The sequence below is a fragment of the Tasmannia lanceolata genome, unplaced genomic scaffold (assembly GCF_043159265.1).
Source record: "Tasmannia lanceolata isolate RefF3 unplaced genomic scaffold, GAP_Taslan_0.1 ptg000029l, whole genome shotgun sequence".
NCBI classification, from domain to species: domain Eukaryota; kingdom Viridiplantae; phylum Streptophyta; class Magnoliopsida; order Canellales; family Winteraceae; genus Tasmannia; species Tasmannia lanceolata.
The window spans coordinates 5947032-5998830 of NW_027518706.1; the positions used below are offsets into that span (position 1 = coordinate 5947032).

Sequence of the window (51799 nt, forward strand, 5' to 3'; positions counted from 1 at the left end):
CACTTATACTACAATGAAGGTTATTGACTCATTCATTGTAGTTTATCTTACAATGAAGGTTATTTGCCCATCGATTGTGGCTTTCTGATCGAAGGCTAAATTTTCAAATGCTGCCCCATAAGGTTTTATCCTGCAACTAAGGTTATTTTTCCCATCCATTGCGTTTTGCCCATGATGTACCAATGAATCCTCCATCAGGTTTTATCCTGCAACAAAGGTTATTTGCCCATCCATTGCGGCTTTACTGATGATGTACAAGAAATTTTCCATCAGGATCTATAGTTACATCTATGTCCATGACGTATCAGTCTATCAACTGCCTCTCAATCCAATAGTGTGGACATGGTTCTCAGAGTCTTCTATTCCAATAGGTTTTGTTAGTGGGTCGACAATCATATCCTTAGTTGGCAGATATCCCACTAAAATCTCATTCTTCGTATATACATCGTACAAATACTGATGTGGATGCTCAATATACTTTCCTCTAACGTCAATCTTACCATTTGTGGTGGATATTACAACTTTATTATCACAATAAGTGTGAATCAGATAGCCGGATATTTGTCCTAGCTTAAGATCCTTTAAAGGAAGATATATCCGGATGTAGAATTTTTATCATCAGAGTCTCCAGTTAAGTCAGCATCTCAGTACCATATAACTGAAATATCAACTCTTTCACATGTCAACCTATAATGCTTTGTACCCTTAAGATATCTTAGGATTCTCTTTACAGCAATTCAATGAAAAATACTAGGATTGCTTTGATATCTGCTCATAGGGCCTTGTGAAGATCAGTCTCCACTAATCAGCTTTTTGCGTGCTTTTTAGTTCGGATTTGATAAATCTCTTGAAAATACACCTAAAATCCTAAAATTTTGAAAATTCTTAGAAATTAGGTCTAAAAAACTTCATCAAATATATATCTGATGATTTGAGATAGAGTCGCCACCTAGGAATGGGCCTAGGACCCTCTATGACTCTGTTTTAGGGAAAATTAGCCTACCAAAGATCTAGGTTTACTTAGATTACATTAATGGAAGGTGTTAAGCACCATTCATGCCCAGGAACTCCTGGTCTCCAAATCAGATCTGCTTATTTTAGAAAACTCTACCTTGAGATTTTGAAATCTTGGTGCAGGAGCATCCCCTACGCATTTTACAAATCTCACCCTAAAAACTGAGAAATTTGAAAACCATGATCTCTAAAAAGGTCGTATGATCGTACATTCTCAATTTGATCGTACGTTTTTGGATTCGTCCAATCAGCTTCTAGATGTGCGATCGTCAGATCTGTTCCCTCCAATTTCAAATTTGAAATTCCCCGGGAAACTCAAATCGTACGAATTCAAATCATACGATCAGAAACGTATGATTTGAATATCAATCGTACATTTCGAATTTCTAAGGGAATTTGCACAATTCTCTAAGATATTCAAGATCCGAGACTTAACAGAGTTATTAGGGGTTATTTAGCACCTATTTACTATGGATTTAGCTACTAATACTGTCCTTCCTGATACTGTATTTGAAGCAGTTGTTAGAATCCCTTATGATATGCAAACTGAAACAAGTTCTTGCTAATGGTAAAAAGGGGGTCTTTGAATGTGGGGGCTGTTCTTATATTACCCGATGGATTCGAATTAGCTCCCCCCGATCGTATTTCTCCCGAGATGAAAGAAAAGATAGGCAATATATGGGTTTTGTGTCTTTTGGAAGTTTCACATAATGAATAAGATGGAGGTAAAGATATATGCTTTTCATTATCTTCACTAACTTATTTCTTTTCTTATACTATTTCAAATAGTTCAACTAGTTTGTTAGGATTCCTTGTATCTAAATGGCAGGTCATAAGTCAATAGCCATTAGTATTTTCAGGATATCCTAGAGATGCAAATCTGACAGTTTGTCATCAGGTTTATCTTTACTCTGATTAGGTACCCATCCAAAAGCAGCTAATGATCTACCTTTACTAACTGAAAAGGAATTAATATCAAAGCAATGCAATCCATGAGTCTCATGTCCCAAAGCAGAATATGATCACAGTATCTAATGAAAACCTTGCCAGGAAAAAAAAAAATGAATCCATGCTCATGAAAGCAAGTCAATGACAGTAGATTGCACCACATAGTCGACGCATATAAGGGTGTCAATTTTGGCTCGGGCTCGGAGGCTCGCTCGAGCTCGGCTCGAATCCTTAACGAGCCGAGCCGAGCCGGCTGCCCAGGCTCGTTAAGCTTAACGAGCTGAGCCCAATTTAGGCCAGGCTCGGCTCGGCTCAGCTCGTAAGAATTTAATATATTTAAATATATATATTATATATTAATTTATACATTAAAAGGGTTGTCCAGGGAGTGAAAGGGGGAGCGGGGGGCAAAATATGTCACTTCATTTTTGAAACCCCATTTGTTACTAGGACCACCCCCCATAGTGTAAAAAAAGTAGTCAAATTACACTAATAGGGCTGTCCAAGGAAGATGAGGGGTGTGAACATAATATAACCCGAGCTCGTTAAGGCTCGCGAGCCTGACCGAGCCGAGCCGAGCTTTTGAGCTTAACGAGCCGAGCCAAGCCTGGCCAAGCTCGGCTCGGCTCGTTTACACCCCTAGATACCTCGGTATGTATTATTTCCTACATACACATGATAATCACCAGAATTAATCTCCTTTAGCTCAACCAAACGCGATCATCACCGTCTGCAACTAGAGATATGAAAGGTATTGATTAGCTTCTTAGATCATTTGTTCTGATCGTTCTTACTTTGTTTCTTCTTAGGACAATTCCACTTTGTGTCCCGGTTTTCTTACTATTGTAGCAAACTCTTTAAAATTCTTCTCTTTAGGTTTTAACTACTTTAAACATTTATCCTTGAGTTTTCTTAAAGAAATTATTTTTGTATTCAACATTTTCAGATAAATACGGTCCAAAACTCTGTCTCTCTCTCTCTCTCTCAATCTCTCTCTCTCTCTCTCTCTCTCTCTCTCTCTCTCTCTCTCTCAACAATCTTGCATAGACTACAGCTGAAAGCATCAGTTGATATCTGAGTTATTTAGAGAGAAGCCTTGTTAGACCAATGCAAATGGCAAGCCAAAACAGCAACTTCCACCTAAAACTCAAGTAATAAAATAGTACATTGCAAATGGCAAGCCAAAACAGCAACTTCCACCTAAAACTCAAGTAATAAATAGTACATTGGGCACGTCGGGGCCGAATAGAAACTAAGTGTAAGCTTATAGTTCTCTAAATGTGTTTGGGTTACTGTTTATCAGTCCAAATCGATCATACTCTCCCTAAGCTATGACTACTACATCACATAAAATACAGAGCATATTTTACTCTGACATGTTCTTTTCTTGGGTGTATTGGACGTGTGTACAAACTCTCTCTGGTTCTCCTTTTGTCCACAGATTATGGAGTTCGCCTCTTTTCTTTCCCAAAGTGAAAATAGTACCTGCAACAGATGAAGAACAAAACATGTAAGAGGAAAAGGCTCAAAAGAATGATAGTTTCAATGATGTTGAGAGAAATTTCTAGAGGTACAAATAATAACAAAATAAAATAAATCCGAAATTTTCTTTTTGGCAAACAAGCAAAGTTTCTTCAGTTCCTTATGCAAATGTAATGGCACATACCGAGCGTGAAAGGAACAATGTACAGAAGAGCTGGTTGTCCATGCCCGTCCATCAAATTCAAGGCCACATATGTAATAAGAAGACCTGCAAATTAAAATGGTCTAAAGGGTTACTTGGCGGTAAAAGCTGGATAATCTTCTATTTAAGTTTGTTGTGGAGATGTCTTGTATTCTAGCAATGATTCATAGTGCTGGATAATTTTTCGTAATTCTTGATGTAATAGCATTAATATATAAGCCCCATATTAGAGTTGGTGTAAGCAATGTTTTGAAAATTGGAATCGAATCGTAAATCATAATCGGGGTCGAATCGTATCGGATTGCAGATCGTATTGTAAATCGTAAGATTCATTCAAAAATATAAAAAATATGTATAATAAAAAATTATAAATAAATTAAAGAATAAAAATGGCCAATTATTCATTTTTCATCCAAATTCATTAATTCAAACAGAAACTACCATGATTAGCATTCAATATCGTAGCATGAATTGTTTGGTGACAAACTTGACACATGCTAATCATCTCATTCTCATCCAAACCCATGCATCTTGGTTAATAATCTTTAAAAAAATACACAAGATCATATCAATTCTCAAAGTCTCAAACATCAAATGACAAATATCAATCATAAAAGACGGGAATCAATGTTGTCCTTATTATGGTAGTCTCCCACCTCGACTCCCACCTCGATGCGAGTAATGCCCTCAACAAATGCTTTGTGCTCGACTAGTTCGATACGTTCAAAGTCATACTCCTCCTCTGCCTTCTTCCTTCTAATGAGAGGGATTTCAAAGGCTTCTTGTAATGTAGAAAGGAAATGAGGTCTTTTGAAAGAAAGACATATTTGCCTTTATACAAAACTTAATTTGGATAAATCACATAAATCATATGAATCGTACGATTAACTATCGAATTGTAAGATTCAATAAAAAGTCGTAAGATTCATACAAATTAAGATTCAATCATGGGATCAAATCGGTTTGCCTGAGAATCGTAAATCGAACCGTAAATCGTAAGATTTTCAAAACAATGGGTGTAAGTGAGGTTTTTTGGGTGTCTCTTGGCTAAGAGAATAGGAAGAAAAAAGAGCTTGGAATCCGAATTGAAATTGTGGAACTCTCTTCTCTCGTGGATGTAGGCACACTGCTGAACCAAGTAAATCTTGTGTTTTCTGGCTTTGTGTGTTTGTGTTTCTTACATCTCATCTTGTTGTTAGCTACACACCGAGTTTGATCATGTTTTTGAGAGAATAGAAATCTCTTGGTTTTCAACAAAGTTAAATCAATACAAGGATGGATTCATTTTGTTCTTGATACTGATGTGTATGAGTCAAACCCTTGTTTGATACGTCAATCTAAACATAATTATATACTCAAAACCATAATACTGCCAGATTGAATACATAAATGTAGTGTGCTGAACAAGTCATTAATATTTTATAGAAAGAAGTCACTTGGTAATTACTTGTAATTGTCGCTTCGAAAGATATTGCATGGTACTGAAGAAAGATTGGTTTCATTATCTAGTTTGACAACTCACGAGCTTGACTAGTGTTGAGGAAGAGAATGAGAGAAAGAAATTGTGAGTTAGGGAGTCTCCCCCCTCACTTGTGTATTTATATATAATGAGAAATGTACAAAAGACGGATATGCCCATAGGCATATACATACACTAACACTCCCCCTCAAGCTGGAATGTATGTCCAACATTCCTAGCTTGCTACAATTATCACTCAATTTAGCTTAGTTCAATGGCTTGGTCAACATATCCGCTAATTGGTCCACCGATCTAGTGAACACTGTGCATATTTCTCCTTTTTGAATCCGGTGCCGAATGAAGTGGCAATCAACCTCGATATGTTTAGTTCTCTCATGGTAGACTGGATTTGTGGAAATACGAATCGCTGCCTTGTTGTCGCAATATAACTGAGAAGGTGATGATGGGGAGAAACCGATCTCTGACAAGAGAGAACATAACCAAATAAGCTCTCCACTTGTGTGTGCCCTCTGCACTAGTTTTGGAGACAACATCATGTTTCTTACTCCGCCATGACACAAGGTTACCTCCCACAAATGTGTAGTATCCTGTGGTAGATCTCCTATCAGCTGGAGATCCTGCCCAATCTGCATCTGTGTACTCTTTCTATCTTTTGATGTCCATGTTTCTTGAATAGTGTTGAGGAAGAGAATGGGAGAAAGACATTGTGAGTTAGGGAGTCTCCCCCTCACTTATGTATTTATATATAATGAGAAATGTACAAAAGACGGATATGGCCATAGGCATATACATACACTAACACTCCCCCTCAAGCTGGAATGTATATGTCAAACATTCCTAGCTTGCTACAATTATCACTCAATTTAGCTTTGTTCAATGGCTTGGTAAACATATCCGCTAATTATTCCACCGATCTAGTGAACACCGTGCATATTTCTCCTTTTTGAATCTGGTGTCGAATGAAGTGGCAATCAACCTCGATATGTTTAGTTCTCTCATGAAAGACTGGATTTGTAGCAATGTGAATCGTTGCCTTGGTAGAGAACTCATTTTGCAAGAATGTAATCAATTTCTGGATCCCAGTTGTATCACTGCCAGTGAGGATGATGTCATCGACATAGACTATCAAGAGTACACACCCAACTGTAGACTGTCAGCTGAAGACAGAATGATCAACCACACACTGCTTCATACCAAAGCGCATAATGGCATCACTGCACCTTCCAAACCATGCTCTAGGAGACTGCTTAAGACCGTAAATTGCTTTCTTTAATAAACACACAGAGGATGACATCTCCCCCTGAGCAACATACCAAGGAGGTTGCTCCATGTAAACTTCCTCTGTAGAGACTGGCCCTGATTAACAACAAGAAAAAGTAAAACACGCACTGAAGAAATCTTCGCCACAGGAAGAAAATGTCTCGCCATAGTCCACCCCAAACGTCTGAGTGTACCCTTTGGCAACCAAGCGTGCCTTAAAGCGCTCAACAGAGCCACCAGGCAAATATTTCACAGTATAGACCCAACGACACCCTACGGGGCGTGCACCAGGAGGCAGTGAAACTAAATCCCAAGTCTGATTTGCCTGAAGGGCATCCATCTCAAGGTCCATAGCAACGCGCCACCCCGAGTGATCAAGTGCTGTAGCCAAGGACTCTGGCAAAGAAACAGAAGATAGAGAGGACACAAAACTGAGGAAAGCAGGCATGAGAGCATCATATGAAACAAAAGACGAAATAGGATGAGCAATACTATGAGACCGAGTGCGGGAGGCAATAGAAGGGTCGATAGATACCTCAGATGTGGAAGGAGGGAGCTCCCGAAGATGGATGAGCTACAGAGGTATGGCGGCGCTGATAGGTCTTCTTAATTAATTGAGCCAGGGGCCGAGAAGGTACCTGTAGGGGAGGAGAGGTATTTGGAACAGAAACCACAAAAGGAGAGGGTAAGAGAGACGATGGAGATGGACAGACTACCGGGTCAGGAAGAACGAGAATCGGTAGAGGAATACCTGAAGAATGAGAGAGAAGGGTCGTACCCGGAGAGCTCAGAAAGAAGGGTTCAGTCTCGAAGAATGAAACATCCGCCGAGACATAGGATCGACGCAACCGAGGGCTATAATAGCGATAACCTTTTCTGGGTGCGTGAGTAGCCGAGGAAAATGCATCGTTCAGATTTATGATCTAATTTATCCAAACCAGATCCAAGATTGTGGACAAAGCAAACATACCCGAATACCCGATGAGGAAGAGGAAATGGCTCATGATGATGACGTAAAATTGAGAATGGAGATGAGAACCGATTATGGAAGCTGATTGGCCAGAAAGCTAGCAGTGAGAACTGCATCGCCCCAATAAGATTTGGGAACTCGCATCTAGAAGAGAAGAGAAGAGTTCCATCCAATAATGGTCGCATTTTCCGTTCAACGACACCATTATGTTGAGAGGTGTGAGCATAGTATACCACGAGTGGAAAGAAATTCCTCAAAACCATTAGACTTTGAGAAATATTCCCTCGCATTATCAGTGCGAAGGCATTTGAGAGTGCAATTAAATTGGTTAGTAATTTCTGAATGAAAAGTACGAAAAACAAAGAATACTTCTAAGCGATCTTTCAGTAATTAAAGCCGACACATACGTGAATAATCATCAATAAAAATGACAAAATAACAATGTCCAAAAACAGAGGTAGTCCGCGCGGGACCCCATACATCGGAATGCACTAAATCAAAAGGGTTAGGGTTAGAGGAGAAGGTAGAAAAGAAGAGGGAGGGTGAGGGCCTGCTATGCGATCCCTAGGAAATCAAAACCCTAGGGCTCTGATACCATGTTGAGGAAGAGAATGAGAGAAAGAAATTGTGAGTTAGGGAGTCTTCCCCTCACTTATGTATTTATATATAATGAGAAATGTACAAAAGACGGATATGCCCATAGGCATATACATACACTACACTAACAACTAGAATCATTTTCTTTGTTATTTCATTTTTAATTTTCAATTTTCTCAGATTTTTTTAAATGGTATTCAATTTTCTCAGAATTTAATACATTCTTATTCGATGCATAATAAAAAGCGCTAAATGTCACAATTAGCTTACCTGAACCATAAGCTATTATCGACCAGAGGAAATATCCAGCTCGTAAATTCTTCTTTGCAGCCCAATCATACCTGCAGATGTGACCCACAGACCAGATTTGAAATTATGTACTTGGAGCAACAATAGATTTCTTATGGTTATTTAAAAGGAATAACTACAATTAGCTTTCAAGAAAAGACACTAGCACCAATCCAAAGACACCCAGACACGGCAAATGAGAGGAAGCTCCAATAGGTCACATGTATACAGACCAGATCAGAAATTAACAGTACAACCGGGAGCAACAATAGATTGTCTGATAGTAAATTTAAAAGGAATAAAATACAATATAGCTTCCTAGAAGGGCCTCTAGCATCAACCCAAAGATGCCTACACCAATGCACTGTTTGGATTGCAGGAATTTTTAGGAAAATTTTTGAAAGGAAAAATATTTCTAAAATTTCCTACCTTTTTTATGCATGGAAAAACATAACTTGAAGAAACCCTGTTCAGTTTTTATTTATAGGGACCTTGAAATTATGATGATATCCCTCTAAATTAATCATAATCATATTATTTTCTACTTTGTTCCCTTCAAGTTACCAGCTCCCCATTGTGAATTAACTATTACTTGTTGAAGCCTAATTTTTCTAAGCAACAAAACTGTAATAAAAATAAAGTATTAATTTTCTCAAATAAATTTCAAGCTTGATGCAGCTTTCAACTTCAAAGATTCTTGCTGTCGTGTCCTTCCACATACCCTGCAGATGACATACCAAAGAGGAATCACACAATAAAAGGGACCCTTCATTCGTCAATTAAATCAGCTATTAGATGAGTTTAGGCAGGTTACCTGCTTTTGAATTGGGTCTATCTAGAAAAATGTGAATAGTGCATTTCTATGTTTAACTTATTATTTCTTCTTTGGAAAATCCACTGGACTTTAGGAAGGAATCTTTCAGTCCAAATAAGGTTTGTGATAACGGTAGGTATGTCAATCCATCAATGCTACTGTCAATCCATCATCCCCTGGCATCTTCTTCTTAAGGGAGTGTGCGGCATGCACGTTTGTTTTGTCATGTAATTGGGGACATCTTGTCCCCTTACTCTGTAATGCCGTTTCGTTATTGAAATAAAGTTCTGTTACCTTTATAAAAAAATGGTAGGTATGTCAAAGAAAAGCAGGAGCTGGGATTAATTTGAGGTTAGGTTCGACTTTTAGAACATATTAGTAGTTGATGTTTATTTTTTCAGTTTTGACATTAGACAAGAGATAGCTTTATGATTTTGCTCTATTTAATTAGAAACACAGCACTAAATTCCTAATTGTTCTCCGCTTGTTTTCTTACTCTGGTGGAGATTGTTCTCATTTGTCCAACATGCTCCTAGATCGACAAGCGAGGATGCTGACTGATTGGCAGAAGATGGGGTCAATTACAATGCCATCGTCTCCTTTGGTGCTCTTTTTCATGATAACGACAGGATGGTCAAGCTCGCGTTCTCTGACCTGATTGGAGTCTAGGATTCCAATGAGGCAGAGGTGTTAGCCTTCATGTGGTGCGTTAATTCTTACTAGAGCATGTTTGGGATCTTTGATCAATGACGGCGAATCCAGCAATGTAACCAAGTGAATCGAAGCTAAGAATGGGTAGCCATGGTGGTTCGCCAAGAACTTTGAAGTGGTCATTGATCATGTGGATGGTTTCAATATTTGTAGATCAACCAATGAGGGTGCTGACTGCTGACTAGTTGGCAAAAGATTGGGTCAATAGCAATGCCAATGTCTCCTTTGGTGGGCTTTTTCATGATCACGCTGGATGGTCAAGCTCGCTTTCTCTTTGCCCGATTGGAGGCAACGATTCAAATGAGGCGAAGGTGTTGGCACTCATATGGTGCATTTAATTTTGATTGGTACATGTTTGAAATCTTTGATCATTGAGGTGGCTTTAGCAATGTAATCAAGAAGACCTGACCTAAGGATGGGTAGCCATAGTGGTTCGCCAAATACCTTGAAGAGACCATTGATATTGTGGATGGTTTTGAGGTGTCCTTCCAACATGTTCGTAGATAGACAAACAAGGGAGCCAACTCATTGGCAGAAGATGGAGTTAATCACAAGGTCATCATTTCCAATCTTTCAATTAATGTGTACTCGCTCCTGCCCATTTCGACCTTTGAGCTATTGTTTTTCTCATTGTTTTTTTGAATAAATTTATCTTTGCCATTCAGAAATGGCCAAAGAGCTTTGTTCTTACAATCTTAGGAAATAACATGTGTAGTCACATTGTTTTCCTCAAAAATGTCTTACTAAAGCGAGACTCCCGCCAACTACTCCTGCACAAAATCATCCATCTATGCAATGTACTACGTCTCCCACATTATACTCTTGTTCATCTTCCTTATGTACTTTAGTTTGTTCTACTCTTAATCTTTCTGATAGTTTTGGTATCCCAATAAATCTTTTTTTGTAACTATGATACACAATTTCTAATTATAAGTAAGAAGATGAGGACTAATGGAAAAAATTTAAAGATGAAGAGCCTTAGGCCCTACATGAAAATGATACTCAAGATCTGATTCAGTGTCCTTTTGATGCCTCTATCAACGGGATAAAATGTTTTTATTCAATCTAGCCCAAGTCAAATGGGAGCATAGATACAATGCATTCTAGGTTGCTCAAAGATTTAAGCAGCAGTATAGGATTGAATGACCATGATGGCTACAGTTCACGCTCTCACGGTCATCGCTTCCACATGTCCTTGGCCGGTATTCCAAAAATACATGCAAGGTTTTAAATTTCAATTTTGATCGCCACATAAACGAAAACATTTTAGTTTCGGTTGGAAATCCCAGTGGAAATCCTGGAAATTCATGAAAACCTAGGAATCATAAACAAATGATAGAATTTATTATGAACAATACTCAAATGATAGGCCCAATTTCTGAACATCTTATGAGATCACATTCTTGCACCTCCTAGAGTCTAAGAATAGCTTACAAAATTAGTCATTGATGGTGCAACACGTGGTGAAGATATTATGGCGGAGTCAATCATCTTCCTTACATGGAGTAAGGCATGGTCTACAGGTGACTAGGCTTTGACTAAGAACATCTTCAGCCACGGCGATTTCGCCTTCTTTCTCGTGGTTTTCCTCTTCCTCAAGGGATCATCGAGGGCAACGTCTTCTTCCAGCTCATGTGCTAGCAATTCTGGTTGAACTTTCGGACAGGCAGTTGACACATAGCGCATTCAGTTACAACATAAGCATCTTATGTTTGACCGACTATCAAGGATGTTATGTGGAGATGATGGTGCAGTCGTTTGTGACCTTGTAATTGGTCGATGAGGCAGAGGCGACGTCAATGGTGTAGGGGTTCGATTTGGTGGCAATGGAGGGGTGCTTGCAGTTCAAGGAGCAACACCGCTATTCCCATAGGAAAAGGGGCGTAGGCCGCTTCTTCTTTGAGAATCTTCTGCGAGTTGAGCCTTAAAATGGGCTTCTGACACGTTATGAAACCTATGAATTTGAAGGGCATCCTGGCCAAAATACCATGGTATGACTGGCTCTCGGGATTCCCACAAGTTGTTTATGGCAAAAAGCTTGTAGCAGTAGTAACTCCTCCGTATAGTGGGATACATATCGGATCCGTAGGAAAAGTTGGTGAAGTCACTGGTACAACGTCTGTTGACAGTTGAATGAAAGAAACTCCCATCTCATCTCTCGTTTCATGTCCACCCAATCGTTGATGGGAGGCTCTACTAAGTGGCGTTGTTGGTAGTAGGGGTACAACTAGGGTCGGGCGGGTTGGGTTTTCCAAAACCCTAACCTACCCGAGAATTATTTCGGGTCGGATCGGGTCTAATTTTTTACAGGAAAACCCGAGATTTGTAAACCCTACCCTACCCAAGTTAGTTTCCCGGGTCGGGTCGGGTCGGGTCGGGTTTTCATTTTTCAGCGTAGAATATTGACTAATTTTAAAGATTGTAGAAAAAAAAAAAAAACTTCACACCAACAATCTCTAAATTTATGTCATCAAGTGTATAAATTTAAGGACACTAGTATATTTTCACATAAAAGACATGATCACCTCAATGAAAACAATTGTATCAATATTGGAAAATGATTTGCTATGTTATTCAAGAGATATTTAAAAAAGTCACAGTACACCCATATGACTCGGGTTGGGTTTCGGGTTTTTTTTCTTTTAACCCGGCCCTACCCAAGATTGAGTCGGGTTTTCCAATTTAAAACCCAGCCCTACCCAAGACCCATGATTTATAAACCCGACCCATGTTATTTTCATGTCGGGTCGATGCGGGTCGAGTAAAACCCGATCCAAGTTGCAACCCTAGTTGGTACCTCCGGGCTTCCCACCAAGAGGAGTCTCGTCCTAGTAAATGAAGGGGTCACTAGGGTACCGTTTTATCGATACTTCTTTGAATTGAAGAATGACTTCAACGTTGGCTCCCCAATCAAGAAATTTCTCCAGCTCTAGTCCTCCATGGATTTCTGATATTTTCAACTTAATTCTAGATTCACATCTTTTGTTGTCACGAGGCGGAGTATTGGGATGGAAGGCCATACGCCGTGGTGGCGGTCACATGTGTCCGTAGATCGAATTCCAACAGTTCTTCATCAAGACTGGTCTGACTTTGTACCCAGATCAAACCGTTGAATTAACTTGTCTTGCTTTCGTTGATTCTGAAGGAGAAGTTCAATGACCTGGTTATTATCTAGAACCCTGTGAGGATTTAGAGGTTGTTTGACACTTTTCTCGGCTTCCGGTGCTCATTGAGGACACATGATGGATGTCTCGCCTTCTTCGGCTCAAGACCAACAAGGGAGTGAAACCCGTGTTTAGGTGGCTCTGATACCAATAAATACAGAGCCGATGCAGCGGAACGAAGATCTGACACCAAGTGATGCAGAGTCGCACAACGAAAGCTCTGATACCAATTACGGAAGAGTTGTGCACAAATATATCTGATGCCAGATCCAAAGGGTTTCAAGCGTAATAGGCAAGTGAGCGTGGTAAATATAATAAGTGGAGGAAAAATCAGGTAATATGCTAGATGGGAAATAGGTATGACGTGGCGGAAGGAAAGAACCAAGAGCTCGACTAGCCAACTACCTAAAGATTGGTAAGACTTTAAATTCCAGATTCCGTTCGGTTTCGGTCACCACGGAAACAGAAACATTTCGGTTTCAGTTAGAAATTTCGATGGGAAACCCGTCAAATCACTTGAAACATATGGAAAAATATGCAAATGATAAAATGTTAAGATAAAACTTTAAGAAATTCTAGAATACGCGCAAATATACACTCAGAAACCATCACATAAGCAAGACATTTCACATGCAATTCATTTCCATTTCAGTTCCGGCATTGTTTCAGTGGGGCTGGAAATGGAAACATTTCGATCGTCTCATGTTGGTTACGGTGGTAATTTAAAACCATGAAGATAGGTTGAGAGACTAGTTTTAGGATGGTGATAGAGGGGAAGTAAAGAAGGTTAAGGCTGGAGGGTTGGTAGGAACTGAAATATGGAAGAGACATAGGAAAGGATGTTGGAGTTTCTCACATATGGTTTCTGCAGTTTCAAGGAACAAGATGTTCGCAAATCTGTTCGGCTGGCTTGCCCATGCGGCTGGTTGCAGATATGTTGTAAGTCGAAGGCAAGTCTATGGAGACGGTGAATGATATGCAAGGAAACAAAGCCAAGAACTTGCTAGCCGTTGACGGACAGCAAAGTCAGAACTCCACTGGACAGAAACCCGACCCACTAGGGTGTTGGTTGTAGTTTCAGCTGCAAGCTCTAATTGCAAACGTCTTTGGCTCCTTCCATTGTTACATACATGAGTATTTATAGAGGTTTAAAACAACCAATTTTTTTCCTAACCACAGGTCCAAGTTCGGCTAAAACTAACAGAAACAGCAGCTAGCAGCTAAGCAAACAAAATTTTAGGCAAGAAACCTATGCGACCAAAACAAAAAATAGAAAACTGACTTACCTCATGTAAATCAGCAACTAAGAGAGGGAAAACAGCTTATTCTAAAACTTGTTTAAGAAATTTTCTAAAAATCCTCTCAACGACCAACTCTAACTTCCTAAGACTTACATCAGCAAATAAAGGCCTATTTGTTCACCGACTAAAAAACAACAAAAGGAAAAATCACAAGGCCATATCCTTGCTCGACTTATCTGATCATACAAAAACCAAACTAGGACTCTTTTTTTTTTGGAATGAACAAGCTAGGACCAACTTCAAGTAAACAAATAAGAAGAGACTGACTTACCTCCTGTAAAAGAGCAACTAAGATAGGGAAAACAGCTTATTCTAAAACTTGTTTAAGAAATCTTCTAAAAATCCTCTCCTCTACGGCCAACTCTAAGTAACGTCCTAAAACCTATATCAACAAATAAAGGCGTATTTGTTCGCCGACTAAAACACAACAAAAGGAAAAATCACAAGGAAATATCCTTGCTCAACTTTTCTAACCATAAAAAATGAACAAACTAGGACTTTTAAACGTAGCAAACCAGTTCCAAATCAAAAATCTTCTCTTTCTTGCTTAAATTGATGAAATCAACGAGGGCCGTTGATCTTGTAGGAGCTCCAATCTCCTGACGATCTTAGGATGATCGACCTTCGGATAGTATTTTCCTTCCATAGTGTCGGCCTGGTCGACTATCAGGACTGACTGTTCGTCGATCCGATGGTGTCGGCCAGGAAGATCTCAATAGCCTGATCATGGATCCCAGGCAGTCGACCGTTGATCTGCTGAGATGCACCTGCATCAATAAGTCTTGGGGTTTGGCATTGTATATACACACATAAAGGGTATACAAGTCATAGTAGATTACTTTTATGTCCTTCTTATTTACTGTGCAACACTATTTGATGCAATTTTGGCATTATATTAAATATACAAAAGAGAGTAGACAAATCATGAGTTTTTACTTTAACTACATCCAAAAATAGTTCGCATGGTCTGTTTTCTTCCTTATCCTTTATTCTCTTCACCTTCTTCTCTTCGTTCTCAATGTTAATCCATCTTCGCACTAATGATTCAATAAGATAAAAGAAAAGCGTGACCAAGTAGCTCCATAGTAAAATCTGAAAATAGTTTCCAATAAATAGGTGGTGGAATACAGATCCATGCACAATGCCGGTTAAACTATATTAGTATCTGAGTATAACACTTATCGTAAAAAGACGAAACCAGTACATAAACGTATTTCCCAAAGTATACACCATATGGGATCATCAAATGCAATTTTCATAGGAGTGCCAGTTGGATGGAATATTCTCCCTTGAAAATGAAAATTTTCATAATTCTAAAAAATTGGTGCATATATCTTCAAAGTAATAGCGAAGGATATACTATAAACATTCAAGCAAGGAAAGTAAAAAAAAGGGTCAAAACGAAGGACGTTGTTTATGAACCTTAATGAAAATGCTATGAGCAATCCTGGTAATAGGATATCACCAAACCCAATGATACTGTAACCACCCCATGGGTCAAACATGCGTGGAATCTTCAGAAGCATCGGTATACCATCCTCTCCACTTCTATCACCACGAGCTACCTAGTAAGCATACATGATCCAGATAAAAACCCTAAGAATTCCAAGATATTGGTTTAACATAGACAAAGTCATTATCTAAAATAATTGTGAATTAAAATGTAAAAGTACTCACCACAATCATCACACTTTCATGGAACAAACTCGTTGAAACAAACACCCAAAAGATGTCGTACAAGAAGGCACAACCAAGAAGCACTGTACCCACCTGATTTGCCAAGAAAATGAAGTATTAAAAAGACAATGTACCAACTGGTGAAGGAAGTTTAATGAATATCCAAGAATATCATTGTTTTACACTTGTAAGCACCCCAAATCCTTATGCGAACTCATTATTGGTGTTTTCTTTTATCTTTTTTTCGGACGATAAAATATTATTAAAAAGGGAAGAATTTACAATGACGACAAAGATCCCCCCCCCCCGGAGAAAAAAACAAAACAAAAAAAAAAAGAGTGCATCCCAATGGACTCCACTATTGGCAAAAAGGTCAACTACATTAGCAAATCTAGGATTAAGCAAAAAACAAGACGTACTTTCCCCAACACATTAAGTCTCAATGCTGATTGATGATGTGCTAGCCTCCAAAAACCCAGAATACACATACTTGCCCACGCAATGAAGTTTTCCGAGTCACTCTATGCTCACTATTGGTGTTCAATAAGAAAGACGAACATACTTTATGCCCTGACTGCTTGATACCCCTGAATGAGTTTACATTGGTTACGGAAAAAATGTTCTAATTTCTATACCAAGATTTTAAATATTAACAAATGATATATCATATAACTAACCAAGCTGCATAATTATTAATAACAATATCTTTTCATAATATGATCAAGCATTGCAATATTACCATTATATTCCCACCAACTGCAACAGCCCTCAGTTATGAGTTTTTTTAGTATATTCAACAAAAGAAGATGGTGTCTCTTAGAATAATGGAATGATAATTAGTATTATGGATCCGTAAACCATTGGAATAGCCTTAACTTAGCATGGAAGAGGCACAATGAGATGCTTCATAATATTTCCTTGACTCAAAAGATGCAAGGGAAGTTACACAACTGTTTTTCCTATATAGTAAAATTTTAATAAAAAGAAAACTTGCTTAATGAGGACCAAATCCAGCAGCTTAGTAGCCAAAGATAATTGGGCCCATGTCAATAGGACATGTATGCTGCACACACACACAAAGACTTATCTACCAAGGATAATAACTTTTGACAACTTATTGTTTCTGATGCACCCATTTGACGCTCAGGTTGCACAATAGTGTCGTCATGGAAATTAGTTAGGAACTTGACTCACACACACACACACACACACACACACACACACACACACACACACACACATACATATAGTTATATACATAGACACGCAAATATATAGGGTACTGATATTGGCACAAGCATGTTTTGATAATTGTACAAACTCATCTTGTCTTTTCTTATTTAATTGCCTTCTGAGAGCTTTATGGGAATTGTAATAACTTTTGACAGCTGGTTAAATAATAAAAGACAAAATGAGTTTGCACAATTATCAAAACATGGGAGTGGAATACATATATATATATATAGCAGAGGAGAAAAGGAGAGAATTTTGTCCATTTAACACGTCAATGTCGATGATTTTTACCGTTTTTTGCCCTCCCCACATATATGTACATACTATCTATGTGAGGGTAAAAAAGGTATGAATGTTCGGAATTATTTGCAAAATCTGTGGCATTAACACCTCGCTGGTATTTTGAATCTTGATTTGCTAGCCACCTTCTCCAAACGCTATGTCTCGCCCATCCTTTGCAATTGTATGTATTCAGAGATTTTTCTTATTAGATGTCATGAAAAACTGCACGGAAATACTATTTCTTGAAAGGTTGCTAGCAGTAATAGGTAAAGAAAGAAGCTAGCAATAATAATCATTACGTAGTAAAGTTTGGGAGGGAAATTAATATGACAATTACGGAAAAAACTACAAAGAAGAGGTATCAAAATATGACAATTACGAAAAAACTACTTTTCCTTATAAATTTTTTGAGGATAATACGAATTCAGCACACCTGTAAAAATATTTACAAATTCCGGGCACCTTCAGACGAACAATAGATTATGGAAACCTCTATAGATTGGAGGGCTAGGATCAGCCTATGGAAATGATTTTATGGGCACAACCTATTGATGTTGTGTTCCATCACATGGACAGTTTGGATCAACCTATGATGTGGTCCGTATAGTTCTTTGTCGGCCCGTGCATCGCACGGGGTTTTTTACTAGTGTATATATATATATATATATATATATATATATATATATATATATATGAGAAAAGAGTTCCTACACCCTAGTGTAGATACCTTATCTACAGCCTAGGCTTAAAATACAGTTGGGTTCGCATTGTTTGGGTGATCCAAAGCATTCATTTGATGGGCCCTCACATAGATAGGGTGTGCCCAAAAAATCAGCTCCATAGGATCATCCCAACTACACGTCCATTTTTACCTCCACATATGGACAGCCTAGGGAAGTTAAAACAAAATTAAACGACTCAAGCAGTACTAAACAACTCATTTAAATTAAGATATGTTCTGACAAAGATCTAATTTGTTGGTGTCGCTACTGTTGGATTAATCACATCCATCTTTGCAACATTCTGTTTCCTGTTCTCAAAAGCAGAGTTCAGTGTACCCATGTTGTACAATCACCCATATGCAAATCCAAATAAGATAGTTGTTCTGTCCACAAAATAATACACTAAGAGAATATTGATAAAGTAAGTGAATATTGACAGAAGAAATCCAAAGGAATATTGAGTTGAGGTGACTGGGTTAAATTTGTTTGCAAGTAAAGTATCAATGAAAAAGCATATATGTTAATATATATTTGGAATGCTACAAGTAATTAAAGCAACGACAATTAAAAGAAGCTAAATAGATAAATAAGAACATTAAATGAAGATAATGTCACAAATTTCTATAACTAACAAAAGGTAAGTGAAATTTCACCTTGAGATTAGGTATACGGACAATCTGAAGAACGGTAATTATCAGTGCAATACCCTGATTGGAGAAACAGATCATTAACACCTCCCCATCACTTAATAAAATTGAGCATAATCGATGATGCAAGAGAAACAGAAGAGAGCAAGAGAAAGAAATCTAAATGAGCATCTCACTGGGTTAGAAAAAATTGCAGATCATATTTAGCATCTGCTTAAACTATAAGTAGGTATGATTAAGTTGTTGTCAGTATATGGTGCAGCTAGTAATCACATGCTAAGGAATCCAAAGCTGTTCTTCCATGTCAAATCTTCCTAAAATGGCTGAGATGAATCGTCATCTCAGTCATTAATAGAACTGCAAGAATTTATTTTAGGTCTAGGTGAGTTTAAAGAATCAAATGAATCCAGAGCTCAGTTACTATTGGAGTGAAGGGGCAAGTTTTAAAAACTCTTACACAATCAATGACGAAAAACCGGGTCAGCTTGAGCAAGTCAGTTGCTGACCTGACAATTGTTCGATTGAATCGATGTAGGTGTTGTCACTGGAACTGAGGGATAGACATGGTTTTAAATTTTCCAGAAACGACCAAAATGTTTCCATTTCCATCCCCACCGACATGAAATCTCAATGAATTCCTTCCACATTATTATTTCGACCGAAATTCCCGAGATTCGACTGATCTTAACGGCAAAAGAATGGAATGATGTTATAATTTAAAGCGCACAAAGCTATTTTTTTCTCAAAAAAAAAAAATGGAATTGGTGTCCTTGGAGAGGAGACTGGTCATTGCACTTTCTTATACTTCATTACATTGCACTTATTTATTGAGATTACTATTCCAAACATGTGCGACAACATATGTCAGTAGGTGTTCAATTTGATTAAATCATTATGGATGGCATTCTTGCTTATGTGATGGTTTCTAAGTATGTATTTGTGCTTATTCTAGCATTTCCCAAAGTTTCATATTAAAAATTTATCATTTGCATAAGTTTCTATACACTTCTGTGATTTTAAAAGATTTCCACTGAAATTTCTACCAAAACCGAAATGTTTCCGTTTCCGTGCCGACCTAAACCAAAACCGAAATTTAAAACCTCGGGGATAGAAAGCATATAAGAGAATACTTTTTTCCCACATCCGCTCATTTTGTCAAACTTAGAAGGATTACAACTTCTCAGAAACTGACCATGAGTCGCAACCTAAGATAGGGACTAGGACCCAAAGAGTGACTCTGTAGACACATGTCTACTATTCTGAAAGGGCTTGTGGAGTGGAAGATTTTAACTTTTAAGCACTAGTCTCAAGGAATCGGCTCATACTTCAATTTCCAAGGTTAAAATTTAATGAAGGTGGCCCTAGGAATTTTACTTGACATTGGTGGCCCTAGGAGTTCTCCCCATATCTGATGCTCTCCTAGTTATGGTCTTCCCACTTTGAGTAGAGGAATTTTTTCCCCTCAAGTAAATTGCAATGATGCCCAATCTCTCGATCAGCTTAAGGAGTAACTCATCTCTTTGGCTATCAGTGAATTTCGCCTCGTAAGCCCTTCCACGTCCTAACCAAGTTTCTTATTTTAGTAGTGTACCTTCCTTTAAAAGTCCCACTACTTCTAGTAGTCATCCAAACCTAAGCTCTGATACTAATTGATGCTGGACCAAAAGGGAAGAAAAGTAGATATTGTAGCTTTGATATCAAACTGATGCAAGACTGGTTTGCGAAGACAGACTCAAGTCTGTTGAAGTTAATTACAGCAGTGAAGATAGAGGTAAAGGCTAAAGATAGTGGTTTAGCAAAGGGATATGGGTCGAAGGAATATGGGACTAATTTCTAGAGGGTAGGGAAAATGATGATGGGAATTGTGGAGTTAATAGGATGGACGGTTGGGGACAGTTTTGGTGGATCTTTGGAACTGTTTTGACAGGATTGTTATATGTAAGAGGTGGGAATGGTAGAAAAATAATGGGGGGGGCTGTCCGAGGGGTATGAATGTGATGGTTGATGGGGAAAAAAACACACTGATGATGGTTGATGGGATGGGAAATAGGCAAGGAAGAATGGTGGAAAGAAGGAAGTTGTCAGCCGGGTAGCAGGGGTGTAGGACAGGTTTTCTTAAGAAGTAAGCACACGTTGGAACTCAGGAATTCGAGTATAGGGAAATATTTCAAGAATTGGGGAATATATCAAGAACGAGGAAATAATTCGAGACGAGAAGGGTGAGAAGATACAATTCAATAAAAAAGAAGGGAGAGAAGATTACCTAAAATCACGCTAGGCTTCCTAAGAGTCATACCTAAGCTATCAAGGCATAGCACAGATTCGAAGCATCTCACTACAACAATTGGAAGGTCAGCAATTTCAAACTTTTAATTCAATATTACATGCCAAAAAGAGGTTGAAAATCTTACATATATAGAGCCTTAAACTGGGACCTTTTTTCAGTAATGAACTAAGATCCTTTTATTCACCTAAAACTTGGACTATTCAATTGACTAAAACATAACAAGGACTCTCTCCCACTTAATATTTTCATAATACATGATGGGACCCACTTTTATGATGAATTTACTAGGGACATAGTGATTTATAACAAAAAGAGGGAAGTGCCCCCCTATAACTTAAATGGCTCAAAAAACACTCTTAAATCTAAATAAAAGACTCTTTTAAATTGTAATCCTCTTGATGGGCCTCATCTCCCTGGTTAATTTCTTGGTTCTAGGGAATGATGGTCCCCATCAAGACACCAATAAGTTCAGAGGGAACCATAACTAAATAATTCAAAATGATCAAACATGTTGTACTTACAAGGATGTCCTGGCCCACCCAGGCAAATGACTTGTGCCGATAAACTGCCCAAACAACTGCAAATGCTATGCAGAATGGAGAAATGGCCAAAGTAAGGTAAGAAACAGCTCCAAAGAATGGTACTTTTATAAACGATTCTCCAGCATCTTTAAACCACCTGAAATATATATCTTAATCATTTCCTAGACTTCAAAAGTTGGTTAGCATACATCAAATTTATACAGCATGTCGTTTTATGATATAGGGCTAAATGCACCAACAGATTATCCAATAAGAAATTTCAACAAGCAAATACATGAAAAGAGGCATATCCATATGCAAATAATGCATAAGAACAAGCACCCAAAATGTAATATTATAATTATAAATGGAAAGGGATCAAATTAAATGGAATTGCACATGACCCACCTCTTATGGGCCTGCGAAAATTTCATATCCATCTTAGTCTTGTAATGCATACGCAAATAAATGCATAAGCACAAGCACCCAAAAATGCACTATTGTGCTTATAATGGAAATGGATTGAATTAAATATTATTGCACATGACCCACCTTTTATGGGCCTGCAGAAATATCATATCCATCTAAGTAGTCTTCTAAGTAGTCTTGTAAATGTCAATGCAGAATGCTGAGGGGGTAATAGAGCTTCAGCTTTCTTGTGAATAAGAATCACATATGGATGAAAGATGTAAAAAAGCATTAAAGTTGAAGTCAGCAAGGTCAATATGGGCTTCAAATGGGAGGTATACCTCTAAGATGGCAGGAAAGATGAGTAACCCTATAGAAGAGACCCGAATGTATGACCAAAAGGACTCAGGACCACATCAGAGTAGTCCAAGTTCTAAGTTGACTGCTGAAAGATGCAGTGGGGCAATACCCTGGTGTTATTTCTAGATAGTACTCTCCAACAGGCTGACAGAACCCGGAGGCAAGTACTGCTCAGAATTTAGTCAATTGAATGGTTTGGATCAATGGAATAAGCAGGCCCCATTGCATGATCCGTTTCACTGTAATATTAAGGACTGCTTGAGTTGTTTAATTTTGTTTTAACTTCCCTAGGCTGTCCATTTTCACCAAATAGATAACATGGCTAGGATCATATTCTTGGGAAGATTACCAAGTAATTTTATAACACAGAAAATGGCCAAATACCCCTATCTCAAGTAAAATGATCAAAGTACCCTTATTTCATATAAACTTACCAAGTACCCCTTATCATAAAGAAAATTACAAAAATACCTCCATCTCATGGAAAAAAAATTGGGGAACTCAGGTAATTTTCCATGATACATTGGCTTTTTGTCATTTTACATGAGATAGGGGTGTTTTAGTCATTTTCTGAGATATCGGTATCTTTTTTTTAAATGGGACATACGGGTATCTTAGTATAACAGTTCATTAGAATTAGGTATTTTTGTTATTTTCCATGAGATAAGGAACTTTGGTCATTTTCCATGAGATAGGGGTACTCCAGTTATATTCCATGAGACGTGTATTTTTGTAATTTCCCATTAGACAGGAGTATATTTTGCTATTTTCTACGAGATAGCAATATTTTGGTCATTTTAGGAGATAGAATACTCTGGTAATTTTTTTTAAGATGGGTCATTTGGTCTATTTTATTGAGATCTTGGTATTTTTGTTATTTTCCGTGAGGCCATGAGGTAGGGTACGCTGGTCATTTTCCATGAGATAAGAATACTTTGGTTACTTTTCATGAGATTTTTATAATTTTCCATGAGATTTAGGTGCATGTCATTTCCCATGAGGTATGGGTATTTTAGTCATTTTCTATGGGATAGGGGTGTTTTGGTTATTTTCAATGATATATGGGTATTTTGGTCATTTCCAATTAAATATGGGTACTTTTATCAATTTCTATGAGATAGTGGTATTTGGTCATTTTCCATTAGATTTGGGTATTTTGGTCATTTTCCATGAGAGATTGGTATTTTGATTATTTTCCAACAAATAGGGGTACTTTGGCAATATTTATGAGATATAGATATTTTGGTCATTTTCCAGGAGATATGGGTATCCGGGATCATTCCGGGTGACGAGTGCCCTTTCGGGGTATGGCAAGGATCAAAGACTCAAACTTGGCTGAGCATTTGGACCTTCATGCCGGGATTAGACAGTGGGACGATTTGGAGATTGAGATGATCAACAAGGAAGATTACAAGGAAGATTTCAAGAACATTGTCTAGGGGTTCCATCACCGTCAAAGTTCCATGGAAATTCTTGGATTTGATTGATGAGGCTAAGGGTCGTCTTGGTGGGAGAGGGGTCGCCTCCCACCATGTCAGATGCTCGGCCAATGAGAGAGCCTTGCAGCAAGATAAGATCATTTTTTACTAGCCACCCTAGCCTTTGAGGAAGCATTTGGTTTCTTTGTTAATATTAGTTCTTGTGGGGCCTCGGTCCACGACTACGCGCTCTAGGTGTATCCTTTTTGTTCATTTACTATTCAAAAAAAGAGTACTATGCATGGTTGCTTGAGTAAGCATTGTTAAATAAGATAGAATAAGGGTTTTAAACTTCCCCCGGAGTGGGGGGTGCGATGGGGAGATGGGGAGACTGGTTTTGCTCTAAATGCAGCTACCATAACTTCAGATGGCGAAGAGGATGTCGGTGCTGCAAGCTCGGAAGAGCGAAAGGTATACCTTGGCGGTTCCCGACGTCAAGAGACCACATTCCCAAACCATCAGTTGAGGGGATTGAGGGGGCTTGGCCTGATTCTGGGGATATTCTAGCTGGCTTAGATGAAAAGATTCCAACCTTAACTATATCTAGGAAGGAGGTGGAAGCTCGTAGTCATCTTTTAAGATCTTGCCTGGTTGATAGGCTAAAATGGAAAAATTGGAATCTTGTTGGCATATGGAATCGGGCTAAGTATCTATGGAAAATTCCGTCCCTAACTATGCCGGGCATTCTTGGCCCTAATGAGATCTTATTCATGTTTGAAAGTGAAGATATGCCGTCCAGGGTTTTGAAGATGGAAGGAAAGGCATGCGGCAACTTCCTCCATTCCCTTTTAGCGTGGAGCCCGGAAAAAAGAAAAAACGAAACGGCAATCTGGATCAACTTTATCGGTATCCCCCTACATGTAAGGGCAACATCAACTGTGGTGGCTTTGGGAAGGTTATTTGGAAAAGTCCTGGAAGTAAGAATGTAAGGAAGCCATGGTCAATGTATGACCTATGCATCGACACATGTTCTTACTTCGGATTGGCATGTGATCAAACCTTTTGCTCATATTCGGATACAGGATATTTATTTCAGAATAGGTGTAGAAATGCAGGCTTTCATGCCTCCGAACCAAAGAATGATACAGGAACCTATACATAGTTGGAAGAAATCGTCCGTTAAGGTCTCATCTGCCCTGGTAGATCCCTTGGAGCTGCGCACGGGATTCTTGATCGGTCGCCGGCCGTTCCTAATGAATTTCAGGTCGCTCCACCGAGACAGTGGTGGAGGACCCCAGTCCTGGGCGATCAGAATATCAAGAAGTCGATCGAAGGTGGGAGTTCCGATCAGCACACTGCTTGTGGGCCGCCCATAATTCACCAAGCCCGCTCTGGTGCGTCAGCCTCGAGTGGCTCACACGGGACGTCTCCAAAATTCAAATTTCAAATTCACCAGTCTAATGTGGCTCACACGGGACGTCTCCAAAATTCAAATTTCAAATTCACCAGTCTAATCGGAATGGGTCTTCCAAGGATACTCCATTAGAAAAAGGTAAATTTTCGGGTGATGTTAACCCGTTATCTTTTAAACCACAGGCTTCCTATATGATGGGAGATGGCTCTATACCAAAGAAACATGTACTACCTCCAATAGGTGTGTCGTTAGGACAGAAGGGTCAATCTGGCCGAAACAATGCTTCGCGCCGAACCTCGGCTCATTTGAGAAACGAAAAATCCAATTCAAACACAAAAGCAAAAAAGGATTTGCGTACCCTCATGAGGGGTATCTTTGGACACTCAGTAAAAGATTTGAATACCCAGGCCCCATTTTCGAATCGTGGAGTATTCAAGACGTGTAAATTTTTGTAGCGAGTGCTTGGACAACAAGCCTGGAGGAGAGCTCTTAACTCTCCTCTTTTGTTATAAGCTTTTTGGAAAAAGGACAAAAATTGGAAGCGGTGGCTCTCAGGACGGAAATTATATGAACTAAGCAGAATCTAGATATCATCTGGGGAAATGTCCTCTTTGGTAGGAAATAAGTACCTTGTCGATTAAAGTGACATATGGCTCTTGTCACCGCCTACATTAAATGGGAGGCGATGGTATCCTTGATAGTGAAACCTTTTTGCTTGTTGTTGTTAAGAAGATAAATGGTTATACCATGGTAGCAGTACTTGCTAAGCACGTTTGTGCATAAATCATGGGGCCCATTTCTTCGGGAAGAGGAAAGGAATCATATCTGTAGAGTTTGAAAATGGATTCAAGCGCAGTCATCCCCTCGAAAGTTGGTACCTTCAAACGTAGAAAGTTGAAGACAGTAGACTGCTCGTCTTGGATTGAGATTTTAAAAGAAATTCAAGTCTTGAGGGACAATGAATCCAAAGCCTCCCTTGTATCACCCACTCCTCGAGAGATTGTCAAATGGTTCATCAAAAGACAATGGAATCAGTTCAAGGAGGATTTTCTGCAAAACGTTGAGGAGCTCTTTCCCTTGATTGGCACTCGAAACGTTAAGGATATCTATTTGCCAGCTTAAAAGCTTCCCTTCTTTAAGGACCAATTGGAGGATGAGAAAAGGGTGCACCAACTCAGTTGGGGAGCGAACCGTCTGTTGTGTATTAGAAAGCTAGAGGAACTCATTACTGTCAATTCGGATCCGATGGAAGAAATCCCCGTCCCTGAGTTAGCCATCGTTTTCTTTCCTAAGGCTCTGTTCACTTGTTTTCCCGGGAAAGGAAAAGAAAAGGTTTCCCGAGAATCTGACGTGGCAAAAGGAAAAGAAATCCCGAGAAACTGTGCAGGAAAAGGTTTCCCACACCTGTTCACTTGAGCAGGAAATTCCGAAAAATTGTGCAGGAAAAGGTTTCCCACGCCTGTTCACTTGCCAATTAAACATTGGGTGGCGCCTGTTCATTAAATTACGGAAAGAAAAAAAATTCCAAGAAAAAAATTCTGTCGGAAATGTTTTTATTGCAACCCAAACAGCCAAGGAAAACAATTAATCATTGAAAAAGTTTCTCTCATTATTGTGAAATTTTTTTTTCCCTAGAAAACAAATCCTTAAGAAATGTTTTTCTTGCTGCTGTCACCAGCCAATAAGAAACGTGGCCAATGGAGTCGTGGAGTGCAGTTATCAAAACAACCGAATGACTTATGACTATGGGGCTGTCCCAAGTCAAAAAAAGGGGCAAATATATCATTCCTTTACTTTAAAAATGCAAAAAATTGTGGTACGAATCTGATTTTCTCTCATCTGGGTTTTTTTCGCTCTGCCTCTGAAATCATCTTCCCATGGGTTGCTCATCCTCCCTTCCAGGTTCTCTCTCTCTCTCTCTCTCTCTCTCTCTCTCTCTCTCTCTCTATATATATATATATATATATATATATATATATATATATGAGGAAACTGTTGGTGAGCTAGCTTGCCCAATCACATGGGGGCCCACTTTGTTAGGATGATCCAAAGCATTCATTTGAAAGTCCCTTACATAGATGGGGGTGGTACTAAAAATCAGCTCCATAGGATCATCCTAACCCCTCCATTTGTGGAGGACAAAAATGGACAGACACAAATCTGCCCCATTTTTGTCCTCCACAAATGGAGGGGTTAGGATGATCCTATGGAGCTGATATTTGGTACACCCCCTATCTATGATAAGGCCTTGCAAATGAATGGTTTGGATCACTCCCCAAAATGTGGGACCCATGTGATTGGGAAAGCTAGCTCACCATAAGTTTGGTTAAGCTCACCAACAGTTTCCTCTCTCTCTCTCTCTCTCTCTCTCTCTCTCTCTCTCTCTCTCTATATATATATATATATATATATATATATATATATGATTTTGATGTTGGACCTTCTTTTGGTTCAATTTTATCCTTATTCGTTTGTTTTCTGAAATGAATTTATGTGGAAAGTAGGTAAAATGTTCAATTGGACATGAAATTCTCTGTGGATTTTTCATTTGCTTCTCAAATTGCCCACTAGGGTTTGGTTTGGCTGGGATGTTTATGCATGTTTTTACTTTTTGGTTTGGCTGGGATTTTTCATTTGCTTCTCAAAACCCACTTTTTCTTTCCCGGGAAACCAAATCGCACCAATTTATTGGGATTTGGTTTCCCACTCTCGTGAGAAAATGTTTCTCTCCACGTCATTTTTTCAATTTCCAAGTCATTTTTTTCAATTTCCACCTAACCACGGCTAATTTCCCGGGAAGACAAGTGAACACCGCTATTTTAGATTTCTCGGGAAAAAAGAGGTGTTTTCCCGGGATTTGGTCTCCCGGGAACGCAAGTGAACAGACCCTAAAGAGAAGGAGTTGCAAATCGAAGTTGAATATCTTCTAAGCAAATTAAGAAAGTGTTCTTAGAGAAGGGGGTGCTAGTAAGTTAGTAGTTAGGTTTTTTTGGGGGATTTCTCTTGTTTCTAAAAGGGAGTTTTGAAAAGATTATGGAGACAAAAAGTTTTGATGAACAGAAAGAACAGAAGATCCTTTGAAGGGGGCTTCTTGGATTCGTTTGGCGGACTGTTTTGAGTTTTTTATTCAATTCTGTAGGTTGTTTTCAACATCTTTGAGGAAGATCGCACAAGAAGGCAGCTTTATCTTATGAAGGGTTATTTCCAAGATATTCGTTGAAGATCGCAAAGGTGTTTTGGTAATTTCAACAGGGATCCTTGTAAGAATGATCTTCTAGGAAGATTACAGTACTTGAAATATTAGTATTTTGGTTTGGTTTGGTAGATGTACAGGGGAAGGTAGGGGGAGGGAATAGTTCTGGATCTTGCTTCTACGGTCCTGAAGCTATCTCCTAGGCCCTTATACGATGGTTCATGGGGGACTCCTGGTCCCTTTCTCATGTAATTCTCGTATGATTTATCAATATATTTCTTGTCGACTTTTTTTTTTAAAAAGATAGAATAAGGATCTTCGAGTATCAAATTAGTATTTTGGCAGGCATATAAATGCCCCAAGTAATTGAAAAAAAATGGTTTGGGAGGGGTATAGCATAATCATTAGATTGAAGTACCATCTTTTTCACCAACGTTCATTCAAAGCAGTTTGAAGTAACTATGCGGTCCTTGATTAGTGAAGGTGACGAAATTTGAGGAGTTTAGCTATGCTTACGGGATATCATGGTCAGATAAAACTATAGGAAAATTGTTGTGTAAACTCTAATATGGATCTTAATTAAACATTTAAGTGTTTGACTTGAGTACCTCACCTAATCTGAAGTGTTAAGGCAACTTATACACCAGAAATGCTGGTTTCCTAATTGTACCTTATGTTAGATTTTGCCTACTAACATTTTGTAATGTTTCAAACGAAGGACGAATATGAAGTTTAAAATGCAAAGCATCTAACATGGTTATGATGCAATTAGCATATTACACAAAGATGAGAAAAGGATGATGATACAGAAGAGAAAAGCACTGAGAGAATTGATTCACAGGCCAAAAGCCCATTATCACATCCCTAGGCACCAAAATAGAAAGGCGTGCAATTGGGAAATAAAAAATCATAGAAATACCTTGATAACAAAGCCACCAAGCAAGTCTGTAAGCCCTGTAGGTACAAAAAACAAAAATGTCAACCTTAATGCTTAAAGAAATCCACCCCAATTGTTAAGCAGAGAAACATAAGTACTCTTAATAGTTGTAGAAGAATGGGACAGTTTCAGGGGAAAGGAGTATGACTGAAGTAGTTTACAAGCCACAAACAACTCTTCATATGATTAGCTTATATTTTGTATCTAAAAATTCATTATTATTCATAATTCCAGTTGAGAGTGTAAAAGGTTCTGGAAGTGAGATTTATTAATATTGAAAGACGTCGCAATATATCAAACAAATCTAGTTTATAAGCAATAGCAGAACTTGTTCTCATAAATGAGTGTTAAATCAAAAGGTTGTGGTTAGTAACCAGCCTTCTAGGAAAAACGGGTTAGACACCTTATTAGAATAGGAAAAAGACAAAAGAGCAGGTCCAGTAACCTGCTCGTATCTTAATACGGGTAGATATCGTTTCATTTCAAGAGGAAAGGCTAGTTAACAACTCGGGCAGTAAACAACTCTTATTTAGAGGAACTGTGCTTCACCTTGAGAGAGAGAGAGAGAGAGAGAGAGAGAGACTTTCTTAAGGTGCGGCAACAACAGATACGTGCGATCAAAACAATGCTAATACGAGCATGGTTTTAAATTTCCACCGAAACCAACACGAAATGAAATGTCACCATTACGTTCACTGAAATGCATACCGTAACCAAAGCCTTCAGTGTTTTAGTTACATAATTATACTTAATATGAATTGCATGTGAAATGTGTGTGTGTGTGTATAGAGAGAGAGAGAGAGAGAGGAAATGGTTTCTGCACTCAAGCACAGAAATAGGGTGGGGCTACATTTTTTATGGGATCGAAAGCATTCATTTGATGGGCCCTTTCATGGATAGGGTGTCCACCAAAAATCATCTCCATTGGATCACCTTAGGGTGTCCATTTGTGGGGCCAAAAATGGACAGATTTGTGGACATATTTGGCCCCACAAATGGACACCCTATGGTGATCCAATGGAGCTGATTTTTGGTAGACCCCCCATCCATGATGGGGCCTTCCAAATGAATGGTTTAGATCACCCCCGCAATGCTGCCCCCCAACCCCAAACACCCTGTTTCTGTGCTCGAGCGCAGAAACCATTTTCTTATATATATGGGAATTGCTAGCTTCCATCGTAGAAGGCATTTGGCGGCTGGTCTGTCGCATGTCAAACCAACCACCTCGTGAATGGAGACAAAAGTTGTCTTCTTTCACAAGGTGGCTGATCTAACATGCGACAGACCGGCTGCGAAATGCCTTTTGCGATGGACCCTAGCAAATCCCATATATATATATATATATATATATATGAGAAAAGGGTTCCTGAGGTTAACCTCAAATAAGCTCAGGAACTCTATTCTCTATATATATATGAATTTCATGTGAAATATGTTATGTATTGACTTATTAGGCATGCATGACAACACATGTGACTAGGTATTTGATGTTGTTAAAGCAGTATGATTGGTGTTTTTGCTTATATAATGGTTTTTTAGAGTGTATTAGTGCTTATTCTAGCACCTCCTAAAGTTCCATCTTAAATGTTTGTCATTTGCAAATGTTTCCATATGTTTCTTGATATTAGTTCATATTACAAAATTTCTACTGAAATTTCCATTCAAAACTAACATGTTTCTATTTCCATCACGACCGAAACACATACCAAAACTGAAACCGAAACTTAAAACCTTGAATACGAGACCACCTAGCACTAGTCTTCGGCCAGACAGATAAGTTTGAGCGGGGCTCAAATCAAGACGGAATTGGGTTTCAAAAGTTCCAAAGAACTCATTGTTGATTTTAATAGAGAATTGAATCCAAGGGAATTCTCATAATTCTTTGCAAGAATAAGTTGTGTTTACGTTGTTTTACAGTGCAATGTAAGTGACGAGGGTTGCGGAGGGCTCTTACCTTTGAGTTTTTCTCAATAAGGGACAGAGAAATATGATTTTTGCTGCAATCAATTTTTTACAAGAAACCTAACTCCTTTTATGGAATATCTCATGTTGTGAACACTCGTACAGATATAAGTCTAGTCCCCTTTGTCTGCATCCCTATTTTCTTTTAATAGGTATGTTAAATTGTATTGTTGTATTGAAATACCTTCCACCTTCAACCAATGCATTTTCTAATTTTTATTAAAATTGTTGTAAGATTGATAAAATTTGGGAAATGATATTTACGCCCCTTTTGATCACTAGGGACACCCAGCGCCAGTGTACGTTGCAATCGAATCCATTGGATTTTCTGACATCAAGTACATTAGCCCCCCTTTTGTCCTTGATACACTGACACCGGGTGTCCCCGGTGATCAAAAGGGGCGTAAATATCACTTCCCTAAAATTTATGGTCCAGGAGCAATATTGCAACTTTTAGTTTTATGCATTTACATTAGGTAAGTAGCAGCATGTTAGTATTTCTTGTAATTAGGGCATTAAAACTTCATAAATAAAGCGATTTGTGTGTGTGGGTGGCGTGGTGGTGGTGGTGGTGGTGGTGGTGGTGGGGTGTGTGGCGTGCGGCATTGGGGGGGGGGGGGGGGGTTGTTAGTGTTCGTTTGATGATCAATTGTACCTTCTTACAGTAGCCCTCTATATTGAATAATAGTTTGAAGAGAAGACGTATGAAAAAGAAAAAGAAAGTGAAAATGGAGCATCTCTGAAGATAATGGTATACAATAAACTCATCAACATTTCACTCATCCATCTATTTAGAAATCATTTCTCGCATACTAAATATGACAAGGAAAACCAAAACCTTGTCCTCAGGAGTCTACTAATCAAAAATCAATTTCACGGGATATCTTGAAGAAACTCCTCACCACTAGTCTCTCGTCAAGGTAAAAGACATCCAATTTAAAGGATAGCAAAGTCTAAAGCGTATCCAGATATTTTAACAAAAGCTATTGGGAAAGATAGTCTATATACTCTTTGATCGACATATATGCACATGATTGGGTTTGGAGGGGGGTGTGTGTGTGGGGTGGGGATTCTAGGATATGTATTAATTCAGGGTTTTAATATAATCAAATGAGAGGCCAGGTTTCCAATAAATTTTTTCCCCAAATTATCTTTTCCCCATCATCTTAGTCCTAGCAACATCCTAGTCAGAGCAGACATAAACATCATTAAACTACAGCATTAACCGGTAATTTTTTTTTGCGTATCTTCTAAAAATAGCATGCACAGTCTGAAAATCTTTTTATAAAAACAACTATATACTTGGACATAATATTGCTTTCTGCGTGCAATGACTGAACCTCATCCTCTCAACTCTAAGTTAATGGCCATTATTACAATTTCGAAATATAGTAACCCATCAGTAATACTAGTACCTTATAGGAAAATGCTATTTTAGAGGACCCATATGCCCCACCTTGGAGTCCACCTAAAACCCAGTTAATGTGAAAGTTTCCAGCAGGAAAATATAACAGAAAAAACAGCAGCTACAGGAGTCATGTTTGTGCTATCTTCAGCAGTAGGGTCTACAGCTGTCAGTTGGATCCCAAATTCTGGAGACCCGGCAGATTTAATTTATTGAGATTTATTATGAATATTATGGAACTTTTTGAAGGAGTTATAGTTGGTGTTTAGCTAGGAGTTGGTTTGAGACTAAACTAGGAGTATTTCAAGAGTTATACTTCTCGACAAGGTTTTGAATTTCGGTTTTGGCTTCGGTCATCCACAAAACGATATGACATTTCGGCCGAAATCTTGTAAAATCACGGAAACATTTCGGTATGAAATTATGACCGAAATGGTTTTTCTTTTAATTGTTTGTCTTTTTTAAGAAATATCTTAAAAGAATCTCGTGGTTCTTCTCGTTTCTGTGTGTGGAGTTGATTTTTGTTAATGTTTCTGTCGAAATGTCTTTTTTTTTTAATCTGAAAAGTTGCATGTTTCGCATATTTCGACTGAAATATTAATAAAATCCTTGAAATTTTGGGCGAAATTCCAAAATTGCAGGAGAAATCTTGTATTTTTCCGAATCGAAGTGAATTTCGTTTCGGTGGCAGCCGAAATTTAAAACCATTCTTCTAGATAGATTTCAGTTAAAGTTTGAGTAAGCTTGAAATTAAGACTTGAGTTAGGATAAAAGTATTCTTAGAGGCTCTGAGGGTGTAAGGGACAAAGGATGTATAAATAAAGATTTTCCACTTCTCTGATACGGTAGACTGTTCATGTAATGTAGCAAGAAAATCCCATAAACTGTTCATGCACTTTAACACTAACAGTCCTAGGCAACCTAAGCAGTATTCTTACTTATTCTCTCTGTTTTTTGTTCTATGGAATACCGTACAGTATAGCTATGACCTACAACCATTCAAAAAAAAAGTACAGATATGACCTACAACAACTAGTGAGCAATATTATGGCAACATTGTAGAACTTCTAACAATAAGGAACACAAAAAGGAACAAGAATGAAAGGGGGGGAAATGCACCTCCACTCCACCAATGCAAAATAGGACCACCAACAGCTCCACAAACCAGGAAGACATAAGTTTGTAAAATAAGACCAAGAAGCATGAAGCAATCACAACAAACAGAACCGCTGAAGTTGTATTGATGTCCACCACACCACTAGCACCTGCATGGTCCACACTCAGCAAATCATCCGGTGCGTCCTACAAGCATAAAAATAATTCCTGTCAAATTGTAGTGGAATGTTTTGCCAAGATTAATAGCCTGTAACAGTGCCAAAAAGTTATTTTGGGGTAGGAAGGCTTTCAAAACAACATATCAACTCAGAAGTGACAAATAACCTTTAAAGCACTGCTAGCAAAACGGGATCCCATTTTGTGAAAAAAAAACGGGGGGGATCGACCATTGGTGATACGTCAACTAAAAAGACAAGGAAGGGAGCTCAAAACCCCATAAAGCAAAAAAAAATCTTGGAAATGGTCAAATTGTTGGTCATATCACTCCTGTCTTTATTTTCCACAAGGGATCCTGTTTTGAAAGTGTTTTCCTAACCTTTAATAGCTTTTCATACTCAATTGTTGCTTCCCTTGCACTCCATGCAGACCAATATGAAGCACATAAGATGGTGCTAACCGCCATAATCCATAAAAACACTTCTGCCATATCTACTAGCGGACGCTCTGGAGAGTATAACTGCACCGCAACTGAAGAAAATGCGAACCATTAGAAACTAGGTAATTACTGAGTGCATGAGCACACCGTGGCAGACCAGATACAATATCACAAATCCAGTCAGCCTTTAAATAAATAAACAGCTGTAGTGAAAGCAAAAGAAAGTAAAGACTGATCACGGAAACTCTCAGCTCAGCACTTAGAAGCCATAGCAAGCACATGACATGGTGCTTAACCCACACAATTTGGAGAAATAACAGACTCAGGTCCCACGAATTATTATAAGAGGTAAGATGTATATATGAAAAGAAACAAAACTCCTATGACATTATATACACATACGAGAAGGTATATATCTAAAGATAAAAGTATCATACCATGCGATTTATATGCACCATGTTATGATGTATATAAGTCGCCTATGTTCCACACTCCCCCTCAAAATCATGCACCAGGTCATAAAGCATCAATTTACAAACTAAACAATCATGGCTTTCGTGAGGATATGGTAATGTAAGCTTTGTGCACAAAGCTTACATATGGTAATGTAAGCTATAAGCAACATGTTATGTAGTGCACCAAGCATCAATTTATAAAAAAGCTTGCTGATTTATTAACGAGACATACGGTAATGTAATCCACCCTTTGTCATAGCATTGACGTATATAGTGGCAGTCAACCTCAATATGCTTTGTGCACTAATGAAAAACACGGTTTGTGGAAATCTAAATGTCATTCTTTTTATCCCTTTGCCAGCATTTTCTCTGCAAAAAAAGTGTGAATATTGATTTATTTTTTCTTTTGAAAATGCTAGAGAGAGGTAAAGAGAGTTACTGGAGAGTTACTGGTAGAGGGAACCTTAATTGGCATTGCTAGTTATAGGCAGATAAAGACAAAGTAATATTGTGGAAGTAGCCAATTATAAGGATGGTAATATCAGCCCCTTTATTTATGAATCATGTAAGGAAACGACATTATATGAGTAGTTCAAAAGCCATTGGGTTGACTGGATTCATCCCATAGTAGAAGTGTCCCATTTTAAGGGTGGCAACGCCAGTCCCTAAACTTATGGACCCTGTAAGAAAACAACATTATGTGAGCAGTTCGGCAGTAACTGGGTTGACAATGTTCATCACATAGCAAATCGGGACACTATATATATATATATATATATATATATATATATATATATATATATATATATATATATGAGAAAAGTGTAGCTACACGTACGGGTAGCTAACTTAGCTACTCCGTCGGCTTAAAATACAGTGGGCCCACATTGTTTGGGTGATCCAAACCATTCATTTGATGGGCCCTCACATAGATAGGGTGTGCCCAAAAAATCAGCTCCATAGGATCATCCCAACCCTTCAAACTGTGGAGGCAAAAATGGATAGATTTGTGAAGGTTTTTACTGCCCAAAAAATCAGCTCCATAGGATCATCCCAACCCTACGATTTGTGAAGGCAAAAATTGAAGGGTTGAGATCATCCAATGGAGCTGATTTTTTGGGCACACCCTATCAATGTGAGGTCCTATCAAATGAATGGTTTGGATCACCCAAATAATGTGGGCCCACTGTATTTTAAGCCGTCGGTGTAGCTAAGTTAGCTACACGTATGTGTAGCTTCACTTAACTCTCTCTCTCTCTCTCTCTCTCTCTCTAAATATATATATAGGAGAAGAGAAAAGAAGAGAATTTTTTGAAAATTCTATGAGAATTACACATCACTTTTTTTGACTTTTTTTAACAAATGCACCCATTCAACTCACATATTTTCAATCCTACCCCCTCCTTTATGCTTTTTAACAAAGGCACCCATTAAAGCCACATAATTTCAATCTTACCCCCCTCCTTTATGCTTTTTTAATAAAAATCTATAGGGTGATCTTAACCATCCGATTGAAGAGGAATTATGGAAACCTCTATAGATTGGAGGGCCAGGATCAGCATATGGAAATGATTTTTGGCGCACAACCTATTTATGTTGTGTTCCATCACAGGACGGTTTGGATCAACCTATGATGTGGTCCGTACAGTTCTTTGTCGGCCCGTGCATCGCACGGGGTTTTTTACTGGTGTGTGTGTGTGTGTGTATATATATATATATATATATATATATATATATATATATAGGGAAAATTACATTTACACCCCTCTAGTTTCTGACACATCCACTTCTACCTCTATAGTTTAAAACGTGGCAACTACACCCCCTGTAGTTTCAATTTGTATAAGGTAGGCCCCCTTAGTTGACGGTTCGTCCACAGATTGAAGGGTTAGGATGATCCGATGGAGCTGATTTTTTGGGCACACCCTATCTATGTCAGGGCCCATCAAATGAACGCTTTGGATCATCCAAACAATGTGGGCCCATACCCGAATCCAAACACTACCAAAAACACAGTATGCCCACATTGTTTGGATGATCCAAAGCGTTCATTTGATGGGCCCTAACATAGATAGGGTGTGCCCAAAAAATCAGCTCCATCGGATCATCCTAACCCTCCAATCTGTGGACGAACCGTCAACCGAGGGGGCCTACCTTAAACAAATTGAAACTACAGGGGGTGTAGTTGTCACGTTTTAAACTATAGGGGTAGAAGTGGATGTGTCAGAAACTAGAGGGGGTGTAAATGTAATTTTCCCATATATATATATATAGATGAAATTGAAAAGATTTGGCGTGATAAATCAGCACTTTAGTCAACTTCACTTGCATACAGAAATTAAGTTATGAGAAATGGGAAAAAAAAAAATCTCAAAGAACATAGGGGTCCAATGTAAGGATTTGTATAAAGCAAAGGCAGAAATCAGAATTCTCGAAATAATCGAAGCACCTTTGAAACCATGCAGGATAAGGCCTTTGACACCAAGAAGGACAAGGGAAAGCTTACCTTTGGAACCGAGATGTATGCTGCCTTCCAAGCTTGCACCTGCATCTTTTGGAAGCATAACTGCTGGTATCTTTATATGAAAACTTTCTTCATTGGGCTCACAAACCATCTTGTAAAGTTCTGTAGGATACAAACATAAAGAACAGAATCAGTAGTCAGAAGCTCACAGATCATACTTACAGGTATGAAGCAAAGAATAACTCTGTGGCTAAGGAACTAATCCATGGAAACAAAACTAGGCATCAAATGTTTATGTATTTTGATTTTTGAGGCTTAAAATGGGACAAGATTATACTTATAGCTAAGAGATGCAATAAACACTTGAAAAGACTTAGTAGAGGGAAAAGGGGTGACTAACTAGCAGAGCAGAGATCCCAGAAAAAAGTGTAATAAATGAGCATAAACTGTGTGGCTTAAAGACTTTTGGACCATACAGTTATAAATGAGAAAAACCATTGGAATGAGATTATGAGAAAAAAAAAGAATGTTGATAATAAACATTTAAAAAAAAAAAGAATGTTGATAATACAAAAGAATGATTGAAATGCCCCCAAACATTAGGATAGTAGAAAAACATGTAATCGCTTCTGAGCCAGAAAAACGATAGGCATTCCTGCACAATATTAATAATGACAAATGGTATACACAAATATATGGTAGATTGTTTCGCTTGTTTTAATTAGTGGAACGGCAGTGCAACGATCAGCTCAATACCCCTAACATGTACAAAATAAGGTTTCAAAACTCTAACACAGACGAGCACTCGGCCACGGTAAAAAAAAAAAAAGTTAATTGGGAAAGATAATGATTGATGTGGTTAACTTTTCATTAACTTAGGCAAGTGAAAGGAGTTTTTGATTGACATGGTAGGGAAGAACTCAGACTTGACGAGAACTCGGTCAATGTATAACCCAGTCAACTCAAGTGAATTGCTGATTGACTCAGGGAATTTCTAAACAGTCATAAAAACCTCCAATGCTGACTCATCCCCACACCATGCTTAAGAAAGTGTATCACTTCAAAGAATTGACAATAGGTTTTATAAGTTGAGGTGCCACTATTTGTTGAAGACCCACGGTGTTCCTCAAAATAGCAAATGGAATTTGTGGCTAATGAGGATGGACTCCCATTTTTTCTTTTATTTGCACTAGATAACCAAATCCAAACTGTTAATGATCATATTTCTTGTTCTATCTCACATCAGTAGTTGTTAATTCCATTCCGATGTCCATTCCATTTCCTTCTAGAATTGGAAAGGTTCAGCACAGCACCCATTTAGTGCTCCATTTCGGAAAAGATGCGATGAAAATTTCAAGAAATTTAAAAGGTTTAAAAGATTAGAAACAGTAAAAGATGAAGTCAAACAGTAGAAAAAACTAAAGAAAAACATACTACATGTTTTACATGGCCTACCATTTATCAACATAATTTTAGCATCCATCTAAAACCATATGTAAGTGCCATCCACATAATCCACATAACGAGAGGACTTTGTTATTGTTAATTAGGCCCTTCAAGGCATCTAACTTTCTAGGGGAAATTGTAAAAGAAAAATGAATGAAAAAACTGAAAAGAAAGAGAGAACAGATTGGGACACAAGTTGAAATGTTCTCATACAATTTCCATTATGAATAACTTACCAATCGGAAAGTTCTAGAAATTCCTCGAGGACTTAAACAGAATTGACTACCCATTACAAATAAATAAAAAACGCGTACCTTTACGGCTATTAATAACAAGGACAGCTGTTGCACCAGCAGCTTGTGCAATGTTTGCTTTTGTTGTAAATGTACAATTACCCCGGTGCACCATGACCACATCCCCACTAAGCTAAAAAGAAAAAAGAATTAAAAAAATCCAGCTGCTCCAGTTATCAACAATGATAGAATGAAAAAATTTATACACAATTAGAAAACCTTATAGAGAAAAGAACGACATGAAGAAACCTTATTGATCGGCTTTGTGCAACAATCAGATGGGTCTGATAGGGAAAGTCGAGTCCGATTAGCATGCTTCTCCTTCGACTCCATTAGTGTTCCAAAACGTGCGCCAACACCAACAAACTCTTTGCCTTGTTTGTCATCCACCCACGTTTGGATTTTTACCTAACAGGTACCATATAACAGAATAAAAGCTTGTCAGAAGAAGTGGGGAAGGAACAAACTAAAGCCGGAGCAGAGTATCACAATGCAGCTCAAGTGCATAAAAATGCAAAGAAGGTGAACAGTCATCATTGTATCCGTAAGTAACAAAATAGTCCAGTGTGTGACAAGATTCATAGTCCATCAAATTCAGAAGGATAAAAGAAAGATATGGAATTTGTCAAAACACAACAGATTGAACGACAAACACAAACATAAGACAAACAATGAAAGAGGATTTTGGAAATCCCATGCTCGATTTACTACAAGAGGCAAAAAGTTGGAGCGAAAGCACTGACAGAAAATAGAAAATAAGCTCTTTTAGGACCCAAATCATATATAGATCTTGCAAATCCAAAGCAGGAGCAGAACTCTAGGCAGTTCAGGCCTCATGGAGGGTAGAGAGTGTAGAACCAACACCACAGCCATGCCCATTCACCAATAGATGAGAGATTCGAAACAAAGATGCCTGACTGCTTTTAAATCAAGTAACGGGCAGCTAGAAGAGACCTTTTTCAACATCATGATGTGGTGCACTCAGCAGAAGTTGAATTCAAATCCAAAATGAAACTCGGATTGATAGGCCAGTCAGAAATTGTCTAGAAAAAGAGCTTCAAAACATGGTAGAACAAAGAACACTAGTACTCGATTGTAACAAAACAAGTAAAGAAACTCAAGAAAAGATAGAAGGCAGATCTGAATTTCAGATCTGTACATAGAACAGAAACTTGGAACCTGGACTGGATTTAGACATCCAAACTGTTGCAGAAATTCAAATAATGTAGCTGTAAGTTGCAACAGATTTGTGCAAAGGCTAGTTCGCCAATCAAGATTTAGGGAATTAGATTGAGATGTGACAAAATCATTGATGTATGAGTGACAAATTAGATTTTAGGAAAACAAGAACACAACAGATCTGTACATACATTTCAGCAAGTGCAGAAACTGTTATGGCAGTTAAATGCAGCAGAGATCATTTGGAATAGGTAAGTTCTATTCGAATTCCACAAGCTGGAAATTCAACGAACTAATAGTCTCTTTATGAATTAGACGAAGAATAGATCAAACCAGTACATGGAAGATAAGATTTGAGAGGATTTATGGACGTGAAACAGCAACAAAGACAATGTTCCAGAAAATGTAGATCTTTTACTACACAAGAGAAAAGATGAAAGGAAAGAGGAGATCTTACTCAAAGATCTTCCAAATTTCCTAAGCTTCACAATCCTCCAAAGATACAATGGAAATCTCCCTACAAGTGAGAGCTCTCAAGTGCTTGAGAGACCTTGGTCTTTCACGTATCGAGTCTTCCCTCATCTGTGACTTTTAAATCTTGGATTGTTTCATTTTTATTTTTTTTGGGTAGTACTTATATGAGATATTTTGCTTTGGTTTTTTATGATGTAATGGGTTGAGACTACTGGTCCCAAATTTATGTGCACTTGTTATTATCAATAGATATGTCAATTTTCCAACAAAAAAAAAAAAAAAGTGAGAGCTCTCAAGCTCCTCAACCAAAACTCCAACTCACAACTCTTCAAGACTCAAAAACTATCTCAAACTCCAACCCCGAGTGCCTGTTTATAGGCATCCAACGAAGCTTCTAGAGCTTGGCGAGCTGTATCCAGCTCATTGACTACTTATCTTGATGTGATGAGCTGAGGTGGCGGGTAAGGCGGAAATGACAGTTGTAAGCCACTAACACTTGGTGATGTGAGAACCACTTGTACGCTTACAACCCCTCTTACACTTACACGCACATCTATTACACCCTTATATCCTCATTCCATGCACTCACTCAATTTCATCATTTACATAATGTAGAAGAACTAGTGTTTAAAAACACATATGCGGGTCGAAATGCGGCCAAGAAAAATCCTCGTCAACTCGGCACATACGCGAATGCAGTTGACGCGGCTGAGTACTCGGTTGACGCGATCATAACTCAGGAGAGTCAAAGGTGTTTTTATTGACTCTGTAGGGCAAAACGCGGTGGCAAAATACGGAACATGGCCAAGGGAAAAGGGAGTCGACTCGGGGAGTCCATGGTGATGCGAGGGAGTTTTAAAACTATGATCAAAACATGACGAAAATAACCAACCAGGACTAGCCATGAAAAGAAACAACTAGCCATGAAGAGTTCCATGCGCCAATGGTGTTTGCGCCAATGTGCTCGGCCAAGTCAAGACTCTTGACTTCAACTTCATGCGAGTTGTTGAGAGTAGTTGTTCCCCTTCTTTTATTCCATGAAAAGAAGTCTATTTACACTACTCTACTCTACTCTATTCCTAAATGTCCTTGGCTACAATCCACATCCACATCACATCAAGGTACTGAGATTAAAGGCATACTGGACTTTGGAGGAATAACAATGCATGTTGGAGTTTGTTGGATATATGTAATAAGCCTGAGGGCATAGTTGTAATTATGCTTATTCATTATTAATAAATATATTAGTGAGGGGGAGATCATCTCTCTAACCCACTTTATCTCTTCCCAACTTCTCTCTCAACAGAGTTCATATCCAATTCTATCTTCAACATCCAACAGTTCCCCTTGGAGAAAACACGTGTGAGTCTTGAAGACTTCAAGTCTACGAAATCTGATTGTAGATGGATGAACCATGATATCCATGCTAAAAGAAGCTGGATGAACAAGAGAAACCCACTCATGCTAAGAAGTTTTTTGGTATTATCTTACCAGTTGAATGAAAACATTGTCTAAATTTTAGTAGAGATGTAGCCTGTAGGTATCCAAGAATCACTAATTTACACCAACAATGAAAATGTCACCATTAACAAACACATAAATGAAGACAACAATTGTTTTTTCCCTTTAAGGCAGTGTTCGTTTAAGATTACGACAACCGATTATGGGTGCCAAACCTATTATTGGACTCATAATTACGCTTAAATTTGAGTCCAATAATAAGGCATTTGATTGCCATAATCTTAAACGAACACGGCCTAAGTAACAATTTCTAGTATAATTTCGCAAACCGTTCATTTGCCATTCTAATCTTCAGAAACGGGAAAAAAAAAAGCTAAACATGATGTCTCCCTCCAAATCAAAACAGGAAAAGAAAACAACAAAGTAAAAGGAGCCAAATAACCCAAAATGAAAGAAGCATGTATTAGCCTATTAAATCTGCAAACCCTAAAGGCCTAAAATAATTTAAAACTTAATAGTAAGAACAGAACGAGCCAAACAACCCAAAAAAATGAAAGAAGCATTTATTAGTCTATTAAATCAGCAAACCCTAAAATAATTCAAAACATAATAGTAAGAACAGAGAGAAAAGGAACCAAACAACCCCAAAAATGAAAGAATCATTTACTAGTCTATTAAATCAGCAAACCCTAAAATAATTCAAAACATAATAGTAAGAACAGAGAGAAAAGGAGCCAAACAACCCAAAAAATGAAAGAATCATTTACTAGTCTATTAAATCAGCAAACCCTAAAATAATTCAAAACATAATAGTAAGAACAGAGTAAAAGGAGCCAAATAACCCAAAAAATGAAAGAAACATTTATTAGTCTATTAAATCAGCAAACCCTAAAACAATTTAAAACAAAATAGTAAGAACAGAGTAAAAGGAGCCAAACAACCCAAAAAAATGAAGGAAGCATTTATTAGTCTTTTAAATCTGCAAACCCTAAAATAATGTAAAACAGAATAGTAAGAACAGAATAAAAGGAGCCAAACAACCCAAAAAATGAAAGAAACATCTATTAGTCTTTTAAATCTACAAACCCTAAAATAATTTAAAACATAATAGTAAGTAAAAACAGGGTATCTCATATCTGAAATAGAAACCCAATACCCTAATTTCCACCATCTTCCTTTCATCAAACTAAACAACCAACATAACATTTTTTTTTTAAATCTATATAAGACCAAAAAATAAGAACCCAAATGAATTTTACCAATACGAAGTCGTTATCGCATCCAGGGCGCTTGGGAGCTGAATCATCATCCTGAACAATGTCTCCACCAAAAACCCAGCAAGGAATTGAGATTATTAAGACTAAGACAAGTAAAAATCCACCTTTAAAATCCATGGGTTTTGTTTAGGAGGAGGAAGAAGAAAAAGAGCTAATCAATTCATTCAGAGAAGAGAGGAGATGGGTCTTCTTTTTTTCTCGAGAAAAATGAGATGGGTATGGTGAAGGTTCGTTGTGCTTTCTTTTTTACCCATTAACAGATTGCCTCTTTATTTTAGATTTTTACAGTCTACTTTCGTAAAATCTCTGATACAGCGAAAAAGGGTAACGGTAAAAATTCGGAGTTGAAAATAATGTTCGGGAAAAAAGTCAAATGAATTAAAACGCATAAGATATGTTTTCAACGAATCAAAGATATTTAATATATTTTGTTGGGACTGTCTAAACGAGTTTAATATATTTTTATTGCAATTTTGCACAAAGTCACCTAGGAGGTCTCTTTTTCAGAGAAGAATCACGTCATAGCTGAATATGTTGATGATAAATTCGCACCCACTGCAGGATAATTCACACCCCTTTATAGGGGGTATGTGGCAGACTTTAATTGCTTCTTAAAATCAGCTAGTAAAAATGCACGTGCATTCCATTTAAAATTGTTCAGACGACACGACACCATAGGTTGATCTAAACCGTCCATGTGATGGAACACAACATCAATAGGTTATGCTCATAAAATCATTTCCATAGGCTAATCCTAGCCCTCCAATCTATAGAGGTTTCCATGATTGTTATTCCTCTTAAGGTGCCCAAAATAAGTCAATATTTTTATAGGTGTCCTGCATTCATAATATCAACATTTCAGTAATTTGATCTGCACATAGTGAATAAGGAAAAGTAGGTTTTTTGTCATTATTAGGGGTGCAACTTGGGTGTCAACCCGACCCAATTCGGGTGGGGTTGGGTTGGGCTGACCCGATTTGATACGGTACCAATTGTTGGCCACTTCAACTCAAGCCGGGTTGTTTTGGATTTTGAGAACCAGTAGTGAGTCACCAATAATCAGTGTTTAACTCACAGTCGGTTATCAAAATCCAAACCAAACAGGGACTAACAATTAACAAAGGAAAATATTATCCGTACTACTATATTTTGATGATCACACTCCTCACTTTATTCAAGTACGGTATGGGCCGCACCATAGGATTATCCAAACCGTCCATTATGGACTATGGAGACTATTTGAATGTTGAAAAAGAAAAATACATATATACAGAACTTCTTTAGATTGAACCCAAATTCGGGTTTCGTGTCAGGTCGGGTTGTCCAACAGCCCAACCCGATTTGCGAAAAAGCTTAACCCGACCCAACCCAAATTCGGGTTGAACCCGACCTGCGTAGGAACATCCAAGTAACAACGACGGTTTGAAATTATATATATAGTGCTAATGTCCCCACTACCATATTTTATAATGGCACTACTCACCGTATTTTGATGATCGCACTCCTCACTCTATTAAAATGTACGGTTTGGCCCGTACCCATGTCGGTACTTCTCGTATGTAGATTACGATTTTACCCTGAAATAATTTCTCATAGAGATAGATGTTAGATATTAGCAAAGGGGTTAATGGTAAAACAGTAATGCTGACTTGTAAATCCCAGACAAAAAGAAAAGAAATTTCTTTTGGATGGGCCACTTCCTACATAGGTTGTGCCCCAAAAATAATTTTCATAGGTTGATCCGAACCCTCCGCTCTATAGATGGTTATAGGTTGATCTAAACCGTTCATGTGCTAGAACACAACATCAATCAGTTGTGCCCTTAAAACCATTTCCATAGGTTGATCCTAGCCCTCCAATCGATAGGGGTTTCCAAAATTGTTGTTCCTCTTCAGGTGCCCGGAATCCATCAATATTTTGCGAGTGTCCTGCATGCGTAATATAAAGTAGTTCTTTCGTCATTGTCATATGTTTTTACCTCTTATTGGTAGTTTTTTGCCATAATTCTCATAGACAGTTACCCTATGTCGGTACTTTTTGTATGTAGATTACGATTTTACTCTCAAATAATTTCTCGTAGAGGCATATGTTAGATATCAGCAAAGGGGTTAATGGTAAAAGAGTAATGCTGAAGTGTGGATACAAGCGGAAATAACGGCAAATGACACAAATGCCCTTGCATGTGGGATACAATTGGAATTATGGAATGTGGGACACAAGCGGAAATAACGGCAAAGGGTGGAAGAACTTAACCCATCATTTTGCCTTTATATATAAGAGTTAGATAGATTAGATTAGATTCACGTTAGACCGGGTGCGAATTATCCTACAGGGGTGCAAATTTAGCATTGCCCTTGTTTTATTCTATTAATTATTCAACTCAAATGAGGTAGCATTTATCTACTGAAAAATTGGGCCTGCTCCCATATATACCTACCTAAATAATATAAAAAATTATAGAGGGTAATTAGTTTTGTAGAAAAAAATGACCATTCTTTATAGTGACGTGCGCAAGAAAATAAAGAAGGGAAAAATACACTTAGACCCTCTGTGGTTTCTGACGCATTCAACTTAACCCATAAAGTTTAAAAAGTTACAAGTCGACACCCTGTGGTTTCATTGGGTTTTTTTAACTTTATGGAGCTGACGGCGTGGGGAAAAGACCAAAACGCCCTCGTCTTCCCCAACTGAAAATTAGGGTTTTCATACTTGAAAAGTAAAAATTGGGGTTTGATCCAAACCTTTGTTGATTTATCAACATAAACGCTCCATTTAGGAGTTTTATTTGTCTTCATTCACATCATTATAATGATTTGTACAAAAACCCTAATGTTTTAGGACTTTATTTTTTATTTTTATCAAAGTTTTTTTCTTGAAATGTGGGTTTGATGTAGCCATGGGGTGGGGTTTGATTGTTTGTGGTGGAGGTGAAGGCGGTGGCCGAAGGTGGCGACGAAGGCGATGACCGGAGGGGCAACAGCGGCGGTGGGAAATGGCGTAACCATAATCCCTCTGCAAATGAGGGTATTTCTGTCCTCAAAATATTAACCATGGTTAGTTTTAGTCTTTCCGTCAGGTTAAACTGACGGACAATTGACGGAAGGGGTGTACTTGTCACGTTTTGAAACCACAGGAGTCTACTTGTAACTTTTTAAACTTTAGGGGTTAAGTTGAATGTGTCAGAAACCACAGAGGGGGGAGTCTAAGTGTATTTTTCCCAATAAAGAAAGTTGTTCAATGTTGCTTTCGCCTTATTTAAGAATGGATTCTCGTTTTGGAAGAGTTTTTCAAAATTACAAATACGGCTATGCCTTCGCCAACCATGTTATAAATTTATAATTACCAAAAAATGGAACTCAATGGAAAAAAGTAAAATAAGAGAATTAAGACAACAAAAATATAGTACATGTTTCATTGCAAATGAGGCAGAATCAAAATACCACATTGCGAGCATGAAATAGATTTTCACATATTTCACCCTTTAATTTCGCCTCAGTGTCATTTTTGTACTATTGATTCAGTTAATTTTTGACCCAAATGTTAGAATTGAGCAGAATAAGAATAGGATGCTGATTCCATTGCTTCAATCATGCAATCCAAATGAACCCTAAGGAGTAAGGACATGTTGCATTTTTTAGCCGGAATGGGGGACCCACGCAGAATTACACCCCAAAAAAGTGGTATTCTTGTATTCTTGATTCTAGGATGTCCTCTCTAATGAAAATCCAGGGTTCCAGTCATGAAAATGCGTGGCTCCACATCATCTCTCTCTAACCTGTTCCTTCTCCATCTGTTTCACGACTACTTATCCCTCTCTCACACTTTCTCAGAGGTGATGGAAGCATCTATATATAGGGTGTCCGAATAACAAATGGTGGCATCGATATTGTGGGTGCAGAGCTACATTGACCTGGAGACATTTGGGGAGTGCAGTTAAATACCTGAAAATCATATCATCAAGGAAGAAAGAAAGGTTGAGGGCTAAGGGAAAATGCACACTCTTGAAACAAGGGTGAAGAAAGGCATTTGCAGGCGCAACGGAAGGCCATGGAGGATTTATTTCAAAATTTTTTTTATCCTTTGATCCTTTTCCTAAGATCTTAGTTACTAGATGATCGATGGTTGTGCAGTTGAAATACAATGATCAAGAGATTGTACCTAATTGGTTATTCAACTGACAATCTCTGCTTGATCCATTCCCCAATTGGCTTCAGATCTTCTCAATAACGACACCTTAGAAGTTGGAGTGATGGCTTCCTTGATTGCTTGGATCAGGAGGATCGAGTCTTTAAGAGAAGTGTAATGTGAGTCTTCTGGATATGTTGAGTCTTTAAGAGAAGTGGGTAATAATGAGAGTTTTAGGTGTCTATGGGTTTAATTATAAGTTAGAATAGGGTGGTTGTTGTGTAGCGGAAATCATAGGGTATACTTATATCTAATGCCTTTGAGTTAATGAAAGGAATAGACGACTGATTCCCTTACATGAAAATAAACTTCCCAATCTCAAATCCTATTTCCTGATAAAGAAAAAAGAACAAGAACAAGAAATATCATACCCATTGCAAACCCAACAAAATTAAAAATTAAATCAGAACAAATCAGATCTAAGACCCCCTTCAATTAGATCTTGTACCAAGATAAGATACACAACATCTTCTTCTTGATAAATACATAACATCTTCCACAGAAAAGAAAATTCCTCTTTGCTAGTTTCAGTGAAATTACATGAAATTGCCATTAACACTCCAACAGAACAGTAGTAATCAAAATCCAGCAGTACCCATTACAAAGGAACAACAAAAAAGAAAACTAATTTATAGATTATCAGAAGCTTTCAATAATTTACATGTACCCATTACAGAAAAACAACACAAAAGCAAACTACTTTAGATATGATCAAAAGCTGTCAATCTTTCACCTTATACCCATAATATATTTTCATTGCTTTTGGCAAGTAGACAGGCAGCAAAAACCCAAAGAGATTAAAACACCAGAAAACCAAATTTGCAATGGCAAGTCCTCTCCCAATATACCCAAATTCTTCATCCACCTTCCCAAATTCGCTCCTCAACCACTCAAAAATTGTAAAAATCCTCTTTGAATTGTAGAACACCGGTACGAAGACCCGAATTGGAAGCGAAAATCCTCCAGCAAAGGTCACTCCTTCCATGAAAACTTGACTAGAAAGAAGGAAAACATGTGGGGCGGCCGCCTTAATTCTTTCCTTATCTCCTTTAAAAATCCCTTCTAGGATATACCCAATTGGGAAGAACAATCCAATGAAGGCCGCGAGCCAAACATAGAGACCAAGAACTTTGTTGGTTTGGCCGAATACCTTTGGATGAGGAGTACTAGATAAAGAAGGGAATGCGAATTTTGATAAGAAGAACACATAAGCAAGAGAAAAAATTGTGAAGCCCAAGTCTTCTAGATTGACCATCCCACTAGCTGCGAAGACTATGATGATGGTGAGGGTATTGAGTTGATGGAAGGTTAGAAATATGCGGAGAGACATGTTTCTGTTAGAGATTGGAGATGAAGAAAAAAAAAGCAAATGGAGAGAGATTTTGTTTGGGCTTTTGTTATGGGTATATGGAAGTAGTAGAGAGTTTTGATATTGGGTTTTTTTTTTCCTTGCAGAGAGATGTATGAATAGATATTTGGTTTTGGATTTTGTAAGGGAGAAAATAAGGTGAATATTAATCTGATATGGGTTTTTTCACAGAGCTAAAGAAAGGAAAGAAGAAATGGGATTTGGGTGTTTGTTGCAGGGATCAGTGGAAGAAACAGAGATCTAATAAGAGATCTGATTTTGGGTTTTGAGAGAGTGAGAGAGAGAGAGAGAGAGTATGAGATAAGGAAGACAAGGAGGAGGAATTATTGGCTGGAGATGGAAGTTGTTTAATGATCCAAGCCATTTATCCAGGGAAATGATATATTTGCCCTTTTTTTCTTGGGACGGCCTCTTCTAGTGTGAAAGAGTGGTCATAAATACACCAGAAGGAGCTGTCCCAAGTAAATCTGAAGGAGGACATATCAGGACCCTTTATCTATTCTAACCCTTATATGAAGCAAAGGCCTTAATCTAGCCAAAATTGGAGAGTTAGAAAGCAAAGGCCTTTACTCAGCCAAAATTGGAGTCATGGGAGTGGATTTTGATGTATAGCCCATCTATATCAAGCCCTAATAGATGAATGGTTTCGATCATAGAACAGGTGGGCCAAAGGAAAAATATGCACATTTATCATATAGGGAAATGATATATTCCCCTTATTTTCTTCCTTGGGCCACCCTGCGAAGTCTGATCTCTCTCGTGCAAAAGTCCGCCACGAAATGGCTTTCCTCGAAATTGGCAAGTGGGACTAGTAACCATTTTGAATGTATTCAATCCCAAAATCTGGGAGTAGGCTAGGGGTGTTCATTATTCGGTTAGAACCGAACCGAAACCGAATTGGTTTGGTCGGTTCGGTTCGGTTTCTAGTTTTTTTTTTTTTTTTTTTTTTTTGAGAAATTCAGTTATTCGGATTCGGTTTAGGTTATCTCAAAACAAAATTCGGTTAACCGAATAACCGAAATTATAGATAAAAACCATTAATTTTTCAAAAAGAGTGCTATATAGTCACTCCGTAGGTTGATCAAAACCGTCCATTTGATTTATCACAACTTAATTAGGTTGTGCTCAAAAAATCATTTCAATAGGATGATCCTAGCCCTCTTATCCAAATCAAAATTTTGTTTTTTTTCCTCATTTTCTCCCACTATTCGGTTATTCGATTATAAACCGAATAACCAAATTTTTAATCGGTTCGGTTTTTAGAAATTTTGGTTCGGTTATCTAAATTTGATAACCGAAATTATTTCGGTTATCAAATTTCGGTCTATTTGGTTCGGTTATAACCGAACAAACACCCCTAAGTAGGTAGAGGCATCTGTGCTTGTGAGGTGCGTCTATGTCTATAGACCTTGCATCTGCGACTAGCTTTCCACTTATTCAATACACAGGTTAAGAAGTACAAAGGTCACAACAGCATGGGATGTAAATACACTAGAAGGAGCTGGCCCAGGGAAGAAATGGGGGCGAATATATCACTTTCCCATGTTTATGTGACAATCGAGAGTTAATCTGTTAGGCCCCACTATTTTATTTTTTTTTGAAAAATATACGCAGCGATGTGGGCCTACATATAAAAAGGGGATTTGCTAGGGTCATCACAAAAGGCATTTCGCGGCTGGTCACAAGGTGGCAGGTCTGACATGCGACAGACCAGCCGCGAAATGCCATTTCGTGATGGATGCTAGTAATTCCCTATAAAAACTCCTATTTCAGATTACCTATGACCTCTGTTAGGTTAATAAAATCTAGGGAAGAAAAAAAAAAAAAAAGAGACAACACATCCCATGTCACCCATCTAAGGGGTTGAAGAATCCAAACTAAAATTCTCTATCATACAGTTATCTTATGTTCAGCTTGTTAGTCTTTAGTCCTGTTTGGATCGGGTTGAGGCCAACCCTAGCCCAACCCGAGATAGCATTCCATCAACCCCAACCCGAGCCTAGGCTTGAGGATGGTCAACCCTAACCCACGCTCCAAATTTCTCAACCCTAACCCAACTCATCTAACCTAAAGTTGGGCCGGATTGAGTCGGGTTGGGTTCGGGTTCACCCAGGGCCAACATAAAAAACAGGAAAAAACATAACCCAAAGAAAATCATGATAAAATTAGAGGGCGGAAGTCGGGTTGCCAAGGCCTCAACCATAACCCAACCCGAAATTAAATCGGGTTGGCTTTTCCCAACCCAAGTTACCCAACCCGAGCCAAAATTGGATTGAACCCGTCCGGTTTAGGTTGAGCCCGATCAAAGTTGCATCCCTACCTGTTCGGAATGAATGAAAAACATTTCTGGTGGACAATTTTTTTTGGAATTTTTTCTTTCTTTCCATGCTCTAGAGGGAAATGATATGCTTATTACTTTCGAGGGATATTATCATAAACTGAAAAAATTGAATACCGTTGGCTCAAGTTATCTTCTTTCTTTTGTATTAAAAAGTAGGGAAATTTAAAAATATTTTTCCTTTCCAAACTTTTGACCAAGTTTGGTTTGTCTTGTTCTCATTTTAATTATGGGCGGGCTTTTAGCGGGCCGAATGGGCGGGCTTCGAGCTTGCCCATCCCGATTGACAGTCCTAGTAATATTGCGAGTTTTAAGTGTCTACAGGTTTCATTTTAAGTTAGAATAGGGTGGTTGTTGTGTAGCGGAAATCATAGGGTATACTTATATCTAATGCCTTTGAGTTAATGAAAGGAATAGATGACTATTCCCCTACAAGAAAATCAACTTCCC

At 38.2% G+C, this 51799-nt stretch overlaps 2 protein-coding genes and 1 long non-coding RNA gene across 3 annotated transcripts; all 3 read right to left on the reverse strand.

Annotated features, from left to right (window-relative positions):
• Window positions 1-3136: 3136 nt before the first annotated feature.
• On the reverse strand, window positions 3137-43712 carry LOC143858876 (signal peptide peptidase-like 4). The gene is made up of 14 exons (XM_077369567.1): window positions 43440-43712; window positions 39316-39474; window positions 39088-39199; window positions 37370-37489; window positions 34349-34500; window positions 33817-33999; window positions 29313-29347; window positions 21601-21757; window positions 18799-18852; window positions 15909-16001; window positions 15654-15796; window positions 8224-8294; window positions 3629-3712; window positions 3137-3447 (listed from the first exon to the last, which is right to left on the reverse strand). The coding sequence occupies exons 1-14, from the start codon at window positions 43572-43574 to the stop codon at window positions 3329-3331; spliced, it is 1617 nt and encodes a 538-aa protein (XP_077225682.1). The 5' UTR covers window positions 43575-43712; the 3' UTR covers window positions 3137-3328.
• Window positions 5318-8217, reverse strand: LOC143858877 (uncharacterized). The gene is made up of 4 exons (XR_013239062.1): window positions 7357-8217; window positions 7138-7262; window positions 6922-7024; window positions 5318-6782 (listed from the first exon to the last, which is right to left on the reverse strand). It is a non-coding gene; the product is annotated as an uncharacterized LOC143858877 (long non-coding RNA).
• Window positions 43713-48363: 4651 nt separating the features above from the next.
• Window positions 48364-48972, reverse strand: LOC143858977 (uncharacterized). Its single transcript, XM_077369664.1, has one exon. The coding sequence runs from the start codon at window positions 48970-48972 to the stop codon at window positions 48364-48366; it is 609 nt and encodes a 202-aa protein (XP_077225779.1).
• Window positions 48973-51799: the final 2827 nt, after the last annotated feature.

Coding starts and splice junctions, on each gene's coding strand:
- LOC143858876 (XM_077369567.1), bottom strand. CDS start 43,574: ATGGATTTTAAAGGTGGATTTTTACTTGTCTTAGTCTTAATAATCTCA. Junction 39,475..43,439: donor GCGATAACGACTTCGTATTG/GTAAAATTCATT, acceptor GGTACCTGTTAG/GTAAAAATCCAAACGTGGGT. Junction 8,295..15,653: donor CTCATAGCATTTTCATTAAG/GTTCATAAACAA, acceptor TCACATCTGCAG/GTATGATTGGGCTGCAAAGA.
- LOC143858977 (XM_077369664.1), bottom strand. CDS start 48,972: ATGTCTCTCCGCATATTTCTAACCTTCCATCAACTCAATACCCTCACC.